The 72089-nt window shown below is 39.0% G+C and overlaps 2 protein-coding genes across 6 annotated transcripts in view; one reads left to right on the top strand and one right to left on the bottom strand.

The window, feature by feature from the left end:
- The window catches only part of LOC134375878 (olfactory receptor 10N1-like), a 936-nt gene extending 396 nt beyond the window's left edge, over positions 1-540 (bottom strand). The window contains exon 1 of the mRNA XM_063094630.1: positions 1-540. This exon is cut by the window's left edge and continues 396 nt beyond it. Coding sequence (XP_062950700.1) covers positions 1-540 — 540 coding nt within the window.
- Positions 541-17023: 16483 nt separating this feature from the next.
- On the top strand, positions 17024-49395 carry VWA5A (von Willebrand factor A domain containing 5A). 5 transcript variants are annotated; one of them, XM_063093437.1, is made up of 19 exons: positions 17024-17067; positions 17391-17482; positions 19727-19784; positions 19903-20105; positions 20945-21167; positions 21288-21463; positions 21759-21873; positions 25488-25657; positions 25923-26011; positions 26217-26361; positions 26801-26880; positions 38956-39076; positions 39824-39988; positions 40277-40377; positions 40703-40956; positions 44915-45058; positions 45723-45853; positions 48494-48620; positions 49170-49395. In XM_063093437.1, exons 3-19 carry the CDS (start codon positions 19742-19744, stop codon positions 49247-49249), a joined length of 2367 nt encoding a protein of 788 aa, XP_062949507.1. In that variant the 5' UTR covers positions 17024-17067; positions 17391-17482; positions 19727-19741; the 3' UTR covers positions 49250-49395. The 5 variants fall into 5 exon arrangements, with proteins under 5 accessions (XP_062949507.1, XP_062949510.1, XP_062949509.1 ...); XM_063093440.1 differs by having other exon boundaries at positions 17025-17063; XM_063093439.1 differs by lacking the exon at positions 17024-17067 and adding an exon at positions 17085-17199.
- Positions 49396-72089: the final 22694 nt, after the last annotated feature.

Here is a 72089-nt window from a genome sequence, read left to right as displayed (position 1 = left end):
GTCACAGAAGAAGTAATCCACCTGATTGGGGTCACAGTAGGTTAACTGAAAGGTAAAGGAGGTCAGGATGGTAGCCTGAAGCCATCCCACCAGCCAGGCTCCCATGACCAAACTGACACAGACTCCAGGTTTCATGATGAGCATATACCTCAGTGGGTGACAGATGGCAACAAAGCGGTCATAAGCCATCACAGAATAGAGGCAGCCTTCAGTATAACCCAGGAAATGGTAGAAGAAGAGCTGTGCAGCACATCCCTTATAGGAGATGACGTGACTCTGGCCGGAGAGATAGGACAGCATTTTGGGACAGTTTACAGATGGGAACAACATGTCAAAAATAGACAGGAGTCCCAAGAAGAAATACATAGGGGTGTGAAGGGTAGAAGAAGAAATGATTGCTATAAGGATAAGCAAATTTCCAAGCAGGGTGAAGAGGTAGATGAATGAGAAGACGACAAAGAGCACGGTCTCCAGTCCCTCTGTCTGAGGTATTCCCAGTAGAACGAACTCTTTCAGCAGAGTGTGATTCCTCATGCTCATGGAGGGGTGGTCCAAGATTTCACAAAAGACATGGAAACATGAGCGTGGATGCTGATTGTAATAGTTACAAGACCAATACGTCCATCACTACCAATCTTTGTTGATGTTGAAGTTAAGAATTAAGAATTAAGAATTCTTCCAAAGATATTTAGGGGCTAGTAAAGTATGAGGATGCCTTAATATTTTGAGTATATGAGCACATTCTTTCATGAATATAGATACAAAGCAAAACTAAACAGAAGCATTGTGAAATACTGGATAAACCAAAAGAAAAAAGATCTCAATACTGAACAAATGAACATAATTTAATCGACATCTACAACCAATTATACAACAATGAATGCCCTAAAATTGAGAAACCTAGAACTCTGATTCTCCTGATTCTTTTTCAGAGCGTTACCACAGCTACTCAAAGATGTGATCAAATATTCCATATATTCTTCAAAGGTCAATCGGTCACCCCAACTTTGATAAGAACAATGGATTGTGATATAGTGCAATGAGCATTAAAATTTGTGTTGCATTAATATCATTCTGATTGGACATACTCCCTAGTTTCAGCATTTTCTTATTTGGTAACATTCATTTGTCTGAAAAGAAATAGTTGCCCTGATTTCTAATTGCAATTCCTGGCCAGTTTCTCTGACCCTCTCTTACTGATTGGTAATTTTATCCTCAAAACAAAAAAAAATGGTAAGATAGGTTAATACTATCCATATATATAAACAAGAAGTATGTGGAATTGAATTCAGGTGCCATTAGACTGCAGGATCTCTGAGAGTAAAGACTATAGTTTGTCATTGAATCTGCAGCATTTGTCATAGAGCCTGTGAGAAGCTTGTATTTAAATATTTGTTAGATGAATGATTGAATGAATGAATGAATGAAAGGCTGGAAATCAATGTATGGTTATACTCTGACTGTAAGTTCCACGGAGGGATCATGCTTACTCTTGTTCACCACTGTATCTCTAGTATTTGAAAGACAGTAGCACTCAGTAAACGTGTTCATTTGAATCCAACTTTTGAGTGCTCTGAAATGACTTTTTGTCCTTAGACTATTTTAAGACTTTTTTGTTGTTAACCCCCAAAAGCAATAGCTGTAATGAGCCTGCTTTTGGCTTGAGATCCCATGCCTAATGAAAGAAATTAAGATATTCACTGAAATGTAGAGTATCTAGCTCCTGAGCTAGGAAAGATAGGATGAGCCTTGAACATCTTCAAAATTGCTGGTAACTCACATTTGTCTCTTGCTGGAGGAAAAAACCTGAAGGGTAGATGGGGGTAGAGAGTTAAGGAAAATGGACCTCCCTGAAGAAAATGAAAACGAGAGAGTCATAATTAGTGGAGAATTCTACAACAAAAGCAGAAAGTATGTGAAAAGGAATTAGTGTAAAAATATCTTAAATAGCACAAAATTATTCATACAACTCTAGGTACTAGATTTAGATCACACATCTTAGTTCTTGTAATAATTAGATCTAGAATAATGTTAACCACAACACAATAATAAAATCGATTTACTATATTATTGTCTTAGGGTATCAAGTCTACAGAGATTCTGTTTGTTGTTTTGGGTTCTTTGAGTCTTTGGTTTCTTGTTAGAGGAAAGCCAGTATTTTTCACTTTTCTTTGCAGAGACTACTTTGTCTGCTTCCCGAGGAGGATCTTCTCTCTGGACCTGAAGTCAGTTTGGGTGTGTGCTGAAGCTGTTGAAGAAAGAGAGCGTGGCCACCGGGTGGCCCCCACGCTCTGCACTCATCATCTCTACACAGACATGCTTGGAGGCTGCTGAGCAATTTCAGTTAGACTCAATGAACAGAGAGGGCAGACAGAGTAACTGCTATGCAGGCATTTTAACATTTCTCAGAAAAGACTTTCAATAACAGGGTAGAAAAAAGCAATATGTGATATGTGACTTTTAAACTATGACAATGTAGGAGCTAAATGGAAAAAGAAGTAGGTGTTGAAAATCAGGATCATGTGAATGGGAAAACATTGCTGAAAATATGAAATATTCTCATAATTGTGCTTCGAATATAGTACTAAATGTTTGTTTTTAATTAACTGAGATAGTATTTACTCAACAGAATTGCTGTAAAAATTAAATATGATGATGTTCATGATGTAAACCTGGAAAACACAGAGAATTCTATTACTTTCTTTCTGGAGGAGCAGAGACAATGGGGAAATAATGGTAAAGAAAAACAATTTTTAAGCTAGGCATATTTGGTTTTAAATTTATGCCCTTGCTTGCTAATTTTGTGACTTTGCTAAGCCTTCAGTTTACTTATATCTAAAATAGGGATAGTATTACATTCTACAAGATATTCAGAGTTTAAATGGATAGTGTAGTATGAAACACCTAATATGGCATCTGACACGGCGCAGGTGCCAAGCTTCTGTTAATTACTCCTTTACCCGAGGCGAGAAAACACCACTCACGTAATGCACTGACTTAATATTAGCATAAGCATAACTAATGCTGAATAACTCATGGTTTGGGGGAAAAGTTTAGAAAATACCACTCGGTACTCATGGAGGTCTCCTCTAAAATTATGCTGAGGTGCAAAAATAACATGTGATGGAAAAGATTGGGAACCATGGCTTAAGTATCTTCTGCATCCCCTCACCCCAGGTGCGAGCAACCTCCAAACAATTCACAACACAGTAAAATATGAATCATGCTAATACATGATACCTGTGATAGACAAGGTAAAACATGAGTCACAGTGCTGTTGACTCCCAAGCAGTATAAACGTAATTTCCTATAAGATAAAAATTCAAAGCAAAGAAAATCTGTGAGAAATATCTCATGAAAATGACACCATTTCAGATTAAGATTTTATTTACCACAATTTTTTAAAATGTTGTTCTTATAACTTCAAGTAATATTTTTTTCATCTTAAATATTCAAGCTCTTCACCATTTCTAGACCCACAACACAGGCATCAAAGACATATCAAATCAAGAATAATAATTCAAGTAGTAATTTAGGGTTGCACCCATATGAGAAATGGATGAAGCTTTCCTAGAAGATTCCGTTCAAATTCAAATATTTGTCTAGGAAAGAGACAACATGGCATTTTAAAAAGAACTTGGATTAGAGGTTAAGTTCTGGTTTTTTGCTGATGTGACTATAGGCTAGTCATTTATAATCTCTGAACCTCAGCTTCTCATCTTTACAGAAGCAGAAAGCATTTTCTGAATCAGTAGCCTGAACTTTAACCAATCGGTTAAAATGTATTATTCTTACTAAGACACTTTTGAGGATAGAAGGAAGCATCATTAATAATCAAAGCAGTACAATAGGGGTAAACTGGGAAAGTTCTTTATATTCTCCTCAGTTATATGTCCCTCATTTGTGTCCCACAAAGCTGTATTTTGACACCCACCGCTGTAATCGAGCTCCTTGAAAATGTAGGACGTTCTTGTAATTGTGCTTGGTATAAAGTGAGTACCCACTAAATGTTTGTTTTTGATTGACTGAGATAATATGTACCTCACAGAATTGCTGCAAACATTAAATATGATGATGTTCATAAAAGATTTTGGTACATAATAAGATGCTCTCTGATGGTTTATTATTACTGTATTTGCTATAGGGAGTCCCATGCCACAGAATTGCATGCAGATGGTAGTTGATGTCTTAAGCCTGAATGACATCACTAGGAGAGACAGGGCAAAGCCAGGAAAAAATAGGACTGCAGGCCAAACCTTGAGAAGTACTACATTTTCAGAAAAAGAGAAGGAAAAGAAGCCATTTAAGAAGAAATGTGTGTATTCTTCAGAGAATTAGGAAAAGAACCAGGAGAATGTCTTTTACTATCTTTGTTTTATAAATATTATTTTCTCCAAGTCATAGAAATATATTTCCTCTATGTCAGGGAATATATCCAACTAACTTTTAATCCTAAACAACTGTGTGATGCTCGGAACATGAGAGACACAGAACTAATCAGTAATGAACAAGAAAGAATAAGAGAACGCATCCCTGCATGCTGTGCAAGAGCGTGAATGGAGGACGGGACTGTGGTCGTCACATCGAAAGAGAAAGACGCCCTTCGTGGTGATTTCTTCCAATAATCCTGCTACCCAGGTCTCCAGAGTGAGCGTAAAAAGTAAAAATTGAGAAAGATGGGAAGAAGCTCTGCAAACTTACACAGTCCAAAGGGTCACGTCTGACTCAGGGAAGGAAAACCAATGTTTTCCGGTTTCTTCTATAGAGTCGTGGGGCTCTCCATCCCTAGATGCAGGGAATTGGGTTTGGGTTCTCCAGTTGTGGACCCCAAATGGCCTTTTATTTTTCATTCAAAATCACACGGAGGGAGGGTGCTGTTCATCCGAAGCTGCCCTATCACTGAGGGTGATTTCCCCAGAGTTAACAGAGGAGAAAACATCTCCTACCTTGGTGGGGTCTAGATGGCCTCATAGTCCCTCTGGAGTCTCATCCATGACACATCCCCAGACTCAGGGAGCAGAAACCCTCTGAGCACAGGGAGCAATTACGTGCCAGATGCTGAGAGAGTTTAGGAGTTAACAAAAGTGTGCCGGGTAGTCAAGACGGTCGTTAAAGGAACTGGGAATCAAAGAGCTGTGAATCCCTCCGGACCACCTCGTTTTTCTGTTTTGGGTAGACGCCCCTCGACCCCATTGTTCTCTATAGGCCTCAGGATTTGGCCCACCAAATCTGTCACCTCGCTTCTACCTATTCCCTTTCCTCTTATTGTTGTGGGAGAAATTGTAGTGTCATGAAAAGAGCACCCACCCTGGAGCCAGAAGGTTCTGGCGTGAAGAACAGTCTGCTCCTCATTAGCTGTGTGTCCTTGAGCAGGGCAGTGGGCCTCTCTGAACCTTGACACTGGAATTTGTAAACGGAGCGACAATAGTACTGCACAGGGTGGCTGTGCGGGTTGAACGGGGTAAAGCTCAGACACTTCCTGACACACTCTGTGCTCCTGGGACGGCTGTTACGTCTCGGAATTGGATGAAACATAGATTTCTCATCATCTTAACGTGATTGTTAGAATCTCCCCTTTCTTTCCCCTTGCCCTTTTGCTCCTCTTCCCCAATTTTAAGATGAGTTTTCTTTTGTAAAGTTTTTGTCTTTTTGGTGATTTTACTTTATCTGTGTGTAAGGACACTGAAAGAGATGGTGAGTATCAAAAGACAAGCCCAAACAAAACCAAACCAGTATTACTAGGTTCAAAGAAACTAGAAGAAATCTCAGAATACTTTTCATGAAAACAACCTGCTCTGTTCTGTATGGCGATCTTGGTGGCATATAGTATTCCACATTCTCGGGATTCAGCCACACCAACCCAGACCAGGAAGTGGAACTAACATTTGGAGAGTGTCTGCTTGTGAAAGATGCCTTAGAAAACATTGTTTTGCTTAATTATTGCAACATATATAGACAGTGGGTATCACCAGTCCATTTACGAATAATGATAAGTGAAAGAAAGTGAGCCGAGATGCCAGGTACCGTTCAAGCTTTATTAAAGGAAAAGAATCTGCCAGGCTGTGCTCAAAGTGGGGAACAGCCCGGGGCTGCCTTCAAAATGGAAGACAGCACCAGGTGTGAGGGTGAGAGAGCTTATATAGCTTGCCAAGGGCTGGCTGATACCAGCAAGTAGGGTCATTATGCTAATGTGGAAACTATGCAACCAGGGTGGAGAACTGCACCCCTGCAGAAGCAAAAGGGGGTTTCTGTTTTGCAGAAGTCATGAGGCTTCTCATAAAGGGAAGGGGGAAGGGTTTGGTGCTTGGGTGGGAGACAAGGCCCGGGGCTATTTTATGCTTATTGTGTGCACAATGGTACTGGTCTCATCCAAGATCCATCAATAAGGGCTCAGGTTAGTTAAATTGCTTTCCCAAGTTTACACAACCATTAAGTACTAGAGGTAGGAACTGACCCCCAGACTCTGAATCTGAAGCTCACAGACTTAATTCCAGGAGAGAACCAAATTGATCTAATACATCACAACCTGGTTTCTAGTTTTCTCTACAACTTTTTGACCTCTGGAGTGCAAAGTATGTCCTTTACTAGCCCTTGGAGATTTAGAACCTTGAACTTCAGCCTGCCTATCCTGGTTTGTCAGGAGCACATTTACTTGTAATTGGTGAAAACTGTTACTCTTAAGCAATGGTCAGTATCTTCTAAGAAATTTCTGAAAAATAAATAAGTGGCTTCGTAGAATGGGCATTATTCCTATCTGAAATTAAAACTGTTTGTCTTACCATGTAGAATACTTAGCACTGGCTTCTAATAGAAAGTCAATATATAGCATCAATACATAAATACATGTATATATTTACATACATATATATTTAAATCCACCCTATTATCTACCCATCATCTATAAGTTTCTGCTGAACCCAGTTTGCATGTGATCTCTCCAAACAATAAATTTGCAAGGTATCAGTGATCATATGGAAACAATGCCTAATAATTGTAATTGTTATGACTAATATGTCAGGTAATAAAGGCTTATAAGACGTGTACATTTTGTGCCTGAGAATTTGTTCATATACTCTTTTTAAAACTTGTACAGTGAGTAGCAATCACAAGACAGAAGAGTATAGACCAGTACAACCAACAGCATTTATATGAATTCATTCATTAATCAAATAATTCTATGTTCTTTTGACATTTATTTACTTAAAGATTTACAAGTTTTAAGAGCACATAAAGGGGTCAAGTGTGACAAGAACAAAAGGAAGTTTTAGATGACTTGCTATAGAAACATCAGAGGAGAGAGAGCAAGCAGAACAGGGGAGTTAAGTCAAACTCCGTGATGATAGAGAACATTGAGAAGAGAGAACAGGAAATGAGAGGATGAGAGAAACACCTTATTGGAAGCCTGTTCTGAGCCAGTGCTAAGCACTCTGTGTAGTGGCAGACAAACAGCTCTTATTTCAGGAAGGGAAGTGACTATGAGAAAACCTGGAAGAAGATAAGTAGCAAAGTACAATCGAAACACACCGGCATAACTCAGTGCACATGTTACATGCATGAGGGCGGACACTGCTGAAATGAATTGAATGTTGTTCTCACAACGCACAGATCTCTCTTTCCATTTTGTGCAAATGTGCTTTTCATATTCAAAAGAAGACAGTGTCCTTCAAAGTCTTCTCTTTTTATTGATCATAACCAGGAGTATTAGGTAAGATAAGGGTTGTGTGGCGCACATCCCAGAGAGCTGTTGTAAACCGCAGAGAAATTCACTACTCTCTCACGGAAAAGTCTGTGCCGATGCAGCGGCTCTGCTCCGTGAGAGTTTCAGGGACTCGGGATCCTTCTGTCTTGTTGCTTTGCCATTCTTATGGGGTTATGCCCTAGTCCTTGTGGTCCAGAATGGCTCAGAACATATCTGCATTCCCACCAGTGAGTAGGAAGAGGGTAAAGTCAAGGAGAGGACCTACCCTCTTCTCTGAGGGTGTGATGTTACATCCATCATTTCTCATAGCCTGTTGGACAGAACTTGGTCACAAGGTCACACCAGCTTTAAAGGAGCTGGGAAATGTCTTTCTTCTGAATGGCCATAGACTTGGCTAGAGTTGGAGTTCCTATGAGTATGGAGTTTCATATGAGTATGAAAAAGAAGGGGAGAATCGATAATGGGGAACACCCAGCAACACTAAATCACAAGAATAGACTTTTGGGTGGCTTTCGATTAGATACCTAAAGCAGCCTCTATTTGCTCTCTATTATATGACGTATTTTGTTTTCTTTAAGGACTTTCATTATCAGAAACTTTCTTGTTTACTTATTTGCTTTTTTCTTTTTTTGTTTTTTTTTTAATTTTATTTTGTCGATATACATTGTGGCTGATTATTGCTCCCCATCACCAAAACCTCCCTCCCTTCTCCCTCCCCCTCTCCCCCCCAACAATGTCCTTTCTGTTTGCTTGTCGTATCATCTTCAAGTAATTGTGGTTGTGATATCTTCTTCCCCCCCCGTTTTGTGTGTGTGTGTGTGTGTGTGTGTGTGTGTGAATTTATATATTAATTTTTAGCTCCCACCAATCAGTGAGAACATGTGGTATTTCTCTTTCTGTGCCTGACTTGTTTCACTTAATATAATTCTCTCGAGGTCCATCCATGTTGTTGCAAATGGCAGTATTTCATTCGTTTTTATAGCTGAGTAGTATTCCATTGTGTAGATGTACCACATTTTCCATATCCACTCATCTGATGATGGACATTTAGGCTGGTTCCAACTCTTGGCTATTGTAAAGAGTGCTGCGATGAACATTGGGGAACAGGTATACCTTCGACTTGATGATTTCCATTCCTCTGGGTATATTCCCAACAGTGGGATAGCTGGGTCGTATGGTAGATCTATCTGCAATTGGTTGAGGAACCTCCATACCATTTTCCATAGAGGCTGCACCATTTTGCAGTCCCACCAACAATGTATGAGAGTTCCTTTTTCTCCGCAACCTCGCCAGCATTTATCGTTCAGAGTCTTTTGGATTTTAGCCATCCTAACTGGGGTTAGAAGGTATCTCAGTGTGGTTTTGATTTGCATTTCCCAGATGCTGAGTGATGTTGAGCATTTTTTCATATGTCTGTTGGCCATTTGGATATCTTCCTTAGAGAAATCCCTACTTAGCTCTTTTGCCCATTTTTTAATTGGGTTGCTTGTTTCCTTCTTGTAAAGTTCTTTGAGTTCCTTATATATGCTGGATATTAATCCTTTGTCAGATGTATATTTTGCAAATATTTTCTCCCACTCTGTTGGTTGTCTTTTAACTCTGTGAATTGTTTCTTTTGCTATGCAGAAGCTTTTTAGTTTGATATAATCCCATTTGTTTATTTTTCCTTTGGTTGCCCGTGCTTTTGGGGTCATATTCATGAAGTCTGTGCCCAGTCCTATTTCCTGAAGTGTTTCTCCTATGTTTTCTTTAAGAAGTTTTATTGTTTCAGGGTGTATATTTAAATCCTTAATCCATTTTGAGTTGATTTTAGTATACGGTGAGAGGTATGGATCTAGTTTCATTCTCCTGCATATGGATATCCAGTTATCCCAGCACCATTTGCTGAAGAGGCAGTCCCTTCGCCAGTGAATAGGCTTGGTGCCTTTGTCAAAAATCACCTGGCAGTAAGTGTGTGGGTTGATTTCTGGGTTCTCTGTTCTATTCCATTGGTCAGTGTGTCTGTTTTTATGCCAGTACCATACTGTTTTGGTTATTATAGCTTTGTAGTATAGCTTAAAGTCAGGTAGTGTTATGCCTCCAGCTTTATTTTTTTTGCTCAGCATTGCTTTGGCTATGCGTGGTCTTTTATTGTTCCATATAAATGTCTGAATAGTTTTTTCCATTTCTGAGAAAAATGTCTTTGGAATTTTGATGGGGATTGCATTGAATTTGTATATCACTTTGGGTAGTATGGACATTTTCACTATGTTGATTCTTCCAATCCAAGAGCATGGGATATCTTTCCATCTTCTTGTATCCTCTCTAACTTCTCTCAGCAGTGGTTTGTAGTTCTCATTATAGAGATTTTTCACCTCCTTGGTTAACTCAATTCCTAAGTATTTTATTTTTGGGGTGGCTATTGTAAATGGGCAGGCTTTCTTGATTTCTCTTTCTGCATGTTCACTATTGGAGAAAAGAAATGCTACTGATTTTTGTGTGTTGATTTTGTATCCTGCTACTGTGCTGAAATCATTATCAATTCCAAGAGTTTTTTTGTAGAGGTTTTAGGCTGTTCGATATATAGGATCATGTCATCTGCAAACAGGGACAGTTTGACTTCCTCTTTTCCAATCTGGATGCCCTTTATTTCCTTCTCTTCTCTGATTGCTCTGGCTAGTACTTCCAACACTATGTTGAATAGGAGTGGTGAGAGTGGGCATCCTTGTCTAGTTCCTGTTCTTAAAGGAAAAGCTTTCAGCTTTTTCCCATTCAGGATGATATTGGCTGTGGGTTTGGCATATATGGCTTTAATTATGTTGAGATACTTTCCCTCTATACCTAACTTATAGAGGGTTTTTGTCATGAATGAGTGCTGAACTTTATCAAATGCTTTTTCAGCATCTATAGAGATGATCATATGGTCCTTGTGTTTGAGTTTATTAATATGGTGTATCACATTTATTGATTTGCGTATGTTGAACCAACCTTGCATCCCTGGGATGAATCCCACTTGATCGTGATGAATAATTTTACGTATCTGTTGCTGTATTGTGTTTGCTAGTATTTTAGTGAGGATTTTTGCATCTATATCCATCAAGGATATCGGCCTGTAGTTTTCTTTTTTGGTTATATCGTTACCTGGTTTTGGTATCAGGATGATGTTTGCTTCATAGAATGAGTTTGGGAGATTTGCGTCCGTTTCAATCTTTTGGAATAGTTTGTAAAGCATCGGTGTCAATTCCTCTTTGAATGTTTGGTAAAATTCTGCTGTGAATCCACCTGGTCCTGGGCTTTTCTTTGTTGGGAGCCTTCTGATAACAGCTTCAATCTCCTTTATTGTTATTGGTCTGTTCAAGTTTTCTACGTCTTCATGGCTCAGTTTTGCGAGCTTCTGTGTGTCCAGAAATTTATCCATTTCCTCCAGATTTTCAAATTTGTTGGCATATAGTTGTTTATAGTAGTCTCGAATGATTCCTTGTATTTCAGATGAATCAGTTGTAATATCGCCTTTTTCATTTCTAATTTTGGTTATTTGAGTCTTCTCTCTTCTTTTTTTTGTTAGCCATGCTAATGGTTTGTCAATTTTATTTATCTTTTCAAAAAACCACCTTTTGACTCGTTGATCTTTTGAATTGTTTTTTGGTTTTCAATTTCATTCAGTTCTGCTCTGATCTTAATGATTTCTTTCCGTCTGCTAACTTTAGGTTTGGATTGTTCTTGTTTTTCTAGTTCTTTAAGGTGAAGTGTTAGGTTGTTCACTTGCCATCTTTCCATTCTTCTGAAGTGAGCGTTTAATGCAATAAATTTTCCCCTCAATACTGCTTTTGCAGTATCCCACAGGTTTTGGTATGATGTATCATTGTTTTCATTAGTTTCAATAAATTTTTTGATTTCCTGCTTGATTTCTTCTTGGACCCATATGTCATTAAGTAGAATGCTGTTTAATTTCCATGTGTTTGTATAGTTTCCAGAGGTTCGTTTGTTATTAATTTCTAGTTTTAATCCATTGTGGTCTGAGAAGATACATGGGATAATTCCAATTTTTTTGAATTTATTGAGACTTGATTTGTGACCTTATATGTGATCTATCCTGGAGAATGATCCATGTGCTGATGAGAAGAATGAATATTCTGAGGTTGTTGGGTGGAATGTTCTGTAGATATCTGCCAATTCCAACTGGTCTAGAGTCTTGTTTAGATCTTGTGTTTCTCTACTGATTCTTTGCCTAGATGATCTGTCTAATATTGACAGTGGAGTGTTCAGGTCCCCTGCTATTATGGTATTAGTGTCTATTTCCTTCTGTAGGTCTAATAGAGTTTGTTTTATAAATCTGGCTGCTCCAACATTGGGTGCGTACATATTTATGATTGTTATGTCTTCTTGATGGATCAGTCCTTTTATCATTAAGTAGTGTCCCTCATTGTCTCTTTTTATGGTTTTTAGTTTAAAGTCTATTTTGTCAGATATAAGAATAGCTACTCCAGCTCGTTTTTCTTTTCTGTTTGCATGGTAAATCTTTTTCCATCCTTTCACTCTTAGTCTGTGTGAATCTTTATGGGTGAGGTGGGTCTCTTATAGGCAGCATATAGTTGGGTCCTCCTTTTTGATCCAGTCAGCCAGTCTGTTTCTTTTGATTGGGGAATTCAAGCCTTTTACATTAAGAGTTGTTATTGAAAGGTGTTGATTTATTCCTAGCATTTTATTGGTTGTTTGGTTGTCTTAGGTATCTTTTGTTCCTTGCTTTCTGATTTACTGTTTGGTTTCTGTGTTTGTTGGTTCCTTAGGTTGTAGATAGCTTTTTTGTTTGCTTGTTTTCTCTTCCTGAATGCCATTTTTATTATACTACTGGGTATTGATTTTTCTTGGGTTTTTATGGCAGTGGTAGTTATTTTTCAGGACCCAAACCCAGTATTCCCTTGAGGATTTTTTGTAAGGGTGGTCGTGTGGTAGTGAACTCCCGCAGTTTTTGTTTGTCTGAGAAATATACTATTTGCCCTTCATTTCGGAAGGATAGCCTTGCAGGGTAGAGTATTCTTGGCTGGCAATCTTTGTCTTTTAGTATTCTGAAAATATCATCCCATTCCTTTCTAGCTTTTAGGGTTTGTGATGAAAAGTCTGATGTTAGCCTGATTGGGGCTCCCTTATAGGTGATTTGACGCTTCTCTCTTGCAGCTTTTAAGATTCTCTCTTTGTCTCTGAGTTTTGCCAATTTGACTATGACATGTCTTGGAGAAGGCCTTTTTGGATTGAATACGTTTGGAGATCGCTGAGCTTCCTGGATCTGAAGATCTGTGATTTTTCCTATACCTGGGAAATTTTCTGCCACTATTTTGTTGAATATGTTTTCAATGGAATCTCCATTTTCCTCCCCTTCTGGAATACCCATGACTCGGATATTTGAGCACTTAAGGTTGTCTGATATCTCTCTCAGATTTTCTTCAATATCCTTGATTCTTTTTTCTTTCTTTTTGTCTGTTTGTGTTATTTCAAACAGCCCATCTTCAAGTTCAGAGGTTCTCTCTTCAACTTCGACAAGCCTGCTGGTTAAACTCTCCATTGTGCTTTTTATTTCGCTGAATAACTTCTTCAGTTCAGCAAGTTCTGCTACATTTTTTTTCAGGACATTGATTTCCTTGTACATTTCCTCTTTCAGATCCTGTATGCTTTTCCTCATTTCATCATGATGTCTAGCTGTGTTTTCTTGTATCTCATTCAGTTTCCTTAGAATTATCACTCGAAATTCCTTGTCAGTTATTTCAAGGGCTTCTTGTTCTATAGGATCTAGAGTTTGGGATTTATTAACTTTTGGTGGTGTACTTTCTTGATTTTTTGTATTTCTGGTATCTTTTTTTTGGTGTTTATTCATTGTGGCAGGGGGTTTCACAGTCCACCGGTTTGAGAGTAATGACTAACTAGGATGTTGCTGTGGTTGCCAAATTCGTATGGCTCCCTCCGTGACTGCTCAGTTGGCCTCTAGTGCCTTGTGTGTGTGGTTGCCTTGGATCTTGGGCTTCACTGGGGAGCCACCTTTCTGGTCAGCTTGGACTCTGCTGGGCTGGTGGATCACGTACCACAGGGTGTGTGATCTCTGTTGAGCTTTCACTTCCTGTGCAGGACTTCTCCCTGTTCCGTGTGCTCTGGCCCAGGCTGTTAGATCGTGCAGTGGCGACCCCACCGGGTGTGTGGTTTCTGTCGAGTCTCCGCCTCCCTGGCCACACGTCTCCCCACTCTGCGCACTGTGCTGGGCTGGGGCGTGTCTTCTGCACCCCTCGTCTATCAGCTGGGCCTTCAAGACCCTGCTCGGCACCGCCTCGCCCAGGAAGTCTACCAGGTTTCTGCTAGGCACCGACAACCGGTCACTCTGGGTGCCTTTGTAGCACTGTGTAGATCTTTCTCGGGTCTTGTTCACCTTTGTATCCCCCCGGCATAGACCGAATCTAGTGCCCACCTGCAGCCTGCTCTCCGGCAGGTTCAAGCGGACCTGGGAACTCTCCTACCACACTGTTCCCAGCCAGAAATTCGTTAGGCTTTTTTCCGAACTGGTGGCCGCAGAGATGGTATCTGCCTCCCAGTAACAGGAAGTTTACTGGGGCCGGAGTCCAGGGTGTGGTGGCATGACAGTCGGCCCGCCTGTACTTCCTTGCCCTCCCGACACTGGCCGGGGACGCCCCACGCCACCACCCTGCCAGAGAACCGCGGAGGGAGTGGGAGGGGAGGACGGCCTGCAGGCTCCGGAAAGCCCCGCGCCGGGCCAAGCAGGTGGGAAGGCTCAGTGACAGCCGAGCCAGGCGTAGCTGCCAGGACCTGGGAAAATGGAGGCAGCCCCGGGGCGGTGAGTGGCCTGGTGATGCAGGTGGGAGCCGGGTGGGCGTCAGCCCCCCGAACAGAGCTGGGCCAGGGGTCACTCACAGTGCTGTTTGAGGTCGGGTGTTCACTCTCTGTCTCTGGTTTGTCGCCTTCCCCGTTCTCGGCTGCTGCCGCCTCAGGCTGTTCAGTCGTGGCGCGGCTCGGGCGCTCCCAGGAATCTTCTTTAATGTCAGCCTGAAACCTCGAATCCTGAATAGGGCAGCTGGCCGCCTTCAGCGCAGCCCCGGACTCCGGGATCCTGTCTGCATCCACAGCAGCCCTGGCGCCGTGTTCCCTGTTTTGAGACCCACTTTTGCAGCTAAGAAACAGTTCTTTTCCTGCTCCACACTTCAAAGCTGTTGCCTGTAAATGAGGCAGCCTCTCCTGCCGGGGGCAAAGTGGCGGTCGCCCCCCACGACCGGCCAGCAGTAGCGGTCCTCCCTTAAGAGATGACAAGAGGAAGGTCCACAAGTTTCCCGGCTGCCTGAGGCCCAGTGGCCACCTTTTCTACCTCAGCTACTCCACGCCAGCCGCTGCAGCCACCGCCATCTTGAAAAACTGCTTTTTTGTTTACTGAATATTTCCTCCCCTTACATTGTAAGCTCCAGGTGGATAAGGATTTTTGTGTCTTGCTTATTGCCATAATGCCAATGTCTAGAACAGTGCTTTGCATATAGAAGCTCAATACATATATGTTGACAAAAAGAATGAATCACATGTTTCTCTTTCAAAAGTTTGATCATTGGACTCATTAAACATTTTATATGAAAAGAGTGAAATTATCCATTGTGTTTAAGCAAAATATGAATAAGCACATAAATAAGATGAATCATATTTTTAGCAACTATGAAGATCTGTTTAATCGTGCAGATTGTGCTTGGTTAAGGGACTTTTCATACACTCGTGCTTCCAATGACCAGCATCTTATGTGTGTTTCCTGATTCAGTTCCTTCCAGCCAAGCTGCCGTGTTTGGTGTGTGGCAGACTTTAGTGCTGAACTCTTAGCCTGGCTGGATGGGATGATGAACTCCACTCATTTTTCCAGCTTTTCCCTTTTCTTGCCCAGATACTTCAGCCAAGTAGAAAGAAGATATGGCTATGAGAAACAATACCAGGCATGATTTCTACCCAGAGAGAAGGGTCATTTTCTTTCACAATTACTTTGGCACATGTAAAAAACATGGTTCTAGAGCCCAGTACAGATAAAATAGGATTTGAGTTTATATAGTGCTTTACGAGTATATGTATATATGCATGTAATGTATATGTAATATATATGTAATGCATATGTGTGGATACACACACACACACACAGTCATGGGTCTCTTAACAATGGAGATATATCCTGAGAAACGCACCTTTAGGCAACTTTGTCATTGTCTGAACATCATAGAGTGTACTTACACAAACCCAGATGGTGTGGCCTACCACACACCTAGGCTATATGGTATAACCATTATAATCTTATGGGACCACCGTCATCGCATACACACTTCATCATTGACGGAAGTGTCATTAGGAGCAGTGCGTGACTGTATTGTATATACTATATACACTAGGGGTCTTCAAAAAGTTCATGGAAAAATTTGTATTATCTTTCAATTCCATTTTTCAATGAACTTTTTGAAGTACCCTCGTGTATAGTCACATCCTTTAAGATCCATTAACTTTAAAAAAAAATCAAGGAAGGAAGGATATCATTAACCCCAATTTACAGATAAGAGAATAAATAATTTAAGGAGGGTAAAATTGCCACAACGAACACATCACAGAGACCAAAATCAAGCTCAGTCCTTCATACAAATCACATATTCTTTACCCTACACAGATTCTCAACAGCAATATGACTCTCTCTTTTAGTCCCAGATTTAATAGGTTGTTTTGGAATAGAAAAGATATAGGAAACTTGAAGACATCTAGTATGCTTTAGCCAGGAAAATGAGAACGGATATTCTCAGTTACTTACATTGTTACCCCAAACACTTGGTTTTAGGATCCTGATGAAATACCCATACTAGTAAGTGATCTGTGACTGGCTGACTCGGTCCTGGGTGACTGGAGGTTCTGTCATTACAGCAGAAGTGTGTGCACTGTCCTGGCTCAGGGTACAACCCCTGGACGAACTAATTAGAGATGAGGAGTCAATGATATAATTGCCTGTGAAGTTCTTGTTAGCAGGCCTACCACACAGTAAGCCCTGGGTAATTAAGTCTAGTACAGAAATATGTAGTTGTTGATGTTACTGTTGCAACATTTTCACTAGAAAAACAAATCCCTTCCCTTTGCCTACATTCTCTGCTTGCTGCTTAGCGGTGACCTGGCGAAGGAAAAAAAGCAAACGTTGCACAGTCGAAGGCTTTTCCATTGATCCAGACAAAAGGGAAAAGTTTGGGTATTTGTTTAAGAATTTTCCGTCAGCCCCTTAGTCATGTAGGCGATATTTTATAACCGGTCCCTAGAAGGGGGCGGGGCTTCCTGGAAAACGTGACTGTTTTCACTTTGCAGTGACTCAGAGCACTCGGGACCTCAGGAGAAGGTAGGTGAGTAAGCTCCCCCCGCTAGGGCTGGATCCCACGCCCCCGCACCTGACCTCTAAAAGTCGCCCGCTGTAACCCCCTCCCCGCCATCCCCGACCCAAACCTGCTGGGCTTCTTCTAACTGCAAGCCAAGGGGTGAGGAATTCTGTCCTGGTCTGTGATCCCCGGGTTTTTCCTGAGGTTTGGCCGTTTAGGGGAATGGGGGGTGGGGGTGGATTTACCCATCTCCGAATAATCTCTTTCTACTTTCCTTCTCTCTAATTTTACTTTTCTCTTTCTTTCTTTCTTCGGTATGGACAATTGATGCTCTCTCCCTCCGATGTAAGCGTATGCTGTGCAAATGCAGCGTTAAGCCTCCCCCCACCCCGACTGACTGCCGCCCCTAAGCCCTTCCACATAGATCTACGAGGTCCCTTCTGTAAGTACCTGCACACTGAAAATCTAGGACTGAAAATGTTAAAGATGAAGTCACTCTTTCTGTCCAAGCCCCACTCTGCATCCCAAGTTTCCTTCTTGGCTGGATCCCAGGTTCCCCACTTCTCCCTGCAACAGACTGCAGGGTGTGGCCTGCTGGCTGCGCCACTCAGCCTCTCCCCTCCCCCTCGCTGCTCAGGGACTCCTGCTGCGGGGACGCCTGGGTTCACAAGGGTCACCTGAGACGCCCAGCTGCCTCAGATTCAAGGCGCTGACCTTGGTCAGCCACTGTGGCCAGTTTTCACCAACACGTTGCCAGATGCGTTTCTGAAGTGCTCTCTTAAGGGACAGAACTAATTCTGATCCAAACTAATTCTGTTTTTACTGGGGAGAGCGTGCCGAACAGCAAATTTCCCTCAGTGACGGATTCTTTCTGGGGTTCAGATCAGGAAATACAGGCAGTTTCTTTGTAGCGGACAGCTGGTCCAGCCACCCTTGGTGAGTAGAGAGTACTTCAAAAAGTTCGTAGAAAAATTCATGTTATCTTGTAATTCTGTTTTTCCACTAACTTTCTGATACATTCTGGTATTGTCCTGCTTGGCAGCCTTGGTTTTCTGACACAGTCCTTTCAGCTGTTTTACTCTAGTGTGAGTGTGAGTCTCCTGCTTTAAGCTCCCTGCTGGAGTTATGAGAAAGTCGCCCTCACCCCAGCCTGTTCTAACAGAGAACTTGCCCCATTTGGGAGTCCGCAGACAAGGCTCTTCCTGTCCCCACAGCTGCTGTCCTCTGTGTTGCTGTCACATTGTGAGCCACTTGGCCACACTCAGTTTTTATCCGATTGATCAACATAGAAACAGATATGGAATGAAGCCTGACCTACTGGGGCTGATTTGTGGGGCTGGGGCAAGGTGCATAAGAGATGCCATTGATATCAGATGGCTGGTCAACATGGACATTGCTTTGTATTGGGATAGGGTGTGATGTTTTAAATGGTGATTGGGATGAGTGCAGAGGGCCCAGAAATAGTCCTGACAAACTTCAGAATCCTGGAGGGTGTGGTTGTTCTAGGAAGGAAAGCTGCCTTTCTCTAGAGCCCGTGTTTTTTTCTGGCCTGTAGCTCTCTTAGAGAAGGTTGGGGATCTCAGTGATTCATCTGCTCCTGAGCCTCTGCACAAGCACATTAGTTCATTTTTCTTTAGCCTCCTCTGTGTGCCAGGCAGTGCCATTTTAACTCCTTAAAATATGTTTTCAGTGAGAAGCCCCCCTATTTGTGCTGGAGATTACAGCTCGGGTCACATTTTGACAGAACAGGAAGAGACAGGCTAGCAAATGGTCTAGTTCAGAATGATCCAAGAGCAGCTACCCATGGTGTTAGGGCCCATCACTAGGACCAAACCCACCTGTAGACTCTCTACATAAAAGAATCATAATGCAAATCATAAAATGCATAAAATTTATCTCTTTGTTACCATATTACATGAAATGGTTGTCTAAGATTATAGTAAACCTTGGGAGATATTTTTAGGACAGCCTGATTTGAAACAGAGAACATGTTACATATATAATGTTTACATAAATTAGAATGTCTACCTTGGACAGGGGAAACAAACATTGGTTTCAATTGTGAGCCCCAAAAGAAAAGTCACAAGGTACGTGGTTGTAGGAATTCATTTTGGATCACTCAGCTTCTCACATGCAGGTTTCTGAACAGCATGATCCAAAATGAGTAAAAGCAGAGGTTTATTAAACAACAGTAACAGCAATAACAAGAACAATACTGAAGTCTGTTACCATTGATTAAACGCCTCCTGTAGTCCAGGCTCTATTCTAGGGACTTTGCATCTATTAATTCACATATAACATGTAGGCCTTATGGTTCTTATTTTAGAAAGACAATACTGAAGTTCAGAAGGGTTAAATTACTGACACTTACTCAATATACCTAAAGAGGGGTGTATTTAAATACACTCTTGAAGAAGTGCAAAAAATGTTTGAATCAGACTCAGAGTTTCTGAGATTTCCTGTTTAAAGGGTGCTTGGTGAATCTTATAGTGTCCCCAACTGGGGTTGACATTTAGAAAGAGCCTTACTATTGGAATATTTGTCCCCTTCTTTTCAGCTTCCTTCTTCCTGGCTCCAACATCAGCCCTCTGGATGTATTCTCACACCAGAGAGAAGTGCATAAGGTACTGGTGTGTTGAATCGATAACTCCTATATGTCACTTTGTTCCTGATGTGTTTTCTGCAGAAACCCTGCGTCGCTATGGTGCACCCCTGTGGCCTACTCACCCGCCAAGAGGAGCCAGGTAAGCCTGATTCACGACTCTTATTTGCCTCTGTATCTTTGTTACCTAGTGCAATGCCTGGCCTGCAGGAGGCACTGTATTACAGCTTCTGAGCCCTTGAACTCTGGCCTATCCCCAGTACCACTGAAGAGCATCTCTGTGACCTTGTCCATTTGTGAGTTTGTGGCTGGTGTGTCTGCAACTTTAAACTATGAGAATGAGGAGCAAGTCCCTTTGGAGGCCTTCTTTGTGTTCCCCGTGGACGAAGACTCCGCCGTGTGCAGCTTTGAGGCCGTGGTGGACGGGAAGAGAATCGTGGCAGAATTACAGGACAAGACGAAGGTACTGGGGACGAGTGCGTTACCTCCGCCTTCCTCATCCTCCTTTCTTGCTTCCTCAATGCATACTCTGTAAGATCTCTATCCCACAACTTCACAAGAAATGCTCATGTTGAGTGCTCTTTCCTCTACTTTCTTCTTTTTTTAATTTTTTTATATTTTTTTAATTTTTTTTTTTTATTTTGTCGATATACATTGTGGCTGATTATTGCTCCCCATCACCAAAACCTCCCTCCCTTCTCCCTCCCCCCCTCCCTCTACTTTCTTCTAACTGCCATTTTCCTAAAATCATTTTTGGGGACAAATTAATCAGCGATTTGGAAATAGGGCCTCTGAAAACTGTTAACTAAAAGAAAATAAGTTATACAGACATATTGTCACTATGCATTATGAAAAAACTTGTAAAAACACAAGAAGCATGCAAGTGATAACTTTGATTAGATTAAGACTGAGCTTAGTTTCTAACTTTTTTTATTGGTTATGAATGTTCATGAGACACAAAGCTGGTTGTCACCTCTTGTGCCCAAGATGTAAAGGCCACATTCATACTGGCAGCCTGCCCATTACCACAAATTGCGTTTGTACCCCGTGTTTCCCACCCAATTATCCCCAACCTTCCTCCACCTGCCCCTCTTCCCCCCACTCCACTTTGAAGAAGAAAGGAAAGAAAGACCACAGCGGTGCATTGGACTTACTTTCTTTTTTTTAATCCATGAGTCATTTGAAGTGTAGCTGTGAACTTGGCAAGACCAGTCACAGTCCCCCACCTGTCCTTGTCTCTTCATCATCTATGTCATCTTTGATGTCATCTTTCCTTTCCACCCCTCACCCTGTCCTCCTTAGGCCCACACCAACTATGACAATGCCATCTCCCAGGGCCACCAGGCCTTCCTATTGGAGGAGGACAAGTACTCCAGGGACGTCTTCTGTTGTAATGTGGGGAACCTCCCCCCTGGGTCAAAGGTGGCACTCACCCTGAGGTATGTGCAGGAGCTGCCCCTGGAAGCAGATGGGGCCCTGCGCTTCCTGCTCCCAGCTATCCTGAATCCTAGATACCAGCTCTCTGGTGAGTACCTCTCTCTTTCAATACTAGTGGGGATGTGACATAACTGGGGAAGTCCCCTTAAGGTGTGGGTGTGTTAAAATGTGTTGGTAAGGACAACAGAATGAAGGTGATATTTTATAGGACTGCCTGAGGACAGTTGCCTTAAAATGAAGACTCCCATAGTCCCTTTGGAAGACCTGCCCTACACACTCAGCATGGTCGCCACCATCAACTCCCAGCATGGCATTGAGAGGGTGCAGTCCACCTGCCCCTTGAGTCCTATTGAGTACCTTGGAGACAATAAGACTTCTGTTCAGGTGATTAATGAGGGAGCACTGTTGTTGCCAGCACCCCTGTTCCTTGGGTCTTGACTTGGGCCTCCCTCAGTCCTTTCCAAATATTCCTTACTGTTCCCTGTTAAGCCAGAGGGCGTCGAGTTGCACTGTGCTCTGTCCTTATCCCCATTTTGTGCAGACCCTTTTCTCCATTCTCACCGCTTCTCCTGATCATGCTGACTTTTGGAAGAAGCCTGTGGCCCTCAGCACTGACTTCAGCCCCTAGAAGCAAATAGCGGTAGTTGTAACATGGTTCCTTTGCCTGTCCCCAACTCAGGTTTCCCTGGCTGATGGACACAAGTTTGATCGAGATGTGGAACTCCTGATCTACCACAGTGAGGTGCACACTCCCAGTGTAGCTGTGGAGATGGGGGTGCCTGAAAGCAAGCCAGGTATTTTCTTTCTCTTTGCAGTCACTAAGGCGTAACTCTCTGTCTTGGAATCACTCTCAAATTACTCTCACTTTTCTTTCTCTCTGTCCATTAGTGCATAAAACATAGTCTATGTGAAATATTGAAATAGCTTACACTATTCATGCAAAAATGGTTAGGTTTAATGAATATCATGTAGTTATGTCTTGCAGGAAAATCTAAGTGGATAAGTAGATAAATAATTGACAAGAGAAAATACAGCCAGTTTATAAACATATATAAAAACGAGCTGTCTTGACAGAAATGCAAATAAAAATAATCGTGACATTTTTCACCTTTCAAATTATAAAGATTTCCAATTCTGATAATACCTCATGCTTTAAAAGGTGTGGTCAATTTGGCATTCTCATAGATTGCTTAAAGCAAAATAATTTGGTATCAACCTTTCCCTTTTGAGGAGAAATGTGGCTATATGTGTCAAAATAAATGTTCATTTTATAATTACAATTTTAGAAATTTTGCCTAAGGAAATAAATCTAATTATAAATAAAAATATGCACTGATATGTCCCCTGCCATTTTAATAATACCAAATATTAGTAAACAATTGAAGTATTTTACAGTGACTAAATTCTCTGTGCTAGATTATACTTGATATACTTGGTGAGTATCATTTTAGTGCAGCTACTAAAATAATGTACATTGACAGATTGAAATAATCTGGAAAAAAAACCTCTAAAGAATAACTAAAAGAAAAGTAAGTTATACATACAGATTACCACTATAAAATAACCTATGTATTAGGAAAAACTTTTAAAAACACAAGAAGTCTGCAAGTAGGAATTATGAGTAGATTGACTAAGTTTACTTTCTTAATTTTTTTTATGTAACAAATAACTTTTATTGATTGATTCATCACACCTACATGTAATCTAACCTGGACTTCTTTCTTTTTAATTTTTTATTGTGGTAAAATATACGTAACAGAATTCACCATTTTAATCATTTTTGCATGTGTGCATTCTGCGGCCTTAGTACATTTACCATTTTGCAAAAACATCACCGTCATCCATCTCCCAAACTTTTGAATCTTGCCCTAGTTTCTTAATTTCTAAGACTGAGTTTAGCTCTTAACAAGTTTAGATTCTTAGTTTCTTTTAATCTCTTATGTTCTAAGTTTTCCGTAACATGTATGTACTTTTCCTTGTAATTATAAGTGGTATAACCCGCATCTGTCTGTGGCTCTCTCGGGGCCTTCCTGGCTGCCATGCCTCTGTACCGCAGGGGCCGTGAAGCATGACGGGAAGGATGCTGCCACTTTGGAAGCATTTTCTACATTGGGGGAATGGACGTGTCCTTGGAGATGGTCATATTCAAAGTGCTAGACTGGGGTTAGGCTCCTGCTTCTACAGCTACGGCTGCTGTGAGGACGGTTCCCTGTAGCTGGTTGTCAATAGGCCATCCCACTTTCTCACTGGTAACGTTTGGTCCAGGTAGCTTCATACTTGAGCTCCTAAATTAGAACTCTTTACTTTTCCCTCACTTGTTCAACCATTTTTCCTTAGGGCTTACTGTCCATGCTAAGGTCCCTATAGGGGCTCCCAGCCCCAGCCAGGGTTGCTGTAACCAGCTCCTCTTCCATGAAACTCCTTGCTTCGTCTTTGTACATTAATTATCCGTTTTGTCCTTTCATGTTGGTAAGTTTCCTCTTGGGTGCCCATCAAATGCTCCCACAACAGTGACCTGGTCTTCAGTCAGGGTTATTTTAATCCATCAGAGAACCTTTCATAATGTTGGATCTCAAAGGGTAGGGGTGAGATCTCAGTCTCTTTCCTTCTAAGAAGTTCCCTTGGCCCCTATGCAGCTTTCCTCATCTGTTCCCCCTGACCAGCTCTGCAGGGGAACGTGAGGAAAACCTTCCTCAGCCCTGGAAGTCCCGTCCAGCAGGGCCACTCAAGTCTTGCTTCCCAAGTCACGTATCTGGTCCAGATGACTTGCTCTTCTCATCCACACGGAGACGCAAATGACAACCTTAAGTGGAAGCTTCGCTCCCTAAAACCGTTTAGAGTCCTGCCACATGGAGCATGGCACTATCTGATGAAAACACGTTATTTTTTTAAAACTCAGAATGGATGTACTTACTGTATCAAGAACATGATGTCTTTTTTAAGTTGAATTTATGATTTAATAAAATAATTGTATAAAATTAAGATTTAGAAATCATTTTATAGAATTATTAACAACTTGATCTCAGTTGATCCCTAGAGGAGTTCCTTAAGTGTATTATTATCATTCAACCCTTAAAATAAACTTGACGTACCTATTACTACCTCGGTTCTTCAGATGAGAAAACTAAATTAGCAGCAGAGGAGCTAAGGTTTGAAACGCCTCATTTAAGAATGAGGACGCTGAGACGTGTGGAGGTGAACATAATTTGAGCCAAGCCAAAAGAACTAAAGTAGACAGCACACGTGCACGGCCTACTCTGTGCACGTCACTCTGTGAACAGTTAGGTGTGGTGGGTCACATCACACTCCTGAGCCTTTCCAACTTCTCAGCACAGTGGCAGCTCCAGTCTAACCAGCCGTCTCTCAGGATGGAAAGGAATCTACCTGGCCCATCAAAAGTCTCTGTGACTCTTGCATTGTATATCCAGGGATCTGGATTGTGTAAATGTTATATTTGAACTAGTGTTTTGTCAGATATTTGCTGGGTGACACCTATTTTATTTAGGAGTCACTTTGGCTCTTGGGGGATTCCATAGGAAAAAGATGAAACTGAGCCAGGTCCTGTGGTCATCCTGAATGCCAGGGCTGCTGTGAATGTTATCCTATAATCTGGAGTCATTTTACAAAAATAGGATAGAAGAATTTAATTCCACATCCTCTTATATGCTCTGAACTGTAAAACCAGAGCTGCTGTAACCTGGCCATTCTCGTTTCATCTCTATCAATTCTCATGTTTCAATTCCTGCATCAGCTTTCACTCGCTCCTAAAAATAAAACCACAGCTATTGCTCTGACAGCACAGCCACACCGGCGAGGCTCCCGTGGTTGGTGTCGCCCACCCCACTGTTTGGATGACGCACTGTTAGAGCCCCTTCCTTCTGAGGAGTATCTATGTAGCTCGTGTGGATAACGCTTATTGTACTCCCGACTCTTGTAAATTGTCTACTTAAGAATCGCCCATACGAACATCACTTTTTCAAGGTCATAACAACTTAAACAAGGAACCATGTGATAACTTTCCCACTGATTTGATTTGAAGAGAAGACTTGTCTCTGCAGATAAATTTATCTCATTCTTTTGGCAAGTGCTGGAGCATGTTAACCTAACGTGTCTCACTCATTGGCCTACCTGCCAGGAAACTAGCATCCAGTGACACTATTTTAATTGTAGCTTATGCCTGCTAACCTCTATCCTCTTTCTTCTCTTTCATACCTTTTTTGCTCTGCCTCTTTCTTTTTGTATTTATAACTCACATCAAACCCTTTGCAAGCAGTTATAGTATTAAGATTAAACTCAGTGTTTTAGATTTTTCTTAGCTCCCTATTGAACTCACTACAATTGATTCTTGGGGACTTAGGAATTCTTGAGTTTCTTTTTGTCTTACAATATCCTTATCCTTTCTGTGTAGATTGTTTGATGGGAGATCCATGTGCAATGGTGAGTTTCTATCCAAATATTCCAGAAGCTCAGCCACCAATTACCTGTAGAGAATTTATCTTCCTCATGGACCGCTCAGGAAGTATGCAGAGCCCCATGAGTAGACAAGATAGGTCTCAGCTGCGCATAGAAGCCGCCAAGGTAAAACTGGTTTCTTTTTTCCGTCTTTTTTCTGGGTCTCACACTCAAGTGAGGATGAATCCGAGTGGATAGATTAGGTCCCTTTGGAGCTGCAGGTCTGTTGCCCATCTGAGCTGCAGCTAGCGTGATCGCTCTGAGACCAGCCTTGGACATAAGGAGTCACAAAGCGGGTGGCGGCCCACACCCTCAAGAGTTAGTCTGTCGGGGTCTGTGTGTCTGAGAGAATCCTCTCTCACTCTGTCTCCTCATACTATCTCATCCTCAGGAAACACTGATTTTGCTGCTGAAGAGTTTGCCTATGGGCTGTTATTTTAACATCTATGGATTTGGATCTTCCTATGAGGCATTCTTTCAGTAAGTTTCTAGAAAGGCCATAGGAAGTCCAAAAAGATACTTTAAAGAAAGGGACTGAAAGCATAAAGGGGTTACTGCAGAATTGACTTTGGCACTGGGGACTTCAGGTAAGGTTGTTTTTTGATGGGGGTATCTCAGTTCAGGGGCTCAGCACTGGGCGATGCTGAGCAGGCATCATGGAACTGGGTGTGCTGGTTTTTCTCAGGGAGAGTGTGAAGTACACGCAGCACACCATGGAGGAGGCACTGAGGAGAGTTCAGCTTATGGAAGCAGACCTGGGGGGCACTGAAATCTTGACACCACTCCAGAACATCTGCAGGGGACCCTGCATCCCAGGCCACCCCCTACAGGTAAGAATTGGAACAGAGCTAACAGAAGGGATAGGCAAGGTGGAATCTCTGTTCAAGAATCTATTCCTCTAAGCTTCCTTGCAGGATTGTTGAAATGTGGCATGTAAATCAGAGTCTTCTATCACACAGTAAAGAGGAAAAAAGACAAGAGCTATTTTTCTTCTTGCTTAACTCCATGTGATAGACAATGGAAGACTTTTTGTGGCGTGACACAAAAGCCTTAGATGAAGCTAGGAGCAGGAGGTGCTGAAGATCCCCAGGGTTCTGAACAGACCATGTGTGAACGCGGCACAGGTGACCGTGGAGCACTGGGGATCTCACACCTGTTTGAGGAGGCATCAGAGTCTCTGGAATAAAATGGTTGTTTTTCAAGGACAAATTCTGGTATCTTAAAATGAACTTGACAGTGGCTTGATGAAGGTTTTCTTTCTTTGCACAGCTTTTTGTCTTCACAGATGGAGAAGTTACTGACACATTTACTGTAATTAAAGAAGTTAGGATCCACAGCCAGAAACGCAGGTATGAAAAGAATGTGACTTCCAGGTGATTGGACCCCAGTTTTGTCATATGTAATCTAGTGACACTTGGTCCAGTGTTGACATTCCTTGCAGAGGACAGAATGATTCAAGAATTTTAGTTTTACCTGCTAACAGTTAATTTCTCTCTATAAAAATTGAAAGTAATTTCTAAACAACATCAACAACACAGCAAAACCATTGTCTCTTATTCTTTCTAAACCACAACGGGAACAAAAATTGAATAGAAACATTTTTTTTTTCACTCTAAACATTCTTATCAAAGTAAAACATACAGAAAACTATACAAATCGTAAGTATAGAGCTGGAATGAATTATCACAGTGAACACTCTTGTGCAGCCACCACACAAGTCAAGAACTAGAATGTCACCAGACCTCTTCCTCTCTACCTTTTTCTATCATGCCCTACACAGTCACTACACACTTACAGCATTCCTGACTTGTAACACCATGGGTTATTTGTGCTTCTCTTTGAATTAAAATAAATGAGTTATACAGTATGTTTTGTTTTTGTGTAACTGCTTCTTTCCTTTCCTTCAGCAGTATATTGAGATTCATACATATTTTGCATGTAGCCTTAGTTAATTTTCACTGGCGTATAGTTTTCCATAACTAACTATACCCTAATTGATTGATTCTAATGCTGATGGGCTTTGTTTAGGCTTTTAAAAATAATGTTTCTATGAACATTCTTGCATTCTTATTCATGCATTTTTTTGCCCACACATGTGTATATGCATAGATATGTATATTTATATGCAAATGCATTTCTTTGGCTAGCCAGAGGTGTGGAATTTCTGGGGAATGCCAAACAGCTTTCCAAGTTATTGTATTAATTTAATTCATACCAGCATTGTAGGAGGATTCCAATTGCCTCATATCCTAACCAAAATTTGGTATTGTTTCTCTCTTTAAATATTTGCTAATTTTGTGAGTGTGCATAGTAGTGTCCCATTATGGTTTTAATTTATATTTTCCTAATTTCATATTTCCTAATTTTTGTATTTATTGGCCATTTGGATGGTCTCTTGTGTGATGTACTTTAAAATCTCTTTCCTATTTTTATTTCTTTCCCATTGGATTTTCTTTTCTTACTGATCTATAGTTTATTCTATGGTCTGGATACAAGCACTTTGTTGATGATATGTTCTAGAAATATATTTTCTTAGTTCATCACTTGCCTTTTTACTCTCAAAATGGCATTCTTTGAGTAATAATTCTTAATTTTAATGTAGTTCAATGTTTAGTCTTTTCTTTTTTGCTTAGTGTCTTTGTGTTCTGTTAAAAAGTCTTCCCCTACTCAAGGTCATTAAGATATTTCCTTTTGTTACTTTCTAGGTTTTTTTTTTTTTTTTCTCTTACATTTAGATCTACAGCACACCTGAAATTTGTATTTGTACTCTGTGTGAGGTAGGGGTCATATTTCATCTTTTTTTTCCATGTGGATATCAAATTGAACTTAAACCATTTTTTGAAACGTTTGTCCTTCCCTCACTCATGTGCAGTGCCATCTGTGTCACCAGTAAGCATCTGTACATGTGTGGATTGTTTCTGTGTCATCCGTTCCATTCCCTTAATCTATTTATCTAGACATGTGCCAGTAGTACACCATATAAATTCACGTAGCTTTATGATAAATCTTTATTTCCAATAGAGTAAAAACCTCAACTTTGTTCCTTTTCAAGATTGTCTTAGTTATACCTGGCTCTTTGTAATGATATTTTAGAATTAGCTTGTCAACTTTTACCAAAAAAGTAAACCTGTTGGGATATTGATTAGAATTGCATTGACTTTATTAGATCAATTTTCATAGGAATTAGTATTTATTATATTGTATATTCCAATCTATTTAAATGGTATATCCTTCCATTTATTTTGGCTTTTTTTTGACTTCTCGAAATATTTGTTTACAATATTTTATTTAAAAAAATTTAAACCTATAGAGAAGTTGCAAGAATAGAACAATGGACACTCAGATTAACCACTCAGATCAATCAGTTGCCAACATCTTACCACATTTGCTTCACTGATTATTTTTTGTGTGCGATATTTGAGAGCAAGCCACAGATATCCTAACACTTCATATGTAAATACATATGCCCTCATCTTCTAAGGACAAGGACATTCTGTTAAATAACCACAATAAAACTACTAATTCAGGACATTTAATGTTTAGATAATACCATTATCTAAATGCAGGCCATATTTGCTAGTTTTTAAATAATGTCCTCTATAGTTTTTTTGTTTGTTTTTCTTGGAACAAATACAAGAACAAGCATTTTTTTTTTGGTTATGAATATTCATGAGCTACAAAGCTGACTGTCACCCCTCGTGCGCATTATGTGGGGGCCAGATTCATACTGGCTGTATATCCAATTACCGCAAATTGCATTTGTACCTGATGTCCGCCACCCAATTATCCAACCTCCCTCCCACTCCCGCCTTCCCCCCGACTCCACTTTGTAGCTCATAGAAGTTTCTCTCCCTCTGCAAGTCCAGCACACCACTGTGGTCTCTCTTTCCTTCCTTCTTTCTCTCTTAGCTCCCACATATGAGTGAGTACATGTGGTACTCTGTGCTTTGTTTATTTCACTCAACATAAGTTTCTCCAGGCTCATCCATGTTGTTGCAAGTGGAAGTATTTCATTCCTTTTTATGGAAGAGTAGTATTCCATGGTGTATATATACCACAGTTTCCTTATCCAGTCATCTGTCAACGGACATTTAGGTTGGTTCCATGTCTTGGCTGTTGTAAACAGAGCTGTGATGAACATTGGAGTGCAGGTTTCTCTTAGACATGATGATTTCCATTCCTCTGGGTATATACCCAGAAGAGGGATTGCTGGATCATATGGTAGATCTATCTGTAGTTGTTTGAGAAACCTCCATACTGTTTTCCATAACAGCTGTGCTAATTTACAATCCCACCAACAGTGGAGGAGCGTTCCCTTCTCTCCACACTCTCACCAGCATTTGTTATTCATCGTCTTTTTGATTATAACCAGTCTAACTGGGGTGAGGTGGTATCTCAATGTAGTTTTGATTTGCATTTCCCTGATGACTAATGATGTTGAGCATTTTTTCATGTACCTGTTGGCCATTTGTATGTCTTCCTTTGAAAAATGTCTATTCACCTCCTTTGCCCAGTTTTTCATTGGGTTATTTGTTTTTTTACTGTGTAATTGCTTGAGTTCCTTGTATGTCATGAATATTAATCCCTTTTCAGATGCATAGTTAGCAAAAAATTTCTCCCACTCTGTAGGTTGTCTTTTCACTCTGTTGATTGTTTCCTTTGCTGTGCAGAAGCTTTTTAGTTTGATATAGTTCATTTGTTTATTTTTTCTTTTGCTGCTTATGCTTTCTGGTTCATGTTCATAAAGTCTGTGCTCAAACCTAGTTCCTGAAGTGTTTCACCTATATTTTCCCTTAGTAATATTATAGTTTCAGGTCTTATACTTAAAATGTTAATTCATTTTAAGTTAATTTTACTGTATGGTGAGAGATGCATAACTAGTTTCATTCTTCTGCATATGGATATCCAGTTTCCCAGCACACTTGTTGAAGAGGCAGTCTTTTCCCCAATGTAGATTTTTGTTCCATTTGTCCAATGGCAGATAGCTGTAAGCCTGAGGGGTGATTTCTGGGTTCTCAATTCTACTCCACTGGTCTGAATCTCTATTTTTATACCAGTACCATGCTGTTTTGGTTAAAATAGCTTTGTAGTATAATTTGAAGTCAGGTAGTGTTATGCCTCTGGCTTTATTTTTTTTGCTCAGGATTACTTTGGCTATTCAGGGTGTTTTCTTGTTCCATATAAAAGTTGGGATTGTTTTTTCCATTTCTGTGAAGAATGTCATTGGTATTTTGATGGGGATTGTATTGAATCTGTAGATTGCTTTGAATAGTGTAGACATTTTCACAATGTTAATTCTTCCAATCCAAGAGCATGGAATAAATTTCTGTCTTTTTGTGTCTTCTTTAGTTTCTTTCAGTAGTGGTTTGTAGTTCTCTTTGTAGAGGTCTTTGGCCCCTTGGTTAAATTGATCCCTAGGTTTTTGTGTGTGTGTGTGACAATTGTAAATGGACTTACTTTCTTTATTTCTCTTTCTGTTAGTTCATTATTTGAGTATATAAATGCAACTGATTTGGGGGCATTTATTTTGTATCCTGTAACATTACTGAACATTAAAGTTATTAACCAGCTCTAGGAGTTTTTTGAGAGTCTTTAGGTTTTTTATATACAGCATCATGTCATCTGCAAATAGAGACAATTTGACTTTGTCTTTTCCAATCTAGATTCCCTTTATTTCTTTCTCTTGCCTGATTGCTCCAGCTAGTACTTCTAGTACTATGTTAAATAGCAGTGGAGAGAGTGAGCATCCTTGTCTTGTTCTTGTTCTTAGGGGAAAGGCCCTCAGTTTTACCCCATTCAGGATGATACTGGCAGTAGGCTTGTCATAAATGGTTTTTATTGTATTGAGATACTTTCCATCTATACATAATTTGTTGAGAGTCTTTATCATGAAGGGATGTTGAATTTTATGCTTTTCCAGCATTTCCTGAGATAATCATATGGTCTTTGTATTTGAGTTTGTCGATGTGATGTATCACATTTATTGACTTTCGTATGTTGAACCATCTTTGCATCCATGGGATAAATCCCACTTGATCATAGTGTATAATTTTTTTAATGTGTTGCTGTATTCTGATTGCTAATATTTTGTTGAGGATTTTTGCATCTATGTTCATCAAGGATATTGGCCTGTAATTTTCTTTTTGGGTTGTGTCTTTATCTGGTCTTGGTATCAGAGTTACGTTGGCCTCATAGAACGAGTTTGGGAGATTAGCTTCTATTTCAATTGTTTGGAATAGTTTGAGGAGAATTGGTAAGAATTCCTCTTTAAAAGTTTGATAGAATTCAGCTGTAAAGCCATCCAGACCTGGACTTTTCTTTGTTGGAAGATTGCTAATTACTGCTTCAATCTCATTGCTTTTTATTGGTCTGTTCAGGTTTTCTATCTCTTCTTTGTTCAGTCTTGATAGTTTGTAAATGTCTAGAAACTTATCCATATCTTCCAGATTTTCCTATTTGTTGTCGTACAGTTGTTTATAGTAGTCTCTAATGATTCTTTGTATTTCTGTGGTATCAGTTGTTATGTCTCCCTTTTCATTTCTGATTTTTGTAATTTGAGTCTTCTCTCTTTTTTTTTTTTTTTTTTTTGTTAACCTAGCTAATGGTTTGTCTATTTTATTTATCTCCTCGAAAAAACAACTTTTTGTTTTGTTAATCTTTTATATTGTTTTTTGGGTGTCTATTTCATTTAGCTCTGCTCTGATCTTAGTTATTTCTTTCTGTCTACTGCCTTTAGGTTTGGATTATTGTTGTTTTTCAAGTTCTTTGAGGCATAGTGTTAGATAATTTGTTTGAAGTCTTTCTGTTCTCTAGAAGTGAGCATTTATTGAAATAAATTTGCCTCTTAGTACTGCTTTTGCAGTACCTCACAGGTTTTGGTATGATGTATCTTTATTTTCATTAATTTCTAGAAATTTTTTGACTTCCTGTTTAATTTCTTCTTGGACCCATAGGTCATTCAGGAGCCTATTATTTAGTTTCCATGTATTTGTATAGTTTGCAGAGTTTCTCTTATTATTAATTTCCAATTTTAGTCATCATGGTCTGAGAAGATACTTGGAATGATTTCAGTATTTTTTAAATTGCTGAGTCTAGATTTGTAACCTAATATGTGATCTATCCTGGAGAATGTTCCATGAGCTGATGAGAAGAAAGTATATTCTTTAGTCATTAGGTGAAATGTTCTGTATATATCCTCCAGGTCCAGTTGGTCTAAGGTGTAGATTAAATCCTGTGTCTCTTTGCTGACTTGTTGTCTGGAAGATCTGTTCTATACTGAGAGATGGGTGTTCAGATCACTCACTATTAATGTATTAGGGCCTATTTCTTTCTTTAAGTCTAAGAGTGTTTGCTTTATATATCTGGGTGCTCCAGTATTGGGTGCATATATATTTATAATTGTTATGTCTTCTAGCTGGATAGATCCTTTTAACATTATATAGTGGTCTTCTTTGTCTCTTTTTATGTTTTTCAGTTTAAAGTCTATTTTGTCTGATATAAGAATAGCTACTCCTGCTCATTTTGGGTTTCCATTTGCATGGTGTATCTTTTTCCATCCCTTCACTTTTAGTCTGTGTGAGTCTCTCTGGGTGAGGTGGGTCTCTTGAAGACAGCATATACTTTGGTCTAGTTTTTAATCCAGTCAGTCAGCCTGTGTCTTTTGACTGGGGAGTTTAGTCCATTCACATTCAGTGTAGTTATTGACAAGTGTTGCTTAATTCCTGTCATTTAATTGCTTCTTCTTTAGATGGTTTAAATATCTTTGATCATTATTTCCCCTTTTATTTCTCTTCTTCAATGTTAGTTGGAGATTTAAGGTGAGATGATTTCCTTCTTTTTCTTTCTTGCTGGCATTTTTGTTTTAATGGTGGGTTTTGCTCTTTCTTGTGTCTTTGTGATAGTGGCCACCGTTATTCAGATTCCAGACGAATGACTCCCTTGAGAATTTCTTGCATGGCTGGTCGGGTGGTGGTGAACTACCACAACTTTTGTTTGGGAGATACACTATTTCTCCCTCATTTCTGAAGGAGAGCCTTGCTGGATAAAGAATTCTTGGCTGTCAATTGTTTTCTTTTAGTAATTTGAATATATCATTCCACTTTCTTCTTGCCTGTAGGGTTTCAGTTGGGAAATCTGCTGTTAGTCTGATGGGCGTACCCCTATAAGAGAACTGACACTTTTCTCTTGTTGCTTTTATTTTTTTTTTTTTTTTTTTTTTTAAATTTTATTTTGTCGATATACATTGTAGCTGATTAATGCTCCCCATCACCAAAACCTCCCTCCCTCCCCCCTCCCCCCCTCCCCCCCAACAATGTCCTTTCTGTTTGTTTGTTGTATCAACTTCAAATAATTGTGGTTGTTATATCTTCTTCCTCCCCGCCCCCCGGTTTGTGTGTGTATGTGTGTATGTGTGTGTGTGAATTTATATATTAATTTTTAGCTCCCTCCAATAAGTGAGAACATGTGGTATTTCTCTTTCTGTGCCTGACTTGTTTCACTTAATATAATTCTCTCAAGGTCCATCCATGTTGTTGCAAATGGTAGTATTTCATTCGTTTTTATAGCTGAGTAGTATTCCATTGTGTAGATGTACCACATTTTCCGTATCCACTCATCTGATGATGGGCATTTGGGCTGGTTCCAACTCTTGGCTATTGTAAAGAGTGCTGCGATGAACATTGGGGAACAGGTATACCTTCGACTTGATGATTTCCATTCCTCTGGGTATATTCCCAACAGTGGGATGGCTGGGTCGTATGGTAGATCTATTTGCAATTGTTTAAGGAACCTCCATACCATTTTCCATAGAGGCTGCACCATTTTGCAGTCCCACCAACAATGTATGAGAGTTCCTTTTTCTCCGCAGCCTCGCCAGCATTTATCGTTCATAGTCTTTTGGATTTTAGCCATCCTAACTGGGGTTAGATGGTATCTCAATGTGGTTTTGATTTGCATTTCCCGGATGCTGAGTGATGTTGAGCATTTTTTCATATGTCTGTTGGCCATTTGGATATCTTCCTTAGAGAAATGCCTACTTAGCTCTTTTGCCCATTTTTTAATTGTTGCTTTTAGAGTTCTCTCTTTGTCTTTGAGCTTTGCAAGTTTAACAATAATGTGTCTTAGGGAGGATCTTTTGGCATTGAATCTATTTGGGGACCTTTGAGCTTCCTGGATCAAAGGTCTGTATCTCACCCTACACCTGGGAAGTTTTCTGTTACTATTTCCTTGAATGGATTTTCAATACCTTTTCTTTTCTCCTCCCCTTCTGGAATACCAACAATTCAGATGTTAGAGCACTTGAGGTTGTCTGCTATCTCTCTTCAATTTTCCTCATTATTTTAAATTCTTTTTTTCCTTTTTTTGTCTGCCTGAGTTATTTTGAAAAGAACATCTTCAAGATCTAAATTTGTTTCTTCTGCTTGCTCTATCCTGCTGCTCAAGCTCTCAGTTGTGTTTTTTATTTCATTGAGTGAATCTTTCATTTCTACAGTTTCTGCTACACTCTTTTTAAGGTTTTAATCTCTTTGTAGATTTCCTCCTTCATATTCTGGTTATTTTTTCTTGTTTCATTGTATTCTCTAATTGAGTCTTCCTTTATTTCTTCAAGTTTTAAGATCATTGCTTGGAATTCTTTTTCAGACATTTCAAGGATTCCCTGTTCCATTGGAGTCTGACATTGGAGCATTACTGTATTCTTTCTGTAGTGTTATTTCTTCTTGTTTATTTGCAGTTCTAGTATTTTTTCATTGACATTTGGTCATTTGGTAGATGGTTTGCTTCTTCTATTAAACTGAGGTTGGCTGTGGAGAGGCCTTGGCTGCTACTGTGGTGGTGAATTGTCTTTGCTTGGCCATAGGTGTGGTGGTGGTTATGGGTTATGTTAAACCACCTTGAGTCCTGTTCCAGAATCTGTGGTCATAGAATGAGACCCCAGCTGGCCAACCTCAGCCGGTCAGGTGGTGGAGACTGGCTCTCCCCTCCAGGTCCAAAGAAGTTGGAGGGGTCACCAGTACCACAAGGGTCTGCAGGGTTCACCTCTCTCAGTGGCTTGGGTGGCAGTCAGGGGGCTGGCACTCCACTCCGGGTTCTAGGAGTGGGGAGGGGTTGCCAGCACCACACAGGTCTCACAAGCATTTTATTTAGTTGTTACATCTCTAGTCTTCTTCACTCTGGTACAGTTTCTCAGCTTTTCATTTTATCTTTCATGACAGGTATTTTAAAATAATACCGGCCAGTTATTTTGTAGAATCTCAATTTGTGTTTGTTTGACTGTTCAAATTTATCTTCAGATTAAAATTGAACATTCTATGGATAATCATGTTTGCCAATATTGTCAGTTTTCTTTTTTCTTTTTCTTTTCTTTTTCTTTTTTTTTTTGGAATTCAGTTCTTCATATAAAGTCCCTTGTAAAAACAAAACAATAAAAACAAACATTTTTATTTCTCTTCCTTTCCACATTGCCATGGAGAAGACCTCTAATACCAACTTGAATAAATGTGGTCATAGCAGGCATCTTTCTCTTATTTTGGACTTTAAAAGGGAATATGTTTAACGTTGTACCATTAAGTGTGGTAATTGCTATAAGTTTTTTTTTCTTTTGTTATCTTTTAGTTATCTTTTGTCAGATTAAGGAAATTCCCTTATATGTCTATTTTGAAAATTCTTTTCTCTTTTTTTTTTTGAATAATGAATGGATGTTGAATTTTTTCAAATGCATTTTATGCATCTGTTGAGATGAATGTAAGATTTTCTTTTTCATTCTTTTAATATGTGAATCATAATAATTATTGTTAAATGTTAGACAAACCTTGCATTTCTGGAGTAAACCCAAATTAGTTGTGATATGTAAACCTCTTTCATGTATCTTGAGATTCAGTTGGCTAATAATTGCTTAGAATTTTGCCTCTATTTTCATGGAAAATATTGACATGTTTTCTTTTTTTATAATGTCAGATTTTGATATTAACATTATGCTGGCATTGTAAAATGAGCTGTGAATGTTGCCTTTTTTTCTGTTCTGTGAATGCTTTCTTTCTTAAATGTTTACTAGAATTTGCAAATGAAGTCGTCTGGGCTTAGAAATTTTTTTGTGGGAAGGCTTTTGGGTTTTTTTTTTTGAATTATTCATATATTCTTAAGGTTTTTTTAAATGGGAATTTGCATATTTTATTTAAATTTTCAAATTTCTTCACATTAAATTTTCTACAATGTTGCCTTATAATGTTACTAAATTTTGTAGAATCTGTAGTGATTGTACCTTTTCATTCCTGGTATTGGTTACTTGTGCCTTTTCCATTTTTTTTCCCACCCTAGAATTTTATCAATTTTAATAATCGTTTCAAAACACCATCTTTTTTGGTTTGTTGATCATCTCTATTACATGATTGTTTTCTATTTCACTAATAACTTCTCCTATCTTTATTATTTTCTTTCCTTTACATTCCTTGGGCTTATTGGCTGTTTTTTGTCTAAAATTTTGAGATAGATGCTTAGGTATTTGATTTTTAGACTTCCTTTTCTAACATGAATTTAAAGCTATAGATTTTAGCATATCTGTAACTGAATCCTAAATTTGGATATGTTATTTACCATTGGCATCCACTAAAGAACATTTTCTAATTATCATGATGACTTCTCTTTTAAGCCTATGTAATTCACAATTACAGTACATAATTTCCCAATATTTGAGTATTTTTATTTTTTTGTTAGATGTTAGATATTGTATATTAAAAATTACAGAAATCCTTTGAGTCTCTAGATGATATCTTTCCTCTGAGAGGATTTACTCTTTGGTTCAGATGGGTTGCTAGACAAGGAGCTGATCATCTTAATCCTGCCAGAGTACAAGGAACTGTTGTCATTGTGATGGTTGGTCTATTTCTAATGCATCTATACATCTAGGGTATAGTTTTGGTTTTATCCAAAAATTTGAGGTGTTTACAAGGATACCTTCCCTTTGGAAATCCCAAATTGCTATTTTTTTCTTCCAGCATCTGTGAAACTGGTTAGGTTTTCAGCCATCCAATTTGTATTAGGCACTTGCTTCAAAGGATACAAGGACACCAGACGTCAGGCTCATTTCTCGTGGCTTCCCTCCTCTCCCAGGTTTCAGCTCAGAGATTCTTGTTATCTTGGTAGCCTTTCATGTTTTTAAACAAATTATTAAAAACATTGTGTACAGCTTTTCTAGTTCTCTACTGGCATAAAACCACTTATCTGGCATTGCCATGTGTAGAACTGACCTTGGATGTTATGTATTTAAGTTCCAGTTCTTCAGCTTGCCAGCTATTTGGACAAATCAACTAACTTCTCTAAGTCTCAGTTTCCTTACTTGAAAATGGGAATACTAATATTACTTACTTTATAGGTTTATTGATATGGTTAAAAAAGTGTACCTAAGTAAAGCATTAGGAATTGTGCTTGACATAAAATGAGTGCTATATGAAATGTTGCTATTATTGTAATTTTTATTTTTGTTTTTATTATAATTCACATCAAACACATTAATGAGTTCTAGGCATAGAGTTAGCCATCAATACATATTGTTCAATTTTGGGTTTATGCTTAAAAATATTTTAAAATACACACAGAAGCACACTATAACATAGGGTATAGTTCAAAGATCATGTTGGAAATTTAAAGATGCTGTCAGCCTGTGTTCTTTAGATAGAATTACCACAGTTAGATTACTGCAGTTCGAATTTTGGTCCTTAGTCTTACAAGTTTAGAGCATTAATTCTGATGCTGATGTCACTACATTTAAGGATGATGACTCACATTAACCCAAATCAAAAGAGACCGATCCATAAGCCACCATTCCAATGTAGTAATATACAGTGAAAACTATCACTGTTGTGGATTCTAAAAATGCTTGCATCAGTATTACCAATGTATTCTCCATTTATAGAAAGTTCTATTTGGGAAACCAAGCCATGGTTCAGAAGCTATTTGGTGCACGTGGACTAGGGCAGGGCAAGATCTCTGCGGTTAGAAGAGCAGGAGGCACACTCCCCCAACCTAAGATGGCCTCACCACAGCAATGCTAGACAGGCACTGGTGATAGTATCTGTCTTTTCCTTGGATTGCCAGGAGGATCTTGTAGTCAGACAGACCAGTGCTCTGGTGCCATCTCCACCATTTAGTAGGTATGTCATCTTGGACAGATTTCTTAAATTCTTTGGGCCTCAGTTCCTCATCTGCAAAATGAAGCAGAAGCTTGCCTCTTAAGAGATGATGATTAAATTGTGTAATTAATTTAAGGCATTTATTTATAGCTCCGCAAATATAGAATATGTTCAATAAATGGTAGCTATTATGCTTTTGGTCAAGAAAGTAGACCATATCTTCATGTATTTTTGAGCATTGTATGTTAATTTCATAATTTCATTCTTTAGTGCCTGTCTGCAACCTCTCTCCTTTTACAGTTGCAGATGTTTCTCATTTGGTATTGGAGAAGGGGCCTCCACCAGCTTAATAAAAGGCGTTGCCCGCGTATCAGGGGGCACTTCAGAATTTATCACAGGCAAGGACAGGATGCAGTCCAAGGTGAGGCCGTTTGTCCAGAGTGGCAATCCAGTCCAACTGTGGGACAGGTGGGGGACACTGCTGCAAGGGCAGGGGCAACAATTTGCCTCCAGGATGCATTTTTCTATATCCCCAAAGCTTTGTGCTATATACTTTGTGGGGCCACTTTTGGCCTTATGTAAAGGGAGACCCGCTAGTATCTAGAGAAATGGCATCTGGTCTTAGTAGTTGGAAGCCCAGAATGAGATGCTGAAAGAGATTGAGGCCTCTGTAGTTGAGATGGGAGACAGAGAAACTAAGAGCTTTGGCTGTCATGACTGAGATTCTAGTTCTGTGCTGCAGGACCTCTTTTGGTACTGTGTACTATCCTCCATGCAAAGGACAGAAAGAAAAGGAGAAGGAACAATTGCGATATGTCTAATAGATTGGAGGACGTGGTGAATTGATATTCTATTTGATCCGTACACACACGGAGAGACAGCTCTGGTTATATTTCTAAGGTCCTGTTTCCCAGGTGGGTCCATTTCTTCTCCAGGGGCCTCCTTCCTCAGACATTTCCGTCATTCACTTTTATGTTATAAAATCTCTGAGCTTTCGAGTCTTTGTGTATAAAGCAAGAGAAATAAAGCCCACCACCTAGTATAGTATTAAGGATTAGGCATATCATGCATTAGGTCACACAGCAGCTGATACATAATAAATATTCAGTTAATAGAGCTATCACTGTCATTATTATTTGTGCATATTTTGTTCTCTTTCCTTCATCAGGCTCTTAGATCCCTGAAGCGTTCTCTACAGCCTGTGGTAGAGGACATCTGTTTGAGCTGGGATTTGCCTCCTGGCCTATCGGCTAAAATGCTTTCCCCAGAACAGAACGCCCTCTTTAGGGGTCAGAGGTTAATCGTCTATGCCCAGTTGACTGGGATGATGCTGGTGAGCTCCGATTCTTGTTTGTTCCTCTAGTCAGAATATTCTAATAGTAGTAGTTTAGCCCTAGTAATTTCATTACAGCTGGCAGGTGAATTTAGATCCAGCAAGAGATTGCATGTGCCAGGTGGAGGCAGCCTACCCCCTTCCCCATCATTTCAGGTCTATGGCTTCCTGGGCTACCTGATTCCTAGTCAGAAATTGTGATGTGTTGGGTTGGGGAGCTGCCTTAGTTCTGACCCTTCTCTGTATGATCGCTCCTTTCCATCACTTCTACTCTTCTCTAATTTGTAGCCAGCAGAGGCAGCAGGAGAAGTAAGCCTCCAGTACACACTCCAGGGCAAGAGTTTCGAGGATAAGGTGATGTTTTCTGTAAAACCCAAGCCCGACAGCAAGTGAGAATTGACAGTTTTCCTTTGCTGTTCTCTCCCGCTCTCTCTCTCTCTCTCTCTCTTTCTCTCTCTCTCTCTCTCTCTCTCCAACCTCTATCCCTCCCTCCCTCCCTCTCTTTCCCTCTGCCATCCTCGGGGGTTGGATTTATTCTCTTAATTCTGGGTTCAACTGTTTCTGTACAATCACTTTTCCTTTCTAACCCACCCTAGTCTTACCTCTCCCCTTATCTGACTTTTTCTTCCCTTTGCTATCCCTAACTTTTAAGAGCCCTGAGTAACTGGCACATGGGTGTTTTACCCTAAGTCTTGGGAATTTTTTTTCTTTTAGCCTTACAATTCACCGCCTTGCTGCCAAGTCCTTGCTCCAGGCCAAGGACATGGGCTTCAGAGAGACGCCAGCAAGTGCTAAAAAAGAGGTGTTGAACATCAGCCTTGAGTCTGGAGTCATAAGCTCCTACACAGCTTTCATTGCCATCAACAAGGAGCTCAACATGCCAGTTCAGGGTCCCCTGGCTCGTAGGGATATTCCAAGGCCAATTCTGTTGGGAGCTCCTGCTATGATGCCAAAATACTGTGGAGGTGGTGAGTTTTATCTCATTCAAATTCATGTAGAATAAGGGGTCTTGGACATCTCAGCACATTACTGAAAGGAAAAGGTTGTGAAAGTTCTTAAGTCGCCTTGTTTTCCTTCTTCCTCCACATCTAGGATTTCTGGCTTGTGTAACAATTTTCTCTTCCCTCACACAGGAATTGGAATATATCTCATCGCAAAGAAGATTTAAAAGAGTCCAAGGGAAATAAAACCCAAGGAAGCATTAAAACATAGAAAGTGCACATAAATAATGAGTAATCAAACTGTCTAAATCCAAAACTGATTTATCTTCTTGATATGTAGATGGTTAATGATCCCCCAGATGGCTGATGAAAAATCCAGTAGTATTAAGGAATAGGTGCCAGTTCCCAGGAGCACCTCAGGAATAAACCAAACTGGCCTGATTACAGAGATTAGGGGCTTGAGGATTTGGGTCAGATGAAGAAATTCCCTGTACAGGATTCCACAGCTGGAGGAGAATGTATAATATTAGTTCTGGAGGCAGGCTGAAAGGGGAGTTCTATATCATTCATGCAACATTATTTTCTTTAAACATTTAACTATTTTAACACCAGTTATATATGTTATCATACTTATCATTAGAGAGGCAGTGGTAAAAAAAACAAAATGCAATTTATGTCCCTAAGAAACTTACAGGCTGGGGATGGGGGATGAAGCTGAAGGGGAGAGGCTCAAGCAGGTGAGCACATTCTCAAGAAGGTGTACAGAGTCCTGCAACATGGGTAGGCCCAAGGTGTGTGAGAGCAGGTATGGGAGGTGCCAAACCCAGTAGGGGTGAAGAGGAAATCCAAGAAATATTTCCCAGATAAGTGACATGTAAACTGAGACTTAAGAGTTAGATAAATTATCCTGGCAAAGGGTGGGGAACAAAAGCATTCTATGCATCCAGGATCAGCATCTGAAAAGAGTCAGATATAAATAAGGAGTGATACAAGTGATGTAGGTGTTTTACTTTGGCTGGAACATACAGGATAAAGCGGAGAATGAGGAAAGATAAAGATAGGGACACAGAGACCACATTATGGGAATGAGGAAGTCAAAGGACGTTGAGTTAGGCTGTAGGAGTGATTATCCACATGGCATTGAACTCACTCAGGATAACACAATTTCAGAAGAAGCCTCATGGGCCAGGTCTCAAATTATTAGGTGAATGATGAGGACAGACCAAGAGACTGCAGAATGGTTGTGATGATGATGATGACAGCTAACATTTGGACGGGCTTGCTACATGTACTGTGTGATTTTCTAACTACTTTTCATATGTTAAGTTAATTAAACCTCATAATAGTCCTGTAAGTTAGATACTGTTATTAACTCTATTTTTTACAGTTAACTCTTTTAAAGAGTTTGAATCACATTTTGAGGGATATTGAATGAATTACAGCAGGGATTGATGTTATTAACACTGTGTTTTACAGCTATCACTCCTATACCACCGTGAAGAGTGATTTGAGAAGAAGTAAGATTTCTAGAGAGACTAGATAGCAATCTACTGTGTTTAATCAAGAGAAAGAAAAAGGATTGAACTGAGGTGCTATAGTGAGTGTAAAAAAGGAGAGAGCCTGTACTGCAGATTATAAGAAGGTCAGTTCAGTGACTGAATGCGGACGTGGTAAATCATTAAGGACGACGCCCAGATTTCTGGTTGGGCAACCTGGTCAATGATGGTGTCATTTATTTCAATACAGGAAAAAGAACAGGAACAGGTTTGGGGGATAAAATGTTGAATTATTTTTAGGGCATTTCAAACTTGACACGCATATGGACTATCTACAGAACGATGTCCACTGGAAAGGGATATGGATGTATTTGATGCTCACAGGGATGTCAGGAATGAAAATAATACATTTGGCAACATTTAATAACTAGGTAATTACTAAAGTCATGAGAATGGATGAAATTATTCAAGGGGCAGGAGTACAGAAAGATGAAAAGGGGGTGGTGAGATTGAAACCCTGAGTAATACCCAGTATGTGAGGGATGGGAAGCAGGCAGTCCACACACAAGAATAAAAAAGAAGGAGGTTGGAGGAAAAGAAGTGAGTGCATATTCAAATCTAGAGGAAACAGATACAACAGTGAGAGCTATCAAAGCATCAGACATTGCTGAGAAGTTGAAGTAAAAACTAAAAAGATATTATTGGGTTAATATCAAAGAGGTCCATGCTGATCTTATCAGGAGCACTTTCATTGGAGTGGTCAGGAGAGAATCAGTGTTAAAGATCAATGAGAGGAGGGGATGAGGGGCAGCGTGTGCAGACACTTTTGATAAATTTTAGGCTGAAAAGGGGAGAGAACAGATGGTGATATCTATCTACAGAGGCTATTGTAGAGTTGAGGAAGTTTTTTGTGTCATGTCTCTTTAAAATTTCAGAATGGATGAGATTTGAGAAAAAGGGGCCAACGGAGAGGGTTAAAATGTTGGAAAAACAGAAGGGAGGCAGATGGGGAAGTGTGTTGGGGAAGTGGAATGGGGTGAGCTCCAGAGCTGCAGGGGAAGGGGCAGCCTCAAGAGGACCCTTGCTTTATCCGCTATTGCTGGGAAGAGGAAGAAATGTGATGGGAACAGACTTTTAGTCCACAGACCGAGAGGCAGTGTTTGGAGTTTCTGTTTATTGGTTTTCCTGTCATTTTAGTAAAATAGACAGCAAGATTAGCTAATGGGCTGAGATTGGAGGTGGTCGAATAGAAGATGTGAGGAACAGGAGAAGGTTTGGAAGAGCCACTGGGGACAACTGGAGGGTGGAATGCCCAAGGAGAGACAGAAACACTTGTCAGGGACTGTGGAGGGTTCAGTTTAGTTCAGATACGTTGACCTTTTTAGAGGCACAAACTACCAAATCGATGATGACTTATGTGATTCATTTCAGCAGTACTTATCACTGTGGGAAAAGATTGAGGGGAGGAGAGCACTGGGTTAATTTCAAGGCTGGGGTTTAGCCAGATGGGTGTGATGGAAGGAAATTAGGGACATGGAATTGAAATATTGATAAGAGGATGGTAAAGTGTTGGACCTGAGATTTAGGTTGAGTAGAGAGAAAAGTAAAGATAGAAAGAAGTCAATTTACAGGAAGAAATCAGAGGAGTCAAGATGGTCCAGATGGGGTCAAAGATCAGGTAAAATAGGAACCTCTGAGTTAGGAAGCTGGAAAGATTGGATATTGTATTTTAAATGTAGGATTTTTTCAGCATATTTTTTACAAGTGGAACAATTCTGCATTGCAAGGCCATCTGGCTTGGGAGGGAGTGGCTAAAGTAGAACGGAGTGGAAACTATTGGATTTGAGGAAGTCAAGAAGTTTTGCGTTCAGGTGTCGTATGTAGGTTCCCTACACGGATGCTGAAATCTCTCAACATGGACGCAGGCCTTGCAGTGGAGTGGAGGTGTGTGGCCTAGCTTTCAGATGGACAACAGGAAGTGACAAAGAGGTTGGGGGGTTGACGGTAGTGAGAGTGACTGGAGGGTAACCCAGTTGAAGGTGGAAGAGTGACAATCTGGAGGTGGCATTAGGGCCTGGAGAGGTGGCCAATCCCACCTCCCAAACCTGAGTACTTGTAATGTGCCTGGGTACATTGGGCAACAACCATGTGGGAGGGATAGAGGGAGAGCAGTTTAGGGGGGTAGGATAAATTAGTTTTATGTTAAGACATAATTGGAAAAAGCTGCTGTAACGAAGTCAGAGATGCAGAAATGATTGTTTAGCATGAGTCAGGGGATCGGAGGGCACAATAGAAAGTAGGAAGAGGGCTCAGAAGGTGAGGATGTGCAGGAGGTGGGCTCCCAGGGGGAGAATGACACAGTCGAGTGGTGACTAAAGCCACTATGGACAAAGGGCATGTGTCTCAGATTGCCAGAGACTTTATTATCTTGGCCTTCTGTGGAGAGCAGGAGAGTCTTCAGTCTCAGTATCTGCACTGATGTTTTTCAGCTTGCCCACGGGCCTTATCCTCCTACCACCTTCGTCCTGCACCTCAGCCCACGAGGAGCATATTGTTTTGTGCGACTATGACATCCCAGCAGAACGGTTATGATCGCTGTAGGTCGATGAATCGCAAGGGCCCGTGCAGTGCAGGTGAGCATCTTCCAGGCACTTTTCTCACCAGTGTTTGTTGTCACACATGTAGGACTAGGCATACCCCAAGCGCGTAGTCACAGACAAAGGAAGAACTGCATGCCTCTCAAGGTAACCCCCCCTGAGATGGGAAAGACACATCCTCTCACCAACAGGACTGACTTGGAAACTTACCATACAGGTGAGGTGGGCCTCAGTTCGCTTCTTTCATCTATGAGGACTGAAGAACTAACCTTCAGTGTTCTGCTACCTTGTGGCTTCCTCTACCCAGGAGGGAATCTGTTTGAAAAGTATTAGGCAGAGGGTGTTATTTTCTAGCCCAGCTTTATCAGTCTACGGTACAGAACCCTGAAACCTGCTACCCCAGAGGAGTGCAGGGTGACCCTACTTAAACCATCTCCCTTTGCCATCTCAGCTCACACAGCTGGACTGCAGCCTGGGCCCTGTCCCTGCAGAACTCTGCTGCTACCCTGTTTGGGTCCCTGTTCTACTGGTCATCCTTTCTCAAGTTAGGTTTGAAGATAGATCTTCTGGATACTGTCTGATGACTTTCTCTGTAACCCTCTTGCTACGGCATGTCTCTGAATTCAGCAGCCTCTCTCAGCTATGCTAAGGGGCCAGTAGTTCCATAATTTTCCATCCTTTCTCTTTTTTCTCCCGAAAGTCTTTGGAGAGAACCATCTTGTACAGCTGATTTCTCTCCAAAATGCAAACGGTTCCTGGGATCTGAATGCAGATCTGGCCAAGGTCTTAGGAAAAAGTTTGGAAGACATGCTGGCTGCACTCCCTGCTGAGGTGAGAATCAGAGAAAAAAAGGAGTGAAGTATGTTTTTGAAGGAGTGAGATCAGTAATGAGAATTGGGGTGGAACAAGACCCACTTGAGGAGGAGAGTATAGTGGTCATAAAGTAAATTAATTTCTAATAAATGAAGGTTGAAGGTTGTTCTGGTTATAGTAGAGTAGAAAGAACAAGAAATTAATGGGATAGCTAGTAGGTGGGGGTGGTTTAGGACTGATGAATGACAAAAAAAAAAAAAGAAAAGAAAAAATTCTTTTCTACTTTAATTATGTTCCCTGCCAGTCATCTTAGTGGGCAGCCACTCTGTGCCAGGCATTGTGCTAAGCACTTAACATTCATGATCTGATTTATTTCTTGGATCAATTAAATAAGCTAGATCCTACTCATGTCCCTGTTTATCTGAAGCTCAGAGGCTTAGAAGGTGTAACAATGTGTCTGAGTTTCCTCAGTCAGTCAGAGGCAGAGCCAGGTTCAATTCTAGGACTATGTGTCTTCAGAATTCCCAGTCATAGTTCCACTATTGCTCCTCTTCATACTAAAATAAATACTCCAGACATAAGCAAAAGTTAGTTGAAGTGAGGATAGGTAAAGTGTTAATATGAGCCACCTAGTTATTTTAAATGTGTTCATATATGCTGATGAAGATAAATTACATTCCAGAATTTCAAAGTAACTTGCCAAGTCTTCTAATATTCATTGAAAAATTGTTAAATATAAGACAGGTGCCACAGGCCTAAAGGACAAATATTATACTGAATTTTCAGAATGTGCAGGGTGATGAAATAAACTTCAGATATTCTTATTCTATACTTACACTTCAATACAGAATCCACTAGTCGCATGTAGCTGGTGATCCTTTGCAATGTGGCTAATGCAACTGAGAAACTAAATGTTTAATTGAATGGAGGTGTGCTATGGTGTGAAATGCATACTGATTTCAAATACTTAGTATACAAAAGAATGTCAAATATTTCATCAATAATTATTTTATGTTGATTATATGCAAAATAATATTTTGAATATATTGGGTTAGATAAAGTACACCAGCAAAACACAGTTGTGCCTCTTTATTTTTACTTTTTTAAATGTGGTACAAGAAAATTTAAAATCACATATGTGTCCAGCATTATATTTCTATTGGAAAATACTTTTTTAGAACTAATAATTAAAAGGATAATTTATAAGAGCTTGGGAGAGAACACAGGTCTCATGAAGGTCTAGCTTAGATTCACTGAGAACAAGACATGTCAGACTAACATTTCTTCTTTGTCATGGTAACCAGGCTAATTAATCAAGGTGATCAAGAGAACTGGTATATGTGAATTTCAGTAAGAAATTTGAATTTTTTTTAATGATGAGTACATGGACCAAGTATAAACTAGTTGAAAACCCATAACACTGAATAATGAATTGATTTCAAACTGGGAACAGATTTGTAGACCGCCAGGCTCTGAAATCTCTGGAAGACCTTATTTTCAATGAAGATTTAGATGAAGACATTGATGGTGGTTTTCCTATTTGTAGATGACAAAATTGGGAGATAAAGTTTTAGACAAGAGGATCCGGATCCCAAAAGACCTCTGAACAATGAGTTGCAATTTTTCATGAAAACAATAACAAGTCAAGTACTGTTTTTGGTTCTAAATTCCCTACTATCTAAGTAGAGAAAGAAAGCAAATGACTCAGGAGCAGGAGCACATGAAAATCAGAGGTTCTAGGTGAAAACAACAATATGAGTCAGCATATTTGAAACACAGTTAGTGGAGAGCAGCAGGATGCAATGAAAAGCTGCTGTATTCTTGGGCTGTCACCATAGAATTTCATCAATACATTTACCTCCAGATGTGATCATTTAAGAGGATGCATTTAAAAATCATTGTGGTATTTGTTTTTAGACGAGGAGAACAAGAATGGGGATTCTTACTGCTCTCACATAAGCATCCTCTTAAAAAAGAATTGAAGGGATAATAATTTCAATCTGAAACGAGACTATTCAGAGAGGGCATGATAGCTGTTTCCAAATTTTAAAGGTCATGATGTAAAAGAGGAATTTCCCTTGGTCTGCTGGCTGTGCAAACTGAAGCTGAGAGAACTCATGGGAGACCACTCTCTGCTCTGTGGCTGAGATTTGCTACTGGGTAATTAAGCAAAATAAGTAGAATCAGAATATTTGGCCTTCAGCCCTACCTCGGTCTGTTGCTAGAAGGCTAATTTTGGGCAAGTCACTTCACTTTTGCATAACTCTATTTAGTCTCTTAAAAATGTGATTATTGATATTTTTTATGACTTTTTTTGGTGAGTGTTCAGATAAAAAAAATTAAGACACTTTATTAAATATAAGGTAATTATGCATGTGTTTCTCTTACTAAAGAAGGTTAATCCTTGTCTGGGGTGTTTTAGGGGTTTCCAGCACTGTCCTGGTGGCTACATTGAATTTAAAACTTAAAACCTTTCCACCCTAATGTTCAGGGTCTGCCATTTTGACTTGCAGGTAGTAGAGGAGGTAAAGAGAGGCCATCTAATTCCATTTAGTAGCAGTTTGGGGGTTGGGGAATGAGGAGGGGGTGGTTTTTTGTCCCTTGAGGGGCTTCCTGCTGAGCTTGGAGGCTTCAGGGAAGTCTCTGTCTACCGTACAGCTTGTGGATTCCTTGGGCTGGGCCACAGTTCTAGCTGTGATCTGGCTGCACACCAATGGCAAGGACTTGAAGTGTGAGTGGGAGCTTCTGGAAAGGAAGGCTGTCGCCTGGATTCGCATCCATGCAGGTAGGAGCACAATCCTAAGACCCGTCTCCTTCCCTCTGAGGAAGCCAGCAGTCTTCCCAGGCACCGCACCTCCAGGCCTGGGGAGGGTGACCCCAAGACAGTCCCCATAGCCATCTCCCCTCACCATTCTGCTTCAGACCTTTTCTGGTCTCCCAGCTAGCTCTTTCCTTGGCAGCATGAGGGTGAAATTTTAGTTGGGGCAGGGAGGAGAGTAAAGAAGGAAAGGGACACGAAAGGGGAGTGTGAATTGTGACAAGGACATCAAGTGGCATTTGTTTTTCTATCTCAGAACTAAGCTGAGGATATGCCTGGGCTTGGATCACTTACTCCTTGGATGTATCTTATCTCACTGCTGCTGAGTGTTTCTGTGGTGAGAGGGGATTAAAGGAGAACCCAGGCAGGAAGAAGAGAATAATCAGGGGTACTGAGGAATGATAAAAACAGGACTAGGGAGGACGATCGGATCGGGAAGGTTTAGGGGCAACTGGGAGAAGAGCTGTTCCTCTCATTGCTGATCCTCAGCCCTGATTCTTGTCTCCCTCATCTCAGGCTCCACCCTGCATGCACTTGTGAAGGCTGCTAACACTTTCCTGAAGTCATCTGTGAATCCTGCTGTCTTTGCCCTCTGAGGATACCGTCCAGAAAAAGAAGTGCCTCTGCTTGCCTGCTGTCACTTCCTTCACCGACTCCTCAGCTGTGATATGTTTTTATTTTACCTCTCCTATGGGTTTCTTGCCATAAAAATAAAGGATGCCTACCCCACATTTTCTCTGTGTCAGGTTCCCTTCGTATGTGACCTTCCTTTCCCCACGTTGTCCCCTCAGGCAAGTCACAGTAGTCCCAGAACCTGTTCCCTTTCTTGGAGGAGATCAAAATATTTATATGCAGTAATATTCCTCCCAGGTTTTCCAGAGTGACAGTATGAAAAACACATGACATGAACTCCAGACTATTGGCTGCAGGATTGATGTTAGGGAATGTCTGAATTAGAAGTTCTCTGAATGATCTTTGTCTACTTACTTTTAATCTTATACACTTATCAGGACCACACTGGTAAATGTTAAAATGTTCCATTCGCGGGAGGAAAAGTTGGACAGAGGTTGAAAGCCAACATCAGGATCAATGTAACCTCAAGATCACAAAGATAGAGACGCAAGGGGTCCACTGTGAGAGCTGGCACTGTGAGGACCCTCTTGATTAGTTCTGCTTGGGCTTTGTACTACATGCCTTTCCTTCAACTGCCTGAGAGACTTGGGTTGAGTTTTACTTGTTGGAAACATGTTTCTCCTTAATCATGAATCATCTTAGTAAGAGAGCAATAATGGAATCCTTAGTCCTGGGCTGAACCCCCGAGGCTATAAGTCAGGCTCTGATCTAGGGTAATAAAGGAAGGGGGTGGGTTTAATGGCTGCTTTCCCTGAGAACTGAACCTGGATCTCTCACCCCATGAGGTAGAAAGGAGCTCCCCATGACCTCTTGTGACCCATATGTCTCACATACCCTGTCCTAGTGTAAACAAACCTATTTGATCCCCTAAAATAACTGTTGATCAATATTGAAATGACTATTTTTACACTTCATTTTATTGTATATGGTCTTCCACAGATTCATTCATTGAACCTGCACTGGTTTTTTTTATTCCTTCTTTCCTGTCCCAACTTTTCTGAATCTTCCTGTATTCAGGAAGACGCTGTTCACTCTGTCTCCTGTCCCCATATCTTCAGTTGTAGGCTGATTTCCTGTCTTACATGAGACAAATAAAGGGCACCAGTCAGAAAACTACTGTTAGAATCTGACCACACACTTACATAGTTTTGTACTGATGGGCAAACGATTGGACCCCTTGGGAGCTTTGTATCCCCATCTGTAAAACTAAGGGATTAAACTAGAACTCTGTTGCCACCTTCAGCTTAAATACTCAAGACTTCTGAGCAGAACCTTTCACTCAGGCCATGGACGGCCTAGGCCTGGGTTCCTTCTAGCTGTTGAGTGAACTGGCACCAGGAGAACTTGTGTGACTTGCATAGTGGAGTCTAATCTGCCAGGACTTCTTCTGAGTTTGTTTATGGCCGAGCGTGGCCTGTGGTACAGGGCTATGACATCACCTGGAAACTTGTTAGAAATGCAGAATTTTAGGCAATGCCGAGAACCGCTGTATTGACATCTGCATCTGGACAAAGCCTCCAGGTAATTTGTATGCATATTAAAGTTTGAGAAGAGAGGGCTTACTATTCTCATGAAATAGGCTTATTTGTAGGTCTACCATTTAAACAGGCCCTGCCTGTGTAGTATAAGAAGAGACAGTTTCCTAAGAGTCACAAAACTCGTTGAACTACCCTCTGCCCATGAAAAGGTGGTGCTTTGCATTTACGATGCAGAGCATGAACCACCACATTTAGTGGTCGCCTCCCTTTTTCTCACCATTCAGCTTCCAGACTAGGCTAGGGCTTGGGGACTTAGCACAGGGCCTTCTAAAACAAACAAACAAACAAATAGGAAATCAATCTGTCTTTTCTCTTCTTTAAAATGTAGACCCAACTATAGTTTTAAAGTAGCATGGTTTTATTTTCCTATTTGAGCTCCCACACAATGAAATGTGCCAACTGAAAATTCCTCAAATCTAAACACATGTTGTTTTTCATAATCAACAAGTAGTGTTTTGGCACATTCGTTGAAACCCCTTTCCAAGGCTAGTGCTTTGTGTTTTAGGAAAATCTAAAGAACCATCTGTGCTTTCGGAAACCAATGGTCTGGACAAGGAGCCCAGGAGAGAAGCTGTTCTCATCTCCTCTTGTTGCCCTCACCCTGCACATGCTTCCCGGCTGCTACAAACTTGGCCACAAGAAGGATGGCAGATACCATTGCCTCAAGACTCTCCTGCTTAAACTGAGCACAGGAGCTCCAGCAAAGGGTGCCCTGCTCTACATGGACCTGTTAATGACACCCATTGCCTGTCTTCTCCAACTCCAACATGGTCACACTGGGGGTCATTTAGCATCCGCCGCTCCTCTCCCAATAAAGAACACATTGCTTCTTTATAAGCAATTCATTTGCTTTCTGAAGCATCTGATTGATCAGAAGAAAACTAAGAAAAACCCCATGCAATGAACTAACTCCATGTATTCTGTTTCTCCTTTGAGTTCCACCAGTTTTTGCCTCACATATTTTAATGTTCTCCTGTTAGGAGCATACACACTTAGGATTGTATGTCTTCTTGGAGAATTGACACTTTTATTATTATATTAGTAACCCTGATGGTTTTATTTGTTCTGAAGTTGGCTTTGTCTGAAATTAATGTAGCTACTCCAGCTTTCTGCTGATTAATGTTAGCATGGTATATTTTTCTCCATCCCTTTACTTTTAACCTACCTGGGTCTTTAAAGTGGGTTTCTTGTAAACAATATGTGCTTGGCTCTTGTTTATTTTTTAACCTACTCTGACAATCTCTGTCATTTAATTCGTTATATAGGCCATATTTAAAGTACTTATTGATATAATTGGGTTAATATCTACCATGTTTGTTAACTGTTTCTATTTGTTGAATTTGCTCTTTGATTTTTTTCCCTCTTATTTTTGCCTTCTCTGGTTTAAATTAAACATTTTATGTGATTTCATTTTATCTCCATTCTTAATATATCAGTTACATTTCTTTAAAACTTTTTTTAGTTGTTGCATTAGAATTTGCAATATACATTTATAACTAATATAAGCTTCCCTTCAAATAACACTATACCACTTTACATGCAGTACAGGTACCTTATAACAAAGCATTCCTCATTTCTTCCTCCCATCCACTATGGCACTACTGTCATTCATTGCACTTATTTGTATATCATGACAATCCAAAATGTTGTTACTATTACTTTTAAAAGTTATCTTTTAGATTAATTAAGAATAAGAAATCTAAAAGTTTTGTTTTACCTTTATTTCTACTCTGACACTCTTTCTTTATGTACATCTGAGTTTCTGACCTGTGTAATTTTCCTTTTCTCTAAAGAATTTCTTTTACCATTTCTCATAGAGCAGGTCTGCTGGCAGTGGAGTTCCTTAGTTTTTGTTTGTCTGGAAAATTCTTTATTTTTTTCTTTATTTTGAAGGACAATTTCACTGGGTACATAATCCAAGGTTAGTGATTTGTTTGGGTTTTTTTCCCCCAACACTTTAAATATGTCACTCTGCTCCCTTCTTGCTTGAATAATTTTTAGCAAGAAATCTGCCATAATCTTTATCCTATTTTCTGTATAGGTAAGGTGTTTTCCCCCTTCTGACTTTTTTCAAGATTTTCTCTTTGTCTTTGGTTTTCTGCAGTTTGAATGTGATATGGTAAGTATAAATTTTTTCTTTAGTATTTATCTCGGTGTTGTCTTAGCATTGTAAGTCTGTGTTTTTTTGTGTTTTTCATTACTTTTGAAACATTTTTGGCCATTACTACTTCAAATATTTCTCTGCTCTGTTCTCTCTTCTTGTGTTCAATGACACATTACAGATTTTGAAACTATTCCACAGTTTTCAAATATTCTGTTGTTATTTTGTGTGTGTGTGTGTGTGTGTGTGTGTGTGTGTGTGTTGTTTTTGTTTTATCTTTGCATTTCAGATTAGGAAGTTCCTATTGATCTATCTTCCAGGCCAATGGTTCTTTACTCAGCCATGCCAAGTCTAATGGTGAACCCATCAAAGACACTCTTCATTGCAGTTACAGTGTTTTCAGTTCCTAGTATTTCATATTGATCCCTTTGAGAGTTTTCACTCTTTGCTTGCCTTACCCATCTAGTTTTGCATATGATCTATTTTTTCCATTAGATCCTTTAAAATATTCATCATAGTTATTTTAAATTCCAGCATTTGTGTCCTATCTGAGTTTGATTCTGGTGCTTTTTTGTCTCTTCAGACTGTCTTTTCTCATATTTCAGTGTGCCTTGGAATTTTTTTGTTGAAAGTCAGAGGTGATATACTGGATAATAGGAATTAAGTTAAAAAGACTTTAGTGTGAGGTTTTATGTTAATCTGGCTATGGGTTTGGCTGTTTAATGTTTTCTGTAGCTGTCATTGTCAGTGCTTCAAATTTCTCCAGTGTCCTTGTTTTTGTCTCCTTTATTGATTTTAGGCACCCTTAAGTATTTTTCAGGGAGAAATTGTATCTTTTGGCTGTTTCACCTGTAATCTACTCCTATACTGAAGCCCTCTTGGTTTGGTAGGAAGAAGGTAGAAGAAGGTTTGGTAAAGGAAGAAGCACTCTATAATTTTATGATTAAATCTCAGTATTCAGGGGGTCTGTGACACTGGGCTAAGACCTTAACAAGTGTTTTGTAGCTTCTCCTCATCCTTTTAGGTAAGACAAGAAAGCTAAAGGGGGCTGGGAGTGGGAGAAATGCCCTTTCCCCAAGAGGGATAAGGCTCTGGTAAAGCCCTTCCCCTGGAGAGTGCCTTTGTATGGAGAGTGCTCTGAGCTATTTACAGTAGTTACTTTTGTTTCCTATCAGAGCCCATAGGGGATCTTTCTCTGCTACTTACTTTAAAAACCTGGCGGAGTTCCTGGAAGTTAGTTCATGAAAGTCCAGGAGCACGCATAAGATTGTAATCTGAGCAGTCTGCACTGTCATACTAGTCCACACTCAGCCTCCAGTAATTCACCAGAATTATTATTTAAGTGTTGCTACCAGTTTATGGCTCTAGAGGCTTTTCTTCCAGGTTTACAAATATCAACTGTGTCTGTGGATTTTCCTGTCATCCCAGATTTTAGGGTGGTTTTTTGCCTATGATATCAGTTCTGATGGTTCAAAACAGTCATTCATTGATTTTCAGTTTGTTCAGATTTTCCTTGTAGTAAAGATGAGATTGATGCCTTCCAAGCTCTTTACATTTTGTGGTTAAAACTGGACTCAGTGTATTCTGATCTACCAAGTCTCTACACTTTACTGAACTTACATTTACTGAATTGTGCTCTTTGGAACTTCAAAGGTAGGGAACAATTTTTCCTATAACAGCTCACCCAATGTTAAAAGTAATTTTTTTTGCATGTAAACCAGTTTTTATTATCAAATGATAAGTAACAGACATCCTTGATGGTGAGATATAAGTATGGTGAGGTGTGGGGAAAAACTTAGGGATGCAGTGAGGTTTCAAAAATGGACAGAGGCTAAGAGTAGGATGAGGGTATATGTTGTTAGGAAATACTTGTTAAATAATAATAGTAATATACTCAATGCTGAATGTGTAATTGCATAGAAATATAGGAAGGCTTACATAAGATAATAGATATATATTTTTAAAAATCTTTGTAAATTGCTAAGCTGTGTATAGATTTTGGAATGCATGTCTTTTTTTAAAAGGTTTTATTTCACCTTAGTTTTACATTTTAACAGCCTTCTTGGGGCTCCCAACAAGAAACCAGTACCCCAAAATATGGCACTTTGATGCACTGGACTAAAGGAGCATCCTCAAGGTCTCTCTGACACTCCCCTCCTTTTAATCCTCTGTCTTTCCCAAAGCACAGTATGAAGTTATTTTATGAAGTTCCCTTATTTACCTAGAAACCAAATCTCAAAAGAGGAACACATTCACCTTTTATCCCCTCCCTGAAATCTCATTGTCTCTGGGGAGAGGACTGAAGAATGAAAACACACCTTGAATAAACTTTTTCAAACAGATGATGCCTGCCTCTTAGGCTCATTCAAATTCCAAGGAGAATTATCTACAAGTTAATTTCTGTTTCCAGGTCATTTATTCCCCATAAAAATTGTTTACTCCTACAGCTCCACCTCCTCTTCCCCTGTAAAGAGGGAACATAAATGTCAACTATCTGGCCGTTTCCTTGAATTTTTATATTCTGTGTGACTTCCTAGCACATTTGTGTAAATAATAAATATGTTATGCCTTCTTTTCTTTTGTTATGAGGTGACCCTTTGTTATAGGAGGAAAGGGATCACTCCCTTTCCACTTGTAGAGTGCAGTGAAGTATAATTTACATAGCATGCAATTTATTCACTTTAGTTTTCTTTGAGTTAATATAATGAACAGTTTACTATTCAATAGATTTTTTGGGTAACGTTGCTTAAGCTTATACAGCATTTTTTTCTAGCTTTAGTGAAGTGTAATTGACAAATAAAAATTGTTACTGTGTCTTTTATTTGGAAAACTTATTCTATTTATAGTTAAAGTGATTATTGATAGGTGAGGACTTACTACTGCCATTTTGTTCATTGATTTCTATTTTATAGTTCTTTTGTTCCTCTCTTGCTTTCTTTGATGAGTTTTTTGTAGTGATTTGCTTTGATTCATTTCTCTTTATCTTTTGAGTATCTATTACAGATTTTTTCTTTGTGATTACCTTGAGCCTTTCATAAAATATCTTGTAGTAATAATCATCTATTTTAAGTTAATAACAACAACTTCAACTGCATATAAAATCTCTACAATTAAAAGTGACTTTTTTTACTTTAAAAATAAAAAATGTAATGTCTTCAAGAAGAAAAACTGTTATAACTGTAAAGCAAAAAAACAAATAACCTAATTAAAAAATGGGCAAAGGAGCTGAAAAGGCATTTCTCAAAGGAAGATATACGAATGGCCAATAGACACATGAAAAAATGCTCAACCTCACTCAGCATCCAGGAAATGCAAATCAAGACCACTTTGAGATACCATCTCACTCCAGTTAGGATGGCTAACATCCAAAAGACTGAGAATGATAAGTGCTGGAGAGGTTGTGGAAAAAGGAACTCTCATACACTGTTGGTGGGGCTGCAAAATGGTGCAGCCTTTATAGAAAGTGGTATGGAGGTTCCTCAAACAATAACAGATAGATCTACCATATGACCCACATGTTCCACTGCCGGGAATATACCCAGAGAAATGGAAATCATCATGCTGAAGGGATATGTGTACTCCCATGTTTATTGCAGCTCTGTTTACAATAGCCAAGAGTTGGAACCAGCCCAAATGTCCATCATCTGATGACTGGATAAGGAAACTGTGGTATATCTACACAATGGAATACTACTCTGCTATAATAAAGAATGAAATACTACTATTTACAATGACATGGATGGACTTAGAGAAAATTATATTAAGTGAAACAAGTCAGGCACAGAAAGAGAAATACCACATGTTCTCACTTATTTGTAGGAGCTAAAAATAAATAAATAAATAAATAAACAAACAAACACAAAAAAATATCAGGGGGGAAGAAGACAGAATAACCACAAAAATTCATTGAACTATTTAAGTCAAGTGAACAGATATGATGTGGGAGGGAGGAGAGGGGATTGGGGAGAGGAACAGGTAAAGGGGCATGAAAATCAACTACATTGTATATTGAGAAGTATAATAAAAGATAAAAAGAAAAACTGTTATAAATATACATATGTATATATAAAATACAAAATGTTAAACCATAATATTTTATCAATAAATGAACTATATGAGGGGTCTTCAAAAGTTTATGAAAGGATTTGTAGTATCATCGAATTCTCCTTTTCTGCAAACTTTCTGAAGTACCCTCATATAATCTGGTTTTGGGAGAATCTGACTTCATTAATAGATAAAAAATTAAAATAAATATTAGAGATATATTTAAAACACAGCTATGTGTTTTCCATTTTGTAACAGATCTTTTTTCTATACAATGATTATTTTAATTCTCTTTGGCATATATAAATAAATCAATGCTGCCACCTTCCCTGCTCCAAGACACATAGAGTTGCCCATATTCAAAACAGCTCTATCATAACGCCTAAAAATTAGAACATTTGTTTCTGTGATTTCTTAACATCTGTGGTTAAACAGATATGCATTATGCACAGATGTTACAAAGTGAAGCTGTGGTTCAGAAAAATCAGATTTATTTAGAGAATAAAGATATTCTTTCATAACAATCTATTGGAATACATTAACAGGGGACATGTTATGTTTAAAGGCCTGGATTCTGAATTTTGGTTCAATAATAAAATCTCTGAAGCTCCACGAACTGAGTAGTAGGTTCCAAACAACCTTAATATTGGGACATCGAATACTTTGAGGCTCATATATCCATTAGGAGACGTACAATAGTGACTCATTTTAGACATTGAACTGTTGTTAGATCCTTGGTATAACTGATTTTGGGGTTGTATTTTAAATCAATATTTGTTTTCTCTGTTGATGGAATTCTTAGCTCTTCTGACTAACACCAAATATTCACCACATTAGCCTTCTTTTAACTGACGCTCTTGATCAGCGGTCACACAGGACTCCTTGTGCATCTGTTTTAGCTGCCTGGTAGGATGAGTGCCTCTCTCCTGGGTGTTCGCTCATGGGTTCATGTGCCTTGAGAGAGCAAGTCTCTCCCGACAGGCTGGCACACATTCTTTATGTTGGACATCACTTCCAATTGTCCCCCAAAGAATTTCTTTCTCCTGATTGGATCCCAGGTGCACACCAGGTGAACACCACATTCACACCAGTTCTTGGATTCTTGAAAAATTATGTTTTTAAGCTTTTCTGATAAGGACAAATATTTTCCTCTTTAATGTCATATTTTAACTGGAATAATGATTTATCCCAAAGAGAAAATGTAACCAAAGTCACTCTCTCTGCTCCACCATTTCACAATGTGATACCCTGCTGTTACTGAAGTCACCACCAAACAAAGCCTTCATCAGATGTGTCCCCTGGACTTTGGACTTCCTAGCCTCTGAAATTATAAGCAATAAATTTCCTTTTCTTTATAAAATACTCAATTCTGTGTATTTTGTTATAAGCAACAGAAACAGACTAATTCAGAAAATTGGTACCAGAGAAGTGGGTTGTTACTTATAACAGATACTTGATAATGTGGCAATGGCTTTTGAACTGTGTGTTAAGGAGAGGCTGGAAGAATTTGGAGGAACAGACTAGAAAAAGCCTAGATGTTGGTAAAGTTTGAAAGACAAGAAAACTAGGGAAAGTTTGGAATGATTTAGAGATTGGTTAAATGGTGGTTACCAGAATGCTGATAGAAATATGGACTGTAAAGGCCATTCTGAGAATGTCTCAGATAGAAATGAGAAGGAGATTTTGGAAACTGAGGCAAAGATCAACCTTGCTATGGAATGGCAAGGAACTTGGCTGTATTGTGTCCATGCCCTAGGACTTTGTGGAAAAAGTCTGCCACATTCTGCCATGAGTAGAAGCAGCCTGAGGCCTGCACCAAATGCAGCTGTCTCAGAATCATAAGCAAAATAAACCTCTGTTCTTTATAAATTACCCAGTCTCAGGTATCCTGTTATAGCAACACAAAATGGACTAATACACCTCTCCTGGAGCATATGAAGCTCTTAAATGCCTCCTGACCTTCCATGAGAAAGAGGAGATGTATAGAGAGTCAGAGAGTCGATATAAACAACCGTGTGTGTGTGTGTGTGTGTGTGTGTGTGTGTGTGATGTTTCTTTAAAAAGAAAAGTGAGGAAAAGAGGATCCATTAGTAAAGAAAAAAGATAAAATTGCAAGAAAGAGAAGGGACAACTGTTGGATTAATGTTGTTAAAAGTGTACAGTCAGGAAATTATAATGTAGTGTGATAAGCTTTAAGATAAGGAAAGTATATATTCAGAGAAGGCATTGTGGAATCAATTTAAGAAAAATTTAACTTTAAGTAAACTTTGAGGTAGAAACTAAAAGCTACTAGCCAGGACTAAATAAAATTAACTCTAGATTAATCAACTTTAAGTCAATTCTAAATTATCTTGGTCAGTACACACATTTGAGGTGCTGACACTGGAGATAAGTAAGCTGAATTGATTCGCAGTAGAAGAAAGTCACCATTTTCTGGGCCATTTTGAATAGTGCTATAATAAACATGAAAGGGCAGATAATTTTCAAGACTCTGATTTCAATTCATTTGGATATATATTCAGAAGTGGAATTGATGAACCACATGACAATTTTGTTTTAATTTTTGAGAAAATGTTCTACTGTTTTTCATAGTGACGGCAACAATTTATGCCTCCATGTACAGTGTACAAGGGTTCCTTTTTCTCCACATTCTTAAAATAAAATAAAATGGAGACCAGGCTTGAGGATCCCCTGAGAAAACAAAACCAATTAAGCCATGGAGGCAACCTTGACCATACTTTATTTGCAAACATAAGCAAAACCTAAAACTTTGGCAATTTTTTATAAATGTAAAGAAAAACAAAAGTTTAGTTTGACAAATTAGAAGCTTCCATGTTACTTATAGTTATAAAACTAGGGACTTTCTAATGACATAGAACAAATAAGATAACTGCATAATTGTAACCAATCAAGTATTTTCTTTGCCTGGCTTCTGTGTTCATCCTACAAAATCCTTCCCCTTCTGTCCTCTCAGCAGAGCCCCAAAATGCCTTCAATTTTTTGCTTCCCAATTCATGAATCACTGCTCAAATAAATTCTTTATAAGTTTATTGTGCCTTCATTTACTTTTTAAAAGTTCTGGTGTCAGAAGTAGGATCTGAAAGAAACACCACTCCTCCCATAACGCCCCCTGGCACTAACAAGCCAGTAGATACAAGTACCACTAAAACTGTTTCCACTCACTGTGTTCTCCCTGAATCTGGAAGTTGCCAGGAAGCTCGCTCTCAGATACAAGCTTTGCAGCCTTGAATACCAAGCTCTCTGACAGTATTTGATAATTGTAAAAAATCTAAACTGGGTCTGGAGTCAAACTGAGTTCTGCGAAAATTGGACTGGGTTCAATAGGAGGCCCCAACTAGGTAAGGCTTTTGAAAGACAGGGGAACATGAGTTTATCTGTGTCCCAGTTGTCTATGACATCTCCCCATCTGAGATTCCAGGTAATTTTATGTATAGAAATTATGAACCCAGAAACTGTGCTTTCCTAGATGAATGGGTGGACCTTTCTAAAGACAATGTAGAATTACAGAATAAGTTTTAATTTATACAAAGTTGATCATCTACAGGGCACGTTGGAAAAGAAGTGATCCTGAATGCCTCAGAAGCAATAAGGTACTTTTAAAATTTTTATACAGAGGCTTCCAATAGACAGAATGACTAAAAGAATAGCTATTGTGGATTGAATTGTGATCCCTCCCCCATAGATTTAATGTGTTGCAGGCTTGGTCCCACTGTGACAGTGTTAAGAGGGTGGGAAATTCTATTGTTGTAGTTGAAAGGTGGGGCCTTCGAGAAGTGATTGGATTGTGAGGACTGCACCCTCATGAATGGATTGATCCATTTCTGGATTAATGGAAGTGGTTCTGATGGCTTTAAAATGAGAGTGAATGAGGAGGCTAGTCTCTCTCTCAATGCTCTGCCACTTTCACAATGTGATACCCTGCATCACTAAAATCACCACCGAAAGAGGTGTTCACCAGATGTGTGTCCTGGACTTTGGACTTCCCAGCCTCCAAAACAGTAAGCAAATTACCTAGTTCCAAGCATTTTCTTAAAAGGAACAGAAATGGACTAATACAGAGAATTGGTACCAGGGAAGTGGGGTTTTGCTTATCACAAATAGTTGCAAATGTGGAATTGGCTTTGGAACTGGGTGTTGAGGATAGGCTGAAAGAATTTGGAGGAGTAGGCTAGAAAAGGCCTAGCTGCTGGTGGGAGATTAGGAAAAAAAAAAAAAAAAAAAACAGGGAAAGTTTGGAACTTCTTAGAGACTGGATAAATGGTGGTGACCAGAATACTGACAGAAATATAGACAGTAAGAGCCATTCTGAGGAGATGTCAGATGTAAATGTGAAGCAACCTATTGAAACTGGGGCAAAGATCACCCTTGCTATGAACTGGCATAGAGCTTGGCTGCATTCTGTTCATGCCTCAAAATTTTAGGAAAGTGTAACTTCAAGGTGCTGACTCGGGGTATTTGGCGGAAGAAATTTCTGAGCAGCAGAGCATTCAGGGAGCTGCATGGCTACCTGTAGCAGCCTATGCTGAGTTATGGCAACAAAGTCACAATGTAAATCCAGAATTTATAATTAAAAGGGAAGCAGAGCTTAAATATTTGGAAAATTTTTAGCTTGGCCATGTTGTAGACAAGCAGCATTTTTTGGAGAAAAATGCAATGGTGCCCCCCAGTGCCTATTTACTAAGGAGATTAGTGTAAAAGGAAGGAATTATCAAGAGAAGGGAAAAAAGGTCCTGAAGGTATTGCAGAAGTCTCTGGGGTCAACCCTTCCATCCCAGGCCCAGAGGCCTAGAAAGAAAAAATAGTCTTGAGGACCAGGCCTGAATCATACAACATGGGCTGGTTGCTCAAGGCCACCTCAGCAAACTGCTTCCAGCATCAGCACCCAGCTACTTTGGCTGCTCCATCCCATCCATGGTTAAGTCAGCCTCAGGTATGGCTGTACCCACAGCTTTGGAAAATACAAGCCAGAAGCCTTGGTGGCATCCATGTGATGTTAAGTTTGCAGGCTCATCATCCATGTGATGTTAAGTTTGAGAGCTGTGAAGGCTTGGGAGCTTCCACCCTGATTTCAAAGGATGTATGGAAAAAGCTGGGGACCCTGGAAGAGATCTGTTCCTGGGGAGGATTTACCACATAGAGTCTTTGCTAGAGTGATGCAAAGAGGAAATATGGGGTTGGAATTGCAGTAGAAAAATTCCACCAAGGACATGAGAGTGAGACCACGTGGAGACCCCAGAATTGTGGAGCTATCAGCATGCAATGCCAGCCTGAGAGAGCTGAAGGATGGCCTGAGACCAGGAAATCCATAGAAGTGGAGCTGCCTCAAAACTTGGAGACTCAAACCTCACACCAGCATGAAGAGGGTGTCGAACATGGAGTCAAGGTACATGATTTGCCGTCTTCGAGATTTAATGCCTGCTCTGCTGGATTTTGGACTTGTTTAGGACCTATTATTCCTTTCTTGTGGCATATTTCTCCCTTTTTGAATAGGAATATGTACCCTATGTTTGTCCCACCATTGTAGCTTGGAAGTATATAAAGTGTTTTGGTTTCACAGATGGGACTTTGAACTTTGGATTTTTAAGTTGAACTGAATTAAGACTTTGGGGATGGAATGAATGTATTTGTATGTGAAAAGGACATGAGTTTTGGGGGGCCAGGGGCAGAATATTATGGATTGAATTGTGCCCCCCCCAAAAAATTTAATGTGTTCGAGGCTTGATCCTCATAGTGACAGTGTTAAGAGGGTGGAAAATCCTATTGTGCTACTTGAAAGGCATGGCCTTAGAAAGATGATTGGATAGTGAGGACTGCACCCTCGTGAACGGATTGATCTTTTCTTGGAATAATAAGAGTGGTTCTGGTGGCTTTAAAAAGACAGTGAATGAGGAGGTTAGTGTCTGTGCTCCACCATTTTCACAATGTGATACCCTGCATCGCTAAAATCACCACCAAAGGAGGTGTTCAGCAGATGTGTTTCCTAGACTTTGGACTTCCCAGCCTCTAAAACTTTAAGCAATACATTTCATTTTCTTACAAAGTACCGAGTTCCAAGTATTTTGTTACATATGCAACAGAAATGGACTAATACAGTAGACTTTCTAAAGGAATCTCCATAGTGCACTGATGAAAATTATTCTAAACCTACTAACCCCTTTGATTGCTCACCTTTCCATGTGAACCTCTTCAACACCAATCTAAACAATTAGATTCTCAAATGAGCCTGGAGTTCCTGCACCAAGTAAATTTAAATCTTGGTCTTGCACAAAACTCTGAGCCATTATAAAAGCAACTGCTTATGCTGAAAATAGAAAAAGCCTAACTGGAAATAAAATGTATATTCTATTGACTCGAATGGACCTTGGAAACATTCAGAAAGCTACTAGATTCTCCTTCCTCATTCATCTAATATTTAGTCCACAGCCTGCATAAGACTGACCTCTGATCATAGGCAAATATGCCCCAAAGCTCCTTCTTGGAAAAAACTTACATCCTTTTTCTGTGCCTTGGAGATATAGATTTTCTACCCTGTCTCCTCTTATACCGGGGTGCCATCCTATTGAATCTTTAAAAGGTGGGCTTCATGAAAATGACTCATCAGAAAAAAACAAGAGTGTGAGTAAAACAAACTGGAAAATAACAAACAATCTTAAAAATCTCTTTCACAAATACCAGTGAAAATCTTTGCCATTTAAGTGGGTAAATTTAACTACCAGAAACACAATTTGAATCCAACTATTCTTTTGTAAGTTCATATGTTTTTTATTATTGTATTTGGTATATGGCTGAAAGTTTGAATAATAGCCATCAATTTCTGTTTGGATCTGTCCGTATGTTTATGTGTGTGAGTGTGTATATACATGTGTATGTATATGTATACATGTATACGTGTATATGTATTTTATGTATATATAATATTTTCTACCTCCAAATAATATCAAAATTAATTTATAAAAGAGATCTATTTAACTGGCTCAAAGAACAATAGGCACTTTTATAAATGAAGTATTCTCTCAGGTAAAATTAGGAACTAACCCAAATGCTTTTTAAGTTCACATACTTGTGTAACTTTTAGTAAATAAGAATATTGTTATTTAATTTTTAAAGTCTTTAGAATACTTAACGTTAAATAATAAGGCAGGCACACAATTTTTATGCTTCCTAGGTTTACTCGTCAAATAAGTTTAAGTTGTCTCTGTTCCCACATTTGATAGCAGAAAAAATAACTTGATATAATGGCTAACTTTGTTTACTGTTATGTCTGCCCCAAAATAGTTTCTAAAATTTGTTTGATACCTTGAAAACTTAAAGTTATGCGAAGTTAAGTTGAATGATAGATATTTGCTAAATATCTACATTATTTCACTTATAAGATAAACTACTAAAACATTAACTGATGAACATAAGTTTAAGCTGATTTTTTTTGGCTTTTTATTACAGAGTAAATAAAGATAATTGTGTCTGCTAATAAACATGTCCTGTGCCACATTTAAAAAATTATATAATAAGGAAGCATATGGTTTTAAAGATTATAAAAACATGCACTTTCTAGTTTTCATTAAAAAATAAGGTTACTAAAAGTTACAAATTCTAATTAATATATGTAACTAAGACTACAAGAAATAATAAGGATTAAAGATAAGAATTGTATATGAAAAATTAGGTATTTCTACAAAGAAAGTAGATTGTGTTTTTAATAAGAAAAAGTATACACTGTATATGTTTTCATTATAAGAAAAAAACAGTAATTTTGTCTAAAAGCAAGATAACAGATTGTTCCAGAATAAAAGAGAGAAAAGGAAAAGGAATAAGACAAATACTGAACAGATATAAAGTGTTGTAGAAAGTTTGCAGAAAAGAAATTTTACGTGTGGTAAAACTACTAATCTTAGATAGACTTATTTAGTTGTTTTTTATAATGAGCTCAATAATGTACTAATACAAAGCTAGAAGTGGTTTCCTCCATTAAAAGGAGATAGTTTTGTTAAATTACTAGTTTGTTCTCAGTAAGACATTAAAGAAATGTTTTGCTTTATCTGTCAAATAATCTGCTTAGAAAATAAGAGTTCTGTGTTTTAGCAAAATAGTTTCCTGGGCTTGATGTTGTTTTTATCAGATCTTTGATTACTTGAGAAAATTGAGTCCTGCAGTAAAAGAGCTAAGTTTTCATTTTATAACTGTGTAGCTTTCTGTATTTGCCTTCAAAATACTTCATTATTACTTTGATAAAATAGATAATTAAGTATTATTTTATAATGACCTATGATTCCACTCAATCAAGTTTTTAAAACCTTCGGACAATTTTGACAAACTACCTGAAATCAAATCCTAAATTAAGTCTTTCTGATGTCAAACCAACTTTGAATTTCCTAGCACTCCCCTAGAAATTCTCAAAAGATTTGTTCTCTTTCTTTACAAAAACAGAAATGTTAAACTAATCAGGTATTTGATATGTTAGATTGCATGTAAGAACTACCAACTACAGGTGATGTTTATCTTTCTTAGGTTACATTTATAAGGATATATATCATGAAATAAATGTTTCAGAAATTATATAAAGTCCCTAGAAATCTGATGTGTCCAGGGATAATTCTAATTATTATCTTAAAATGTTATATATGGCAAAAAAAATTTTGTCAATTGCATTATAATAAACTCTCATAGGATCTTTAACTATGGTCATTTAAAATCATTTGTCATCCACACACAGTTATGATATCATGCTGATGCTTTCTTGAAAGCTTTTGCAAGAACCACTTAAAATACAAAATTACAAGAGATTCATTAAAAAGACTCTGGAATGTACAGGTTTCTGATAACTTTAGCACAATACCATTCAATTGGGTAAGAATCTCCAGATTTCTAATGGAAAACTGATGGATTCATAAAATATGCTAACTCTAGATCAAATAAAACAGACCCAAACAGGAGGCAGGTGAGTGTCCCACAATTGGGGACCCAGATGTAAGACCCATGCAGCTCATCCCACTGCCTGAACATGAAGCAAGCAAGCATCCCATGAAGAGGGACTGAGCTGGAAGCCTCCCACTGCCCAAATGGGAGGCAAGTTAGTGTCCCACAACTGAAGTCTACCACAAACAGTGTTTCCATGTAGGTGGTCCACCACAGCCACCACTACACCTACTTCTGCAGCAAGGATGGCTCACCACCACAGTAGCAGTCAGGACCACCCTACAGACAGTTCACTTCACACTTGACTGCATTGACACAAGGAGAATCACCTGTGGAGCCTGCAAATAGAATAGAAAGTCTTTCTTCTCAAAGCCCACTCCAGAGTAATAGAGGAAACAACTGCTCTATCAGATGACCAGACAGCAACAAAGAGATAATAAAAATACAAATAAACAAGAAAATATGACACCACCAAAGGAACACAGTAATTGTCAAGTACCAGACCCCATAGAGCAAGAAAACCTTGAAATGTCTGAAAAGAAATTCCAAGCAATGATCTTAAGACAACTGAAAGAGACAAGAGAAGACTCAATAAGAGAACACAATAAAATGAGAAAAATATCCAAGATATAAAGGAAGAAATTTACGAAGAAAGTAATACCATAAAAAAGAATGTAGCAGAAGTCTTTGAACTGAAGGATTCATTAAACTAAATTTTTAAAAAACACAAATGGGAGCTTAAGCAGCAAGTTAGAGCAAGCAGAAGGAAGAATTTCAAATTTTGTAGCTGGTCTTTTTGAAATAACCCAGGTGAACAAAAAAGAAAAAGAAAATAGAATTTTAAAAATGAAGAAAACCTAAGAGAGCTAGCAAACAACTGTAAACACAAATATCCGAATCATGGATATTCCAGAAGGGGAAGAAAAGAAAAGGCATTGAAAACGTACTCAAGGAAATAATAATGGAAATCTTCCAGGTATAGGAAAAGACATGGACATTTAGATTCAGGAAGCCCAAAGATCTCCAAACAGATTCAATCCAAAAAGATGGCCAGAGTCACATGATTATCTCAATAGATGCAGAAAAGTCACTCAACATAATTCAACATCACTTCATGATAAAGGCTCCCAGCAAATTAGGTATAGAGGGAAAGTATCTCAACACAATAAAAGCCATATATGATAAACCCACTGCCAATATCATCCTGAATGGGGAAAAGCTGAAAACTTTCCCCTTAAGATCAGGAACAAGACAAGGATGTCTCCTCTGACCACTTCTATTTAAAATAATGTTGGAAGTAGTTGCTAGAACAGTTAGACAAGATAAATAAAGAAAGGGCATCCAAATAGGGAAAGATGAAATCAAATTGTCCCTGTTCAGAGATGACATGATTCTACATATATAGAAAACCCTAGAGACTCTACCAAAAAACTCCCAGAGCTGATAAACGAAGTCAGTAAAGTTGCAGAATAGAAAATCGATATACAAAAATCAGTAGCATTTTTATACTCCAACAAAAAAAGTAGAAGAAAAAGAGACGAAGAAAGCAAGCCTATTTACAGTAGTCACTAAGAAAATAAAATAGCTAGGATTAAATCTAACCAAGGAAGTGAAACATCTCTACAATGAGAACTACAAATCACTACTGAAAAAAATCACTGAAAGAACAAAACATAAATAAATAAAATAAAGCCAGAGGCATAACACTACCTGACTTCAAATTATATTACAAAGCTGTTGTAACCAAAGCAGTATGGTACTGGCTAAAAAAAGACACTCAGATCAATGGAACAGAATAGAAAACCAGGGAATCAACCTACACGCTTACAGCCAATTGATCTTTGAGAAGGGCAAAAAGAACATACGTTGGGGAAAATACTGCTTCTTCAATAAATGGGGCTGGGAAAATTGGACATCCATATGCAGAAGAATGAAACTAGATGTATACTTCTCACCATATACCAAAGTCAACTCAAAATGGATTAAAGACTTGAGGTATAAGACCCAAAGCTATAAAGTGAAATTACTAAAAAGTAACACAGGAGAAACACTTTAGAAAGCACAATTGTGCAAAGAATTTGTGAATAAAACCCTAAAAGCACAAGCAACAAAAGAAAAGATAAACAATTGTGATTATACCAAACTAAAAAGCTTCTGCACAGCAAATAAATCAACAGAGCAGAATGACAACCTGTAGAATGGGAGAAAATATTTGCAAACTATACATCTGACAAGGGATTAATATACAGAATATATAAGGAACCCAAACAACTTCATAGAAAAAAACACACACACAAATAATCCAATTAAAAAATGGACACAAAGGAGCTGAATAGACATTTGTCAAAGGAAAATATAAAATGGCCAACAGGTACATAAAAAATGTTTAATATCACTAATCATCTGGGAAATGCAAATCAAAACTACACTGAGATATCATCTCACCCCAGTCAGACGGACCATTGTGAAAAAGACAGTATTACAAATGCTGAGGAGGATGTGGACAAAGGGGAACACTAACACAGTGTTAGTGGGAATGTAAAATGGTGCTGTCATTATGGAAAACAGTATCAAGGTTTCTCAGACACCTGTAGGCAGAACTACCATATGATCCAGCAATCCTCCTTCTGGGTATATACCCAAAGGAATGGAAATCATCATGTCAAAGAGACACCTGCACTCCCATGTTCATCACAGCTCTATTAACAGTAGCCAACATATGAAACCAACCTTCAAGTCCATCAATGGAAGACTGGATAAAGAAAATGTGGTATATAAACACAAGGGAACACTACTCAGCCATAAAAAAAAGAATGAAATTCTGCCATTTGCAGCAACATGGAAGAGCTTGGAGAAAATTATTTTAAGTGAAATAAGGTAGACATAGAAAGAAAAATACCACATCCTCACTCAAAAGTAGGTGGTAAGATAGAAGGAAAGAGAGAGAGAGAGAGAGAAAGAGAAACAGAGAGAGAAAGAGAGAAAGAAAAAAATAGAGAAAAGAAAGAACCACAATAATACATTGAACTTTCATTAGTACAGAACAAATCTATGGTTACTAGGGGTCGGAGGCGGGAGGCAGAGGGTGGTTGGGGAGAGACTGGGTAAGGGGCATAAAGAAAAAATATGATTTGTGATAACGAATATGCTAATAATATTGATTTGATCATCACATGTTGTATACAGTTGATGGTACTTAATACTGTACCCCCAAACATGTACAATCAATTATGTGTCGATTTAAAAAAAGAGTCTAATCATAAAAAAAAAAAACAAGCAAAATAAAACTAAAATAAATGGGACTGAATTAACTGATAAGGATAATTATAATATCTATGACTTTTTATTTGAAACACTGCTGGTTCTCTAATGCCTTATTTTATCGATTTAAGACACCCTCTTACTCTTTTCTCTTAAGGTATCTGTAACTTACAGCAATTTGGTAGAATATACTTCTGTGAACAAAGATGAAACATCTATCTATTTCTCCCTACCTGATCACTCCAGAATTTGGAAACTCTTAAATATTCTTATTTTCATGGCAATATGAGTATTTGCATAAGTTCAATAAGAGTCTGTTCTTCTTATGTAGCAGGACATAATTGGTCAAGTCCTTCGCTGGCTTCTTAGCCTGAGAGGCTTTTAAAATTCTAATCTGAGATTTCTTATTACCAGACAATTAAAAAAAATTAAAGTTAACTTTATGAAACCAATATATGTATAGAATCACTATTGTTGCTGTACTTATGTACATAGTCCTGTTTAATGAGACTAGACGTACTTTGCAAAAAGAATTAATCTTATTTTGATTATTTTTGGTAAGAATGGGGATGATTATTAAAAAACAAAAAAAGATGGTGTTTGAATTGAAAATTGTAGTGCTTCTGTTATCAAATTCTAATTCTGTTCATTATTTTTGATGTTTCGTTATCTACTTGTAAACTGCATTGTCCTGAATTGTTGTAGTTTCACTAAAACCTAAAATTGCTTTTTTGCCAAGCCCTACAAGCTGAAACTGGATAACTTGGTGTAAACTTCAGAAAAATCATCGCGACAGATTATGTATGAACAACCTTTGTGCCTGCTGCTCTGTGTAAGACGCTCAGAGAGTTCACCAGAACACCGGATAACATAACAAAAGACGTCCAAACTGCATACCAAAAAAATCTATCAGAGTGCAGCTACACAGCTCTTTCCACCATCCAAAGATGCTTCAAACTCAAATCTAGAAATCTTCTGGACTAGCTGCTATCTAGACTCAAGAGCTAAAATCATAACTTGCTCCAACTATTAAACTTTGTTTTTCTTTCATTTTCATAGAATTGTACCTTAAATTCTCTTCAAGCAATACAATCTGAATTGAGTAATTTAGCTCCAGTGTTACTCCAAAACAGAAGAGTTCTTGATATATTAATTGCTCAAGTAGAAGCCTATACTCTTATTTGTAAAAAAAAATTTAAAAAAAATGCTGTTTTTATATCAGTACGTCAGATTTTGAAGATCACGCACAAATTTTTCATCAGCTAGTCGACAATCCTTCCATTGATTTATTTAACTGGGAATCTTGAGACTCTGCTTTGGTGTATTTTTCACACTCTTGGTATTATCCTTCTATTAATCATATTGATAATATCACTTTCGTGTTGTCTTCTCTCAAGAGTCTTAAATGCTTGTCAGTAGCCACTGACTCATCAGATAATCTCCATGAGGTCTGAGCAACAAAAACCACCTAAACTCAAATCATTGAAAAACTTACTGAAATCCTACTCTGCAATCTTCAGATGGCCATGGAAAGAAAAATATGTGATAACTGAGAGTAATATTAAATAGTGATCACATTCCCAGTTCAACTGAGAGGATGACCAAAAGGGGTGAATTGTCAAAATAATATAAAATGGGAGCCAGGCTTGAGAATCCCCTGGCTTAACAAAACCAGTTAAGTCATGGTGGCAACCCGGACCTTGCTTGATTTGAAAACGTAAGGAAAATTTAACTTGGGTCATTTATGTAAATGCCTACATTAAAGAAAAATAAAACTTAAGCTCATCCAATTACAAGCCACCCACTAACTTATGGTTATTGTACAGCTAAGGACTTTTCAACAGGATAGACAAAATAAGGCAACTATGTAAATGTAAAACAATCAAGCATTTTCTTTGTGTTTTATTTTCCTCTAATTTAGTCTTAAGGTCTCTCTCAGGAAAGGTGCTGTACATTCTAGCCCTGCCCTGATGGTGCTACTGTTGGAAAAAATACAAAAGTAACTTTCTCTTAAGCCTGTTTTGTCCTTGAAACTATATTTGCTTGCTCCACTAGTTTGAAATAATTTGCTCACAGGCCTGCTTGGTTCTAGAAATAATATTTTGTCCTTGAAACTATAGTTGCCTGATCAATTAATCATTCTTTGGCTTCTGTAAATGAGTGCTTATCTGCACAGACTGCATATGCTAGCTGAAATGCTGAGAAAAGAAAAAAAAAAATGTGTAAAGTAGCCCTGGAAGAATCCACTCATAAAAACTGTGTGAGACCTCAGCTTGGGGTCCAGATCTTTCAGAGCACGAGCTCGCCTGGTCCCGATAGCGTAATAAACTCCTGGTTCTCCAACCCTCTGCGTGTTGGGTTGCTTCGTTGCCTAGTCCATTTTCGACAACACTACAAGGAGAAGCTTGTAGATGTTTATAGAGTGTCTTTCACAGGATAATTCTTTATCTTGGTGGATTACCTGAGGCCCGTGTCCAGTCCATGTTCAGGTGTCCCTCTCACAAGGCACTTATTTATACTGGCAGACACCTTTGTGGCTCTGTCTGACCTGTGTCTAGTTTATTCCTATCAAGAGAGCTACTCTCTAGGAGAAACCTGACCAAGAAAAAAGTTAGGTTTGGGTGTGTCAGGTGAGAAAAAGAGTCAGCAAAACAAAACACATCAAAAACAGAAATGCTTTTATTACTTACAGATCTTAGAAAGAAGAGGACAGCATGTCTCACAGGGCCAACAGGAAGAGGGAAGCCATTAAAAACACATGTGCTCATCTAGCAATTGGAGGAGGGCAGAGAGAGAGAGAGAGGCCTGTGAGTCAAAGCCTTTATTGGGGTCCAGGGCCTTACCCAAGCAGGTTTCCTATGGGGAGTTATAATTGGTGGGTTAAGAGCAAGCAGGTATGAATTCTGCAGAAACACAGTGTGACTG

Source organism: Cynocephalus volans, chromosome 4 (genome assembly GCF_027409185.1).
Source record: "Cynocephalus volans isolate mCynVol1 chromosome 4, mCynVol1.pri, whole genome shotgun sequence".
Classification (NCBI taxonomy): Eukaryota; Metazoa; Chordata; class Mammalia; order Dermoptera; family Cynocephalidae; genus Cynocephalus; species Cynocephalus volans.
The sequence above is the reverse complement of the archived record's forward strand: the minus strand, read 5'-3'. Positions and strand labels throughout refer to the sequence as shown.

Coding starts and splice junctions, on each gene's coding strand:
- VWA5A (XM_063093437.1), top strand. CDS start 19,742: ATGGTGCACCCCTGTGGCCTACTCACCCGCCAAGAGGAGCCAG. Junction 45,059..45,722: donor CAAGGGCCCGTGCAGTGCAG/GTGAGCATCTTC, acceptor TTCTCCCGAAAG/TCTTTGGAGAGAACCATCTT. Junction 48,621..49,169: donor CTGGATTCGCATCCATGCAG/GTAGGAGCACAA, acceptor CCCTCATCTCAG/GCTCCACCCTGCATGCACTT.